Source organism: Passer montanus, unplaced genomic scaffold (genome assembly GCF_014805655.1).
Source record: "Passer montanus isolate IOZ18808 unplaced genomic scaffold, ASM1480565v1 scaffold2, whole genome shotgun sequence".
NCBI classification, from domain to species: Eukaryota; Metazoa; Chordata; class Aves; order Passeriformes; family Passeridae; genus Passer; species Passer montanus.
The window spans coordinates 7,438,400-7,499,347 of record NW_024366591.1 but is presented as its reverse complement, the minus strand read 5'-3'; the positions used below and the strand labels follow the sequence as shown (position 1 = coordinate 7,499,347).

The 60,948-nt window shown below is 43.5% G+C and overlaps 2 protein-coding genes across 5 annotated transcripts; one reads left to right on the top strand and one right to left on the bottom strand.

Moving 5' to 3' along the window:
- Window positions 1-6,845: 6,845 nt before the first annotated feature.
- Window positions 6,846-25,977, bottom strand: TAF5L (TATA-box binding protein associated factor 5 like). Of its 4 annotated transcripts, none has more exons than XM_039707694.1 (5): window positions 25,860-25,977; window positions 21,910-22,054; window positions 17,321-17,425; window positions 13,869-14,593; window positions 6,846-8,858 (listed from the first exon to the last, which is right to left on the bottom strand). In XM_039707694.1, exons 2-5 carry the CDS (start codon window positions 22,049-22,051, stop codon window positions 8,061-8,063), a joined length of 1,770 nt encoding a protein of 589 aa, XP_039563628.1. In that variant the 5' UTR covers window positions 22,052-22,054; window positions 25,860-25,977; the 3' UTR covers window positions 6,846-8,060. The 4 variants fall into 4 exon arrangements, with proteins under 4 accessions (XP_039563628.1, XP_039563627.1, XP_039563629.1 ...); XM_039707693.1 differs by lacking the exon at window positions 25,860-25,977 and adding an exon at window positions 25,416-25,758; XM_039707695.1 differs by lacking the exons at window positions 21,910-22,054; window positions 25,860-25,977 and adding an exon at window positions 17,020-17,081 and having other exon boundaries at window positions 17,321-17,431.
- A 4-nt stretch (window positions 25,978-25,981) lies between these two features.
- Window positions 25,982-42,979, top strand: URB2 (URB2 ribosome biogenesis homolog). The gene is made up of 9 exons (XM_039707692.1): window positions 25,982-26,291; window positions 27,508-27,684; window positions 28,928-32,297; window positions 33,706-33,866; window positions 35,075-35,185; window positions 36,099-36,341; window positions 36,722-36,812; window positions 38,394-38,533; window positions 42,224-42,979. The coding sequence occupies exons 1-9, from the start codon at window positions 26,166-26,168 to the stop codon at window positions 42,419-42,421; spliced, it is 4,617 nt and encodes a 1,538-aa protein (XP_039563626.1). The 5' UTR covers window positions 25,982-26,165; the 3' UTR covers window positions 42,422-42,979.
- The last annotated feature ends 17,969 nt before the right edge of the window (window positions 42,980-60,948 follow it).

Genomic DNA, 60,948 nt, shown 5'->3' with positions numbered 1-60,948 from the left:
GAGACCCCAAACCTCTCTGGACAAGCCGTACCCAGGTGGAATTTCCTGTGTTTCTGCCCATTGCCTCACGCCCTATTGTTTGGCACCACGGAGAAGAGCCTGGCTGAATCCTCTTCGCACCCACCCTTTAGCTATTTGTACACATTAACGAGGCCCCCTCTCAGTGGTGCCTTAAGCCGCAGTCCCGGGGCCGTTTCCCGGCGCTCGAGGCCCTCTCGGCGCCAGGCCGCGGTTACCGCGCCGGGCCCGCAGGCCGCCAGGGGGCAGGGCCCGGGCGGCGCGCGCGGAGCTCCCGGGGCCGGCCGGGCCGGGCGGGCCTGTGAGGGGCGGTGGGGAACTGTGGGGGACCTGGGCTGCGCTCGCCCCAGGCCCGCGTTTAGGACGATTGTTTTTTAGTAATTCTCTTCCGCTGGAAAAGGCAGTGCAGCCGCCTCTTCCCGCGGGCCAGGAGAGGGCCCGGGCGGTGCCTTTCGGCGGGATCGTGCCGACCGAACCCGCGTTTCCCAAAACAGAGGAATCAATTGGTTTGGGAAAGACTTCTGCGATCATCAAGTCCAACCTATGACCAAACACCACCGTGTCAATTAGACCATGGCAGCCGGTGCCACATCCAGTCGTTCCTTAAACGCTTCCAGAGACAGTGACTCCACCACCTCCCGGGGCAGCCCATTCCAGTGTCTATTCACCCATTTTGTGAAGAATTTCCTCTTAATGTCCAACTTTAAACCTCCTGTGGCACAGCTGAAGACTGTGTCCTCTTGTCCTGTCGCCGGCTTCCTGGGAGAAGCCAACTCCCACCTGGCTGCACCCTCCTTGCAGGGAGGGATAAGGTCAACCCTGAGGCTAAACCGAGTTTTGGAAAACTACTTGTGTGATTTTGGGGCAACCCTCCCCAAGGCTGTTAAAGGGGAAAACATTCAGTATATTTTAGTGAGAGGGTTGGTGAGCTGACCCTGCTGTGGCCTGAGGAGCCTCACGCCACTGCAGGCTGTGTGCCATGGTGCGCCCCAGGGGCCAGCACGGCATCCCCCACATCAGCCCCAGGGTGGCTGCCCCCATCTCCGAGGGCTGGGGATTAAATGGGGTCTGGGACACAGGACAGAGCAAACTTCAAACCTAGGTGAGATGTTAAGGGCCAGGGTCTTGCCAGACATGCCACAGCAGTGGCCCGTATGGGGTGCTGGAAGGTGCAGAGGGGAAACCCAGTGAATGTAGGGGAGGATACAGGTGAAAGCACAAGAAGGGCACACGCTTCTTGTTTATGTCTTGCAATGAAGCTTCAGGTGCTGTCAAACCTGTGCTGTCAAACCTGTACTGTCCCCAGGTTATCTGACTGGGTGTACGAAAGCTGATCGGGTTTGATGTTGTAGAGTAAACTGCAAACATTAAATTTCTATTTAGTTATTGCATGTTATTGAAACAGTTTTGTAGCCTCTCTGCATCTTCAGGGAGAGAAAAACAGGCACTTCAGGACAAAAGTCTTTGCATTGAGTGAAGCAAGCAATGCAAAAGCAACAGAGCATTGAAAAATCCCATAATACGTATTTTTTCAAAGCGCCGTTTAAAGGAAAATGAAACATTTTCATTGTGAAACTAAACCTGAATGAAGCATACAGTTCCCAGTGTACCCGTGAAGTGTGCAGGGTGGGGCTCCAGCATCTCTGCATGTAGATGTCACTGAGGTGTGTGATCTCTCTGTGCAATAAAACCATCCACAGAGACACAAACAGTGCTTCAGAAAGGCAGATTCTCAGCACTTGTGTCTGTCCTATGCAAGTTGCAGGATGAGAGCAGTTGGACAACCCAGGGTGTTTTGTCTTGAGAGACTTCAGGGAAGTAACTTACAGATAAATAATTTCAAAAAGAAAAGAGAAAGCCAAGCACTCCCCACCTCCTGCATGACAAGGAGAACTGTCTAGCAAAAGCACCAGAAAGTTTAGGTGCAGCATAGCTTTACACTCCTGTTTGGTTTAGGCTTTATTTCTGGATTAAAAAATAATATATAAAAAACACAACCACCTCCAAACTCACAGATGATTCCACAGTCATCCTAAATGGTCGTGAAATATTTGCACTAGTGGAGTGGAGTTGCCAGGGGGGAAGAGAGTGCCTAAAATTCTGGCTATTCTTTTCCAGTCTGTTAACCACATGCAGATTGCTCTGCTGTTGCCTTAAGCAAAAATGGCAAAAAGCAGCAGCAGTCCTGCACATGCCTCCAACTAAGCTAGTCACCCATTTAAGAAAAAAAAAAAAAAAAAGGCAAAAAAAAGGCAAAAAAAAAAGCAAACACGCCTTACTTAAACTGCAGTAATGGGCTGGAGTTGTGACGTGTTAACCTAAAATACTACAAAGTCACATGTGCACTCACAACTCCAGTCCCTGGGAGCAAATGTTTAGGGCTTGGCGGATTCCTGGTGTTGAAGTACGTGCAGCTCCGGAAGGATCTGTGCTAGTTCTAAAGGGCAACTTGTCAGTACATGAGTTTTGTTGTGCTTTTCTGGATGCCAGACAAATGGCCATTCTCCACATGCAGTTGGCACTTGTCTGGGAGTTGTCTTACAGCATGACCCCAGTTTATCACTGCAGCAGCACACAGCAGCTTCTGCCCTTATTTGCCCTGTCCCTCTCCATGAACTACAAAGCATCAGTGGCTGTTGCAAAGCCAGGCACAGGGCTGGCCTAAGGCAGGCATCAGAGAGCACAGGTAACATCGCTGCTGTCCAGAGAACAAGAAATGCCTTCTGGCAGGAGTGGTTTGTTATCTAGCAGTCTTTCTCCCCTTAGTGTCCACCTATCTCATCATTTCCAGGAACTTTCCAAGATTCATGTGCAATCCAGCCTTTGGATATTTCAGTGGGGTATTGCTGTGTCTCCAAACAGAGCTACGGCACTCTCTGCTGTCTAGGTAGCCCGCTTGTCTAAGTGTAAAAATGGAGTGTGATCTGGCAGCTTCCAAATTAGGGGCAGGGGGTTCAAGATATCCCTGAATATCCCCAAGAATATCCCAAGATCAAAGTTTCTTTCAGGTGGAAACAGGCAATTCAGTCTGCTACAGCTTAACTCTGTTAAATAATTTTAAGCCACAGGAAAAACAAACAAAACAATTAATAAAAGGCAAATAAAAATCGAACAAACAAAAAACCAACAAACAAGAAACACCCCAACCCAAACCCCAGGCTTGATATTTACAGGCCCTTTCCAAGGAATGCAGGGTAATAATTTCAGTTAGCTGGCTGACCAGCCCCACTGCTGCCCTGCCAGGGCTGCTGCAGTGAGTGTAGATGCATGAGGTGCGGCAGTGAACACAAGCCTCACAACTCTGCTGGGGAAAGGAGCGATAGCAAAGAAATAGAGCTGGATACCATCATGATCCTTGTCTTGCCCTCACACTCATGGCTCCTGAGCTACCTCCCATCCCATTCTCCAGGGCTGGGATAGCGATTCCAGCATACCTCCTCCCTTTGGCAGCCTGGTAAAAGGATTAGGATGGAGTTATTTCCTCCTGTTCTCAGGCAAAGTGTCAGAGGAGCACTGCCCATGTGCTTTTACAGTACCAAACACTATAAAGCCCTGCTGTTAGCTGATCTGTATATGCTACAAGTGTTGTTTTGAGACTTGCCATCAACAGAAGACCACAACTTCAAAAAAGATCACAAACCTGTGCAAAGAGAAGACAATTTTATCCTAAAAGGAACTGCAAAGACCTGGACTACGTAGGAAATCAGGGCTAATGATAAAGCAGGCTTCTGAAATTGTCTCCTTCCTCCCCTAACCATCAGCTTAATGCAAGAGTAATGCTTGTAACATCAAGTTATAGAAATAACTTCTACAGCTTCCTTGTTCAACAACTTCCTGGTCGCGAGAGACTGCTTCTTCAGGATAACACCCATTGGACAACACCTTGCCTTAAACTGTGCACTTAGAATGTATCACCTTCTCTGTTCACCTGCTGCTCAGTGTTGTTGTATAGCAGTGTCCATGAAACAGAAAGCCAGACAGAGGTTTAAAATTGTTGCAAAAAATTACCAGTCCAGAGGAAAAGTTTCATTAGTATTTTGTACTTGAAGTACACTGAGCAGGGTGAACGTTGTTTCAGTCAGTTTGAGCTCCTATCCAGTACTTTTTAAAAAAAAAACAACCCATAACTGAGGTGCAACATGCCAGGATAGTCTTTGGCAAGAGATATCCAGGCACTTAATTTTACTGTGACATCGGTGTCTTGAAGTGGTACAATTTTAGAGCCTGGCTCACCGTAAGCAACTAGACACCACTCAGAAGAAAGGCCATTTCAGGACTTTTCTGAAGCACCCACAGAGCCCAGAGGTCTAACAAAAAGCAGCAAGTGTTGAAACAAGATTGGCCTGAAGTCCTTATTTTTCTTGGCGAGCCCGAAGGACCTGTTAATGAAAATACCATTTCTGTAAAATATTTTTAGACCTGAAAACACTTTTAAGAGACAGTCTTTTCACAAAGTGACAAGAATGGGGAGGGATAGGATGAATGTTACCATTTCAGGAATTAAGACATCTAGACCAAACAGGGTGGCGGCACACTGCTTGGGAGATGACTCTGTTGAAAGTGAGATGGGCAACTTTAGTATAGACCTGTGAATGGGTGTAGCATTTTATTAAAGCACATACCCTTTCCTTTCCTCAGTATTCAGTGACTAAGCATGGACTTCTACCTTAGCTTTGTCTATGCCTGCTGTGGCCTAGACTACCTGACGCCCTGGAAAGGGGTTTTGCTCTTCATTGTCTTTTTCAATTCAAGAGGTTAGGGAACAGAACAAAATTATCAGATAGCAAATGTTAAAGCCAAGGAAATATTTTCCCCCTGTCATAAAATCAAGGTGTAGAACTTCTTGCTGCAGCAAATTGTGGAAGATACAAGTATATAGCTGATTAATAAAAGAGATTAGTCTATTTTAGGTGAAACTAAATGCATGAGCAGCTCCACAGCCTGCAGTGCCAGGGGTCTACTGTAACAAACCCCAAACTCTAGCTCACCTAACTGTGAGAAGACAGGATTGTGTAAACCATGAAAGGACCGCTGTCCATTTGTCCTTTGTCTGAGTATCTCCAGCCAGCCACTGGCTGGTACCATGCAGTGCCTCGTGCCCCGTGCATCATCCAGGAGGCACATGAAGTAGTAAGTTTTGCAGGGGAGGAAGGAGAACCCAGTTACCCAGCTGAGAGCTGTGTTACACATGGACACACAAACTGCAAGATCCTGCTATGATGTTTCTTAACATTTAAGTGCTTAAATATGCCAACTGTAGTGCTTTTTGGCTTTTGGTATATATTTAAAACAAAGTGGTCTGTGCATGTATACTTATTTCTGAACTAGATAGTTAATAGAGACTATAGTCCAAATTTTGCTAGACTTTATGGTATTCCTTCCTTCCACTCATACTTTCCTCTTAATTCTGCCTTAAAAGTCAGTCTTTCAATCAACTGCAGACATTTTTTATAGTCTAGATTATTTCCTAGCTTCTGTCAAAGGGCACCAAAAACTCTCCACACAGTACATTGTTGTTTATAGGTTTGAAGCACATAACTAATGATTGTTTTTCTAACAATTCAGGAATCACTTTTACATATTTTAGCCTATGTGCATATAACAGGATTTGCTTCTGCAGTCTCTTTACCCTTGACACTTCTACATGCAATACTCCAGAGCAACCCAAGTAGTAATAAGCCCAATTCTGATGTAGAAGTAAGATGTTAATGGGAAACTATGCTCTTAGCCAATCTTGTTCTTACTTCCACCCCGTACTCTTTCCCCCTCCCTCCTCCCCTTCCCTTTTGGTTGCTGTTTGCTTTACTTCAGGATCACAACTCCAGCTGCTCTAAATCTAAACACTGCTCAGGACATACGGCAACAAACAGTAAAATAAGTTCCAGTGAGCACTGGTGGGCCATATCCTTCCTGGGTATTCACACAGGCTTTCAGCCAAAACAGTCATTTCACAATAAAATCTTTGGGCTAGAATCTACAAAATCAAGCAAAACCACTCAAAACAATTAGAAGGATTCCTGCAGGTTGAAGAATACCATGTGTTTGGTCTGGTGAGCGGTATTGACTCAACAGAGCTGAGGGCGGTCTCTTTAGAGACCTGCATAGCACAAAGCATCAGCAACACAACCATCTTCCATACATTTTTCTTCACCATGCCCAATCCTGGTCTGGGATTGTTAAGCTGCTTCACACTTCTGATATGCAGCTGTCAGAAGATAAGCAGTGCCACTCAACTCCAGGTGTACAGAGGGGTTTCTGGTACTCCCAGCACTGAGCTGCAGCATATGCTGGTGTTAATGACAGAAAGGTCAAACACTTTTCTGGTAAAAGATTTTTGTAACTTACTGTTTTGTAAATACACAATAAATAAAACGGCAACTGTGAGTTGTTGTCTGAACTCTTTGATTGTTTAGATGTTCAAGAGAATTTTGTCATGAAAATCCAGCAGGGCTGAGGGAAGCTGATGGGAATTATCATTTAATACCCACAGCCCGTCTAAAAGACATCTGCTTGAAAGAGGTATTTTGACAGATCAAACCAGAAAGTAAAGGTCATGTAGTACTACAGAATGAGGCCTTCTGGTGCACAGTGTTAACCTCAGGGGGTACCTAGATCCCACCATGGATATCAGCTGACCTACAAAGCTGTATCAATATCCCACTCCATGACATGTCCCATCAGCTCTGTGGAAAGCAAGCAGGGTGACATCAAAACAGCACCAAGTGAGCGAGACCACCAGATTCAGCCTCCAAGTGGGTCTGTCTCATGCAGTGTAGGGGAAGCTGCTGCCCTCTTCTTCTCATACAAGTCAGAGTGAACTTCCCAGAAAGGGACCAAACAATTTTTATTTTTCTTTTTAAACTAAATGCTTTTAATAGAAAACAAAATACAAAATAACTCTTTCCAGAAAGCAGAAATATTTAATCTCTCCGAATGACAAACTAGAACGTGCTTTTTCTGCAGATCCTTGTAAATGCTGATGATTTATCTCACAAAATGTTCATGAAACCGGTATTGCAACATTTGAGAAAAATCCAACACTGGCAGAGCTGCCTCTGTGTACACACAATAATTTAGTAATACTATTTTTTCCCATGTCACTTTGTGTGTTTCTCCTCATCCCCCTCTCCCTAGATTGCCAACTTCCATTTATGGAAATCTTTCTGTGAGGTGCAGTGGTGGGTTGCCATGCCCTGTTTCCATCGGGAGTTCAAACGTGGCTGTTTCCATTCTCTGGTGCCCTCCCTCCAGACAAGGCAAGTTGTTCATTATCCTTAAAGCCACCACTCTGTCCCCACTGTCCTCCGATCTTCAAAACACAGTGCAACCAGAGTCAGAAAATTTCCTAATTAATGGAACATAAATACACATAATCACAGCTAGTACCAGGAACCAAACCCAAACAACAATGCAGAGATGGGCCCCAACTGAGGTCAGATTTCCTTGCCCTTACTGAAAAAGAACAAGGGTATTTTCTACTTATTTAGTCCAAAATATTCCGGAAGTGCTATAAGGAGCTGAAATATTTAGGACTATTATCACTGTAGAAAATACATCATGTTCTTTTAATAGAAGGGTCTTAAAAATGCTGGTCCTCTGCAATACCAGGAAAGCAAAAGCAAAACAAAACAAAAACTACTGGGCCAGTAGTTCTCCACACACTCAAGCCAAATTAACAGTAGATAAGATGTGCCCATCAATCAATGAAGTATATTTAAGTGCAGGTCACCAGCTTATCTGGTTGGCAGTTTCACTTGTCTGGGCCAGGCTTTCAGTTTCCTCAAGTTACTAGATTTACTCCCCTTTTTCCCATTCCTAAAAGTACAGAATTAGAATGCATATGTATTTTCATCAATCCTCCTTTTTTTCTTATTCTGTTCAACAGCACAGGCGTTTTTGTGACATCTTAAAGCATTTGCATCATCTGAACATGCCTTTCAAGGGGGCAGAGGAAGAGAAGTGTTTCACAGTCAGTAATCTCAGTTTGTAATGGACTCTGGCATACAAGACACCCACCCACTTCCCTAAGACAAAAAGCAAAATTAATGTTCCTGATTTTCTTGTGCAATTCCAGTCACTAGAAGGAGATTACAGGCCATAAACTGTACGCTCAGTACATTATTCATCTGTCCGGTATACACACCAACCAGTTCACTGGAAGACCCATCCGCAGGGGCGTTGCAGTAAGTGTTCCGAATGTCCCAGACCCGAACTGAATTGTCCATCGAAGCTGAAGCAATTAAACTACTGTCAGGGCTAAAAGTAAGGCTGGTTATGTTGTCTGTGTGCCCCCTCAGTTCTTTGTAAAGAGTTCCTGATGCCAAGTCCCACAGCTTCAGCCGCTGGTCTTCACCTGCCGATGCCAGGTACTTACCGTTGGGGGAAAACGCGAGTGCCAGCACGGGGCCCCGGTGCCCGGTGAAAAGCCGCACCGAGTTGCCCTGCTGAGTGCTCCACAGGCGCACGGTTTTGTCCGTGGAGCCCGTCGCTAAGTAATTGGAATTGGGGTGGAACTTGATGCAGTCCACGTCCGCCAAATGGCCCGCGTATATTCGCAGCGGGTACGTCCGATCAAACGACCAGAGCCTTGCAGTGCGATCGTGGGAACCGCTGGCAAAGTACAGGCTGCAGGGGCTAATATCCAAATCCCAGACAGGATAGGCATGTCCTTGGTACAACACAGTGTTTGTAAAGCTTCCGAGGTCCCAGTACCTGATGGACATGTCCTCAGAACAAGATAAGAGTCCTGAACTGTCTGAAAGGAACCTTGTGCTATACACAGGTCCACAGTGTCCTCTCAGGATCTTCATTTCTGTGCCTGCATTGTCATCCTCTTCCTCCTGGTCATGAAGAAGAAAAAGAAACAAGGAAAGAAAGCATGTTTATCTGTTCAACAAGCATGGAAACCTCCACGAGGAAACCAGGAGGACGTTAATACAGAAGGAGTCAGATTATTTACTTCAGATATGGCACAGTTTGTGCAACTCTGAAACACCAACATTGCTGGTTCATTTGCTACAAGTGAATACTGAAAGAGATGGTGAGATAAGATTTCTATAAAGGCATTCTCTTTAATTTTGGCAGCCTTATGCTCAGTTCAGAAGGCATCTTTAACCTGAGACTGCAGGCACAGAGGGGAAAAAATATTTAATAGCATTTTTCCTTTTGCTAAAAACACATGCATAGTCTCTATCCACACCACTAAAAACATTTGGCTAAGATGTTAAAAGCAGATCTTGGCATCTACTCTTTTTGTGTGGTCATTGTTGGAAGCGAATCGCACAGTAGAGGGAAACAATCACAGATGTCTTAAACAAAAGGCAGGAGATGGAAAGACAAAGGATATTTGACAAACTGTCTCCTTAACATTCTTTCTCAATCCCGCATGTGAAAAGAAACGCAGCAAGGCTCTAACATCTATTTTTCTCTCCAAGGTCCATCAGGATGCTTTCACATCCTCACCCTCCAAGAACAGCCTTCAAGAATAGCAAATGTATGCAGCTTATTTAGGCCAATGTATCTATTTTGGCATAGGAGAAGATGAACAATCACAAAAATAATGGATGGAAACCTTTCTATCCTGTTATTCCCCAATTCAAGTACCAGGGCAGATAGTCAGCAAGTAAAGGCTTTTGTGTTTAAAGACTATTCAGTGAGCTGAGCTAAAGGAATCTCTTGATGGATGGTAAGAGTCTCTAAAAGCCTACTCAGGCAGCACCTCTTGACACTCTCAGGCAACAGACTGCAGAGGTTTCAACAGGTCTCAGAAATGTCCTTGTATGACAAGCTGGGGTCTCACTGACAGTGCAAGGTAACTCTTGCTTGGAGTACAACTGCATAGTATCTTGAGATCAGCCTTCCTCAGGGCTGTCAGGAAGACACTTTTCCTCAGTACTCAATCAGCAACACTCATTCACAGACAATCTCTGCACATAAAAATATCCTTTTGTTTCTGAGCAGCCCAATTTTCATTTATCATCTTGAACTGGCCCATTTCCTGCAGAAGGAGCACTTCCTGCCCTGAGAGGAAACCCAATTCCCCAGGGCTGCTGGACTGTTGACAACCAGCAGAAGTCAGAGCAGCAGAAGTCAGTGTGTTGTAAGCAGTTCTCTATCTCACACACCCCCACTCCTGACCTCAGGATCCACGGACAGTTTGGCTGCAGACTTAGCAATAGCCCAGAAAGTGCTTCCCCTCCAGTGGCTCAAATTTCACTGGAGGTGAGCAAACTCTGACTTGGCTATCTCCTTTTGCCTTTTTCCATCTCAACAGCACAGTAGGTAGTAGGCAGCAAGCCTTCTTTAGCAATGCTGCTTCTCTTCATAGTCAGTGCCCATGGGAGCTTTATGATGAGGCTGGAAGCCAACTTCCTCTCTGCCACGGAGGTGAGGCAGAGAGAAACTGCAGGCTCCGGCATGCAAAGCACCATTCTTATTCAAATTGCTTTTCTACCTCAGATAGAGCATGGCTTACTGGAATCTACAGCATCTCTAGGCTGTGTTGCCACATTAAAGGAGAATGGCTGATACCTGCAGCATTTTATACTATTTAATTATGACCATAAGATTCCTGACAAGTTACCAGTGGAAGCCCGTTCAAGCTGCCTGTATTGTACTACAGTTTCTGCAAATTTTGCAAGTCCAGGTACTTGATTTTGTGCATTCAAATACAAGGCTACATGGCCTGTCTGCAAGCACCTCCTCTTCCCTCCTTGTATTACAGTACCAGGAGATCTGACAACACCTCTGCAGCATTGAAACCCATACTCCTATATGGTCACAGGTAGCAAATCTTATCTTTCTGTTTGACACCCACTTAGCACAACTGCACACTCCTGTCACAGCTCACTGAAAACAATACATCTATAATGCTTCTGAGCCACCACATTTTTCAGTTTCCTCCCTATCCAAGTTAGTCTGCTGACCAGATCAGCAAGGCAGCTGCAAGTGAAGCCACCAAGCCTCAAAAAGCAACAATGATAGCCTCAAAGACAAACAAACCATAAGCTCACATTCCTCCCTTTTTTTTTTTTTTTCTAACCAGTAACAGGTTTTCCTGGGTCTCATAATCTCTCTCATCCTGCAGTGTTCTTAGGATGTCAAAAGGGAAGACCTCATATCTGCCTATAGCAGAAGATGCCATAGCAGGGAACAATGAAGAAAGATGGCACACTTTACAGGACATTTTTTACTGCTCCTTCCAGAATTCCCTCCCATCTGCCATCAAGCAAGGTGTCAGCATCATCCCCGCTCATTATCACTTAAAGGACCACTGCCACTTAAAAGCAGAACCTTAGAAGCACAGCTAAAATGGGGTCAAGTCTTAGTCTTCACAGGATTTAAAGGCTGGCACTATTGTGGCTTGGAACAGAGCATTATTTTCCAATGTTGATTTATGGAGTACCAGCAATGAGCATGGTAAAACTGCAGAGACAAACAATACTTCCATTTGTACAGCTACAAAACTCCATTTTTATACTGGACCCAAAGTAAGAGAGACTATAAAGTGGCATTTGTGAGACGGCACTATAAAGAAAATAGAATTACTGTATCCCAAAATAATAAGCCTCTCTTATTTGCAAGAAGCAAGACTATACTAGTGAAGCACACTGCAGCACCACACTGAGCAAAATTTAGTAAAACTACACCTAGAAGATGATTTTGACCTTAGTGACACAAAGGCTTCACATGGACTAGGAAAAAGCTGTTGTTCTAACACATTTGCTAAGTCTCAACCTTGTTTACATATATATAGATACACACACACCCCTTCACAAGAAGAATTAATAAACCCAACAGAGTAGCTTTAGTGCCAACGTGTACAACATCCACTGAAACTAGCACGATTTTAGACCTTTATGACTGCATAAAATGAAGGATGTGTTTCCTTGCAGAAAATAAAAAACAGGCTGAAGACTACTTATTTAATGCATTACTATTTAAAAACATTATCCAAAGCTAATTATACAATACAGAAATCAACCAAACCAAATTTTAACATCCTCACAAGTTGTTCTATAGAACTCACAGAAATAATGTCAAAGCACATTCAGAATTTTTGGTTTTTGTCAAAGTCTGTATCAGCTTTATCTCTGTGAATTGCTACTGACCAGACTGCAGTGACAATCTGAAATACAGCCCCTGCTCATACTGAGCTGCAGCCCAGTCAAGGTAGTCTGGTTTGGTCTTGGTGTCTTTGGTTCCCCCCCCCATGGCATCAAAGCAATTGCTGGCCTGCTCCCACCTGCAATGCCCTGGGTGCCTGTGTATTTCCACTTAGGGCTCCCAGATAACTGAATTTGTTTCCTTGTGGTCAAGAGGCTTTAATTTGCATTTGGTAACCAAATTTGTGTTGAGGCTGGTATTGTTATCCTCCCTCAACTCTGAACTCCTGCTCAGGTCACTATTTGTTTTGTCAGTGGTGGAAATTATTCAGGGCAATGATGACTTTGATCTGTGCTGGTCTTTGAGCAGTTTTTGGCTTTAGACCTGTGCACAAAACATCCAATAACCACCAAAAGCCATTTGCATTCAGGATTCCATGGCTGTATCCTAATACATGTACAACACACAAGTCTATGCCTACACGTCAAAAAAAGCTAATATACACATTCCTGATAACCTGGCAATATCTCACTTTTTCACAGTCCAGAGCCAAAGAAGGTGACCTGCTGATTTACCAGACAAATTCTCCTCTGTTGCAAGTCGCTAACATTTGGCTTCCATGATGGCCAATACACAGTCACATGCCCTATGAACTCTTGCAGTTTATAATGAAAACAAGTCTATAGCTCTATTTTGGGCTAGTCTGACCTACTTACCTGCTCACTCTGCAAAAAGGGTTAACCTGGGAACCAGTGAACATGCTGCTGTGCTGTCTCACCTTGATGCATGCAATCCCTAATCACAGATCCCTAAATACACCAAGCTCTTGGCACTCTTCCAAAATAAAGAGAACCTTGCCATTAAGTATTTTTCAGAAGAAAAAACAGTGGAAAAAAGGATGTCTCTCCTGCTAAACACTCAACATAAGAACAAATGAGTTAGGTTTGTTTTTTTTTTTTTAGGAGAAGAGTCATTAAACAACAGAAGAGTCAAAATTTTGATCTCTAACCAGATGTAAGTTGCTACTTGGGTAGTTGTGTAGAGAGGGGAGGAAAGGTGTGACTAGAAAAAGGGGAAAAAAAAAGTCAAGTAGAAGATGCCACCTGGCATTCCATGTGAAGCAAAGGTACACACATCCCTGTCCTTGTCTCCAGCAGTCTGAAGTAGAAAGCCTCTGAAGTTTCTACACTTCAGATTCCTTAACAGGGAAATTTTGCATAATTTTTCTATAACTCTCAACCTCTGGTAAATTAAGCTAATATCTGAAATACAGTTTTGCACATAGGCATCTGATCAGACTTTTTTAGCTCTTTGCTTACTTTGTCTCTATTTTCCTCTTCCTGTGCGTCTGCCCTTCTCACCACCCTTCTGCCTAGTTGTTCTGAGCTACTTCTCATCCTAATGAAGGCTCCACGCTCTTCAGGGAAGACAGTCACTTGTCTCTAGTCACCTGTCCATTCTGGGTTGCCTGTCTACTGTCATCTGTTCAAGGACAGCTGGAGGAGGGGGACCAGCACCTAGGACTAAGAAACTGACCTAAGCACAGACTGATTGCACCTCAGTTTAGCATTTACAACCACTGCGGGGAAGAACAAGGATGACAGTAGGTTATAAAATCTGTGCATCAAGGCAGACAGAGTGTGCAACAGCCTGAGAGTTCCCTAAGACATGACTACAACTCAACAACCCATGTTCAAAGCAGGTCAGTAGAAGGGGAAGAAGGGGGGAAAAAAGGGTATCCAAACCTCCTCATCCAGGATGTCACAAGCCAAACGGATGCGGGACACATCAACAAGGTGGGGCTCAGATTTCAACTTCCTGGAGCGCAGGCTCCACAGCTTCACACATGAATTATCGAACCCGGCAGCGAGCAGCTTGCTATTTGGTGAAATCTCTGCAGTGTTCAGCAACTGCTCCGTGTTATAGAAGGCATAGAAACAGATGGTGGTTAAGGAAGGGGGCCCATCCTTGACACGTTTAATGCTGTCCTGCAGTAAATCCAGCGCTGCCTCATTCTGCAGAATGGAAGCTGGCACCTCACTGGGTTCCAGGCCGTTGCTCTCGTTGCGTGAGGAGCTCCCACCGGCATAGAGCTGGTAGTCAGTCCTCTTGGCAGGCTGCACATCCAGGTGAATGTGCAAGGTCAGGACTTTGCACAGGGCGTTGTTGTTGTCACTTTGGAGGTAGCGAAGAAGGTAGTTGTAGCTGTCCTCTTGAAGGCGGATGACGTATTTGTTGTCCAGAAAAGCCCGGAGCTTCAAGTTGGACAGGATATCTTGAATAGTCATGGTAGTCTGCAACTGTTCAATGATATCCTTCTGGCTGGCATTCTGCAAGAACATGCCATGGAAGCGGCTGTAAAAACTGTCCACTGTGCTTTTTAGGCCATTCTGGACCATGTTCAGATGGAGGTAGACGAAGAGGGGATACAGAAGAGGCATCACTTCATGGCTGTGCTGAGAATCTGAATCTATATTCAAAAAACAACAACAAACTTTGAATGACTTCTCAAACCACTTCCTACTGGGAAAAAAATACAGCAAGGGTGACTACTGAGAAAGCCCTTACAGTGACATCAGAAAGCAAGCAAAAAAGAGACATTTGTTGGCACATCTAAGCAAACTTCTTCTGTCACCCAAAGGAGGTACAATACAGATTGCCACATCAGTGAGGTACCTTGTCAGAACAAAATGCAGGTATTTCAAAACCCTTTTCAGGGGTTTTGAAATAAAATAAAATCATAAAATACATTATAGTTGAATTTTCCCATTTATTTCAAAAGAAGAAGTATGCTCTTTGTACCCTTTGTTTATTGTAATAAATGAACTTTAAAATGTATTAATTATATTTAAAAGAGTATTTTAAGTGCTTAAGCCAAAATTATTTACCTAGCTTGTCTGGCCTGAGCTTTTTTCCCTCTCAGCTTCAGTAAAATGTGAGTATGGTGCTTTGGCTGGAACCGATTTGTCTTCAGGGGAAAGGAAGCTACAGTTTCCAAAATGTACTGCAATATGCTGTGCTCTTGTTTTATTTCTGTGCCTGCCCATGTACATGCTTTTCTCTCTCTGCCAAGGCAAATCCCAGCAGTAATTCCTAGTACACAGTGTAACAAACCCCGATTAGGCTGTGCTGTACCTTGCAGAGGCTGATCTGCGCAACAGCTCCACCCCTTCTTCCCCAGCTTCTCTGGGGCTGTTTGCCAGCTGCAGGGAGCTGTGAGGAGTGGAGCCCTGCCATGGCAACAAACAGGGCCACAATGAGTTACTACTGCAGGACCAAATGGTCCAAATTACTGGAAAACAAATAGGCACTGCTGATCCTCAAACATTTGCTGATCCTCAAAATGCAAAAAGCATTGCTGCTTTTCAATATGCTCTTCCCTCCTGCCACTCACCAGTGCATGTTCTCTTTTGTCCCTTTCCATTAAGTTATTTTTCCTTTGTGTTGAGCACTCTTCCAGGCTTTCACTAGTCCATGCTGTGCCTCTCTTTTCTACAGGAGTACCTACAGAGTATGCATGGTGTGCAGTGTATGCATACATATTTGCATACTTGAGCATCACTCTCCTTCCTGTCCCACGGAAACTGGACCAAAGCCAGTGAAAACAGTGGCATGTAGTAAAAATTCTAAGCAGTCAGCAGGTCTCTTCTTTTCTCCAGGTGCACTAGTCCAAAAATGAAACAAGGGGAAGGACCTTACTTTGCAGTAGGGGAAAAAGGGAAGAGATGGGAAGTTGGCAGAAACAGGAACAAAGAAAATATTCCCTAGGAACATATGAAGAGGTTATAAGAGCAGGGTCTGTCTAGCCTGAAGAATAAGGGGGTATTCAACTGATTGCCTTCAGTACCCAGTGGGACATTATACAGGAAAAGGAGCCAGCCTCTTCTCAGAGGTGCTCAGTGGAGGACAACAAGCAAGCTAGTGCAAAGGAAATTCTCACTAAATTGCAGCAAGGCCCCAGAGATGCACAGCAATCTCCAGTGTTTGATTTTCTAAACCTGACTGGAAAAGGCTCTGAGCAACCTGATCAAACACCCATCTTGCCCTGCTTTGAACAGGTGGTTGAACTTAAGGCTAGTTAGTTAAGTGACTCCATGTCACTAATTCCCTGCCCCCTCCTCAGCAGGGCAGGCATCACAGAAATGGGAAGTGTCCTGCTGTGCCTTGTGGCTGGCTGGCAAGCTACTCCCTTGAACAAACAGAGGTAGCTCACATGTGTAAGATATCAAACTAGAGCGAGAGGGACAAAAAAGATGAAAGCAGTCAACCTGAATGCCAAAACCTATCACTTCATCAAGCATTAAGCAAGCACTTCACCAGGCTCTGAACAGAGCTATCATACTTCTAAAAATCTATTAAACCATAAGGGTTTACTTCAAATGCTGAAGTGCAAAGGTATTGAACTGCTATAGATGACAAGACTCCAAGAATTCACTATTTTCTGCCTTTGCCTTCCTGCTCCCTTCCCTTCCAAAACTATCAGAGATAATAATCCTGATGTTATGCACAGTGGGATCAAATCCCTACACTGGACAAATGTTGTGTGTGACAACTTCACTTTCCTTGGTACTATTCTTTAAAAATTCTGTCTGCTTTCTTTTTCCCACGCTGGGGACTTATAGAAGAAATAAGGACATTCCCAAGAGTACTTGCTAAAAAAAATATAGAAAAATTATAAAAAAATCAAATCATTATTTGTCTTCTGCATCATGACGGAGTAAGAATTTTTTTACTCTGCTGTGTTGCTCCAGTCTCAAAGCCAGTTCAGCTAAATTTACGAGAACAGATTCTACCTTAGAAATCCAGACCATCATAAAAACAAGCCAATTATGGATAAAATCAAAAACCTTAAACTAGAGTACAACAGAGAACTACAGTCTTTTCTCAGTTACTTGCCTTTTACATAAAACACCGATTTTCCTTCTTGTCCTATGTAAATATGGTGTTGTCTAGAAGACCTAGAAAGGGCAAATACTTGAACAAGAAAGGCCAAAGAGCCAACCATCTACAAAACTCAAAGTTATTCAGCACACAGAAAACAACCAAAAAAAGAAAAATGAAGTATTTCTATTTTAACTGAAATCTCAAAACTAGAAGTCAAAACATTGTTAGAGACATGATTTTGAATTTTACTACATCGCCCTTTACTCACTGAAATGACAAAAAAGTCAGTTTTCTTCCATGCTTCCTGATTTACCTGTCAGAAAATTGCGTAATCGTCCAAACTGTACTTCATATTGCTGTGGCTCTGCCAGGCAGGGAGCTGCAGACACAACGTTGGCACAACCAGACTCAGATTGGACTGTGAAATAAAAAAAGCAAAACTTACATAAGGATTTAAGGATTTTTACATGTGTGTCTGAAAACAAAGCTTCTCATAAAATCCAAGACGACAGCTCATCTTTCAAACCATTCAGGTATAACATAGTCCAAAGCATCTAAACATGGCATTAACCACAGACCATGAAGGAGAAAATACACCAAAAGCTAGAACCCACCCTAAAAATCTCAGCAACTCACCTGCTCCACCCAGAACACATTTTCAAGTTTTCAAATACAACCTTAGATTCCCAAGAAATTCAGTGTAACAACCATCACAGACCTCTTAGAAGTTTTACAACTTTACACTCAAAAAAGACGAGAACAGCAACATACAACTTTCTCCAAAGTATAGCTTCTTTCTCAGTGAGTCCCACCAACCATCATGAAAGTGATACTATTTCAGATTCTCATATTTCTTATCCCAGTCATTATAATTTACATCAAAATATAATTATTACCATTTATTAAGTCTCACAGAGGTGGTAGTGAAAACACTGAATCTCTAAGCAAACACTTTGTAATTTTTAACCAAAATGTGCCCTCCTCCCTGAGGATTTTAGGTTAAGGGGTAGCTGACAACTGACCACAAACCCAGTTGTTATGGTCTCCTCAGACTGTGTTAAACTGTTTTTCAGAACCAGATTCTGGAAAAAGTGGTTCTGAACTGTTTAGAAAGGGAATTGGCTTCCCCTTCTCTGGCACCAAACCTTTGCTGTTCTGCTAACCTGGAATCCGCAGGGGATTTGTGCAAGTTTACAGACATGCATCAAGAAACCCCAAACACATGCAAATGCCAGCGATTAGAAACCCAAGTTCTGCTGTTCTAAATAGAACACAAGAGGGCAAGGACCTTTCCTTTTTTTCCCCTTCAAATCATAACTCTCAACCTCTCCAAACCCCCTATTTTTATTACTTTCACTTCAATTTATTTTGGTGTTCCTTGCCCTGCACCACTTTCCATCCTCTGCCTTTCTACTCCTGATTGACTGGGGGGCCTTTTGTTCCAGCATTTGGCTCATGCACAGAGGCACAAGTCTGACAGCCCTGGAAGTCTATAAACAACATTATCAAATATTCACACGCTAAAGAGATAGGCCAGCCTCCAGCTCATCTCAATGCCTCTAATTAGAAAGAGATCAGCACACGGTACACAGGCAGCCTGTTGCTACTCTTCCCCCACACTCCTCTCTCTCTCTCTGGTAAAACACAGGTTCACCTTCCTTCAGCCTATGTAAATACAGGAGGTATGCTTGGGCAGCTGAATTCAGCTCTTGAAACACAGAGATGGGCTGAGCTCATCATCCTCCCTTAGGAAAAAAAACCAAACCAAACCAAAACCAGATTCCAGCACCAATATAATATAATCTCTTAAATCAGTTCAGATAGAAACAAATATAACTTGCTGAAAGACACAGCTACACTGAGCTTTCTACAGCCTGGCTGCTTCAGAAATTCAAAGATGGTAAGAATTCTTCAAATTCACATACTGGTACTACTCAATACCTAAAGTAAAAAGCTCTGCTCTTTGGATGTAAAACTGAATATAATCGATACCCAGCATGAGAAAGTAAACTGCATGTATGCACACATAGTAACTCCAGAATACTTAGTGACACTTTCCAATGTCACCCATACAACTCTTTGTAAAAGCCAAGAAATACAGAAATATGAGGGCCTGTGTCTTATGCTGCCTATCACAGGATTACATGTAACAGTCCACTCTTCACAGAGATCTGGTGGCCTCATTTCTGCAGGAATGGGAATGGCCTGCCACCTTGTTCATGCCATGGAAGCACAACTCATTGGCCTAGACTTTATGAGATATTTTCTCCAGGCCACAACTTTCTCTGCATAAGCAGCCTAATTCCAAAATTAAGGTGTACTTCATGTTTCAGAAAGTGGAGTATCATCTTTGTCTGCCTGTCCTGAAACAGTCTGACTGGGCAACCATTATGGCCTACTCTTTCAGTAATAATGCTAGAGCTCATTCCCATCCAGCAAACGGTAAATGAACCCTACATACCAAACAGTTCTAACAAATTCTAATTTTCTGTCTTCCCAAAACTTTAAACCAATGAGAACTGCAAAAAGGATCAAAAAGTCAACTGATTCCAAAACAAGACTAAAATTCCATAAACATTTTCCACCTGGCAGAAATAAAACCCTGGCTGTATCTTTCTCATACATTAATAAACCTACTACAGTTTCTTTTCCACCTTCCCCAGTGGTCATAAGAACATCAACTGGAAATATCTGCTCCTCCACATCCAGTAAGTGTGTCCAGCTATGCAGCCTGATAGGAAATTCAGAGGAACTCACTCCTAACTCAGGGATATGGACAGTACCCTCCTGGTCTTGTGTGTCAGCTACCAGCAGAATTGCTTCCAGCTAACAAATGTGGGACTACTGTAGATGTTGTGTAATAGCAACTGATTCCCATTTTAGGTGAGTATGATGATGTATAACTGTACGTTATTTCGGATACTCTCTCATATGTGCTAACAGTGCTATGGGCAGTATTAGAGGAACTTGTTCCTTGGTCACTCACTCTGTCCTCAGACATTGTTCTTGTTTTCTAGAGAAATATGGGATAATCACAAGGAAGCTCTGTGCTGTATTTTACTGCAGATATAATCAGACAGAATTCTAGATAATCTCATCAGGGCTCCTCCCACAGAAAAGGTTGCACCAGATCATCTTCCAAGGTCCCCTCCAAGTCTCCCACAGGCTAGTTAATTTAAAAGTCAAACAACAGAGCTGAACATAAAAAACAAGGTGAACTTTCCTAAGGAAAAAGCAAAAACATCTTCAGAAAAACACATTTGATCACTTTCCCCAAAATAAAGCACTGCAGGCTTTGCAATCTGCTCAGTTTTTACTCAGCCTGCAAAACTAAGATGACTGCAGCAGAAAGTATTTTCAGCATCTGTTGTCAGATTAAGTAACAAGCTTGGGTTTACTTTCTTAACAGTCCCTGATGGAACTGCAGCATGCTCACTAACAGCTCACAGCAAGCACATTTGACAAGAAGTAGTAAGCAGGTGAACACACAAGAGCAGCCCATTTTCAGTTCTAATGAAAACTGATGACTAAATTCTCAATGACCATCCACAAAAACCATGCACTGGCAAGATGATACAGACTAACATGAAATTTAGTAATAATATTTCAGGGAATATTTATTTTTTCAGTAAAAAAGACAAAACATAAACACAGTCATTCACACTCTTTACTGATTTTTTTTTTTAATGAGGCCACGTGCTCATGCAAGGGCTTGTAATCCAGTTCATCTCCATTATTTCAGACACTTCTGTCTCCTCCTCATATGGCTGGTATCACATTCTGAGCATGTTTTGACACTGACCTTTCTACCCACTTCTCACAAAAAAATCTCCCATTGAAAAACAATTCAGCAGTTTACTTTGGTTTCATTCTTTCTTTCTCCATCTTCCCTGGTACTTTTTCAGCGATTGCAATAAGCTTCTGATAGTTAGGCCAAAAAAACCAAGGAAATGAAAGGTACTAAGATGTAAAGGTAAGGAATACTTTTGTAGAGTATTTTACCATATTTTACCTGTTCCTGCATCCAGCCTTATCTAACCACAAACACAGTTAAATAGCTACTAATATTTTATCAAATTAAGTCATTAAGTCAAGTAACTCCACCATTCCCCTTTGTCTGAGATATTGTCATAATCTAAGCTGTTTCATTGAGAGAAAAAAGTTTCTCCTTGCTTTTTTACCCAAAATATCAGCCCAGTATTTTCTATTACTTTTACAAGTAAATTTAATCTCCATAACATCCACATAGCTTTCGTCCTTCCAATACTTCTATGTGCTCAAGCAGCAGCAGAGTTTGTTGAAAAAAAAAAAAAGACAACTACCACAGACATAATTTGGAAAGCAAGCAGTGTGGCAGGATTCAAAAGTCTTCAAGAAAGAGAAGAAAGTTTATCTCCCTCCAGGCCTTTTCTCATCCACTGAAGGTTTTGGGTTTTTTCCCCAAATGACAAGAGCAGACTTCTCATATCTACAAAGCTGACTATGCCAGAAAAAGACACAGCCTTATCACTTTAATTTCACATGATATAACTCTGCTGGAGTACAAAGGTACAACAGAATTTCCTGCTTCTACTTCCTTTCTCATCTACGTTCTTCTCCCTTCCATTCCAAAGCACCACTATTCACCAGACTTCACGTTATTTGGGATAAAACATATGTATTTTCCACTACCCTGACATGGTATTTCAGCCTGATGTTTCACTGGCTATGAACGTCACCTTGTTACATTTCCACCCACATCTTCATTCTTCAAAAGTTCATAATTCATGCCAACGTAACAGTGAGAAATTTCTTAATTTCAAAAGGAGAAATGTCCACATGTGCAGACAAATTCATATAGCTGCCAGCACACGTGCTCACAACTCTGCCAAGAAGTAGTCATGGAAAATACGATAGGATTACCTGTGAGATTAGCTGCCATCTCTTCAGCAGTCTGACACAGCCTCAGCCCTTGTTTTAGGGGACCTTCCGAGTCCACATACTGGCGGCGCTTGAGGTAGCAGGACACTGCCATCTGAATCTGCTCTGTGCGTACGCGTTTCATGACCTCAAAAGGAAAGAAAGAGGTGATGAGACTCTTACAGGGTAGGCTGAGATCAACTTAGACTGCAGCTGCATTAATACTGATAAAAAACAAATATCTCCATATTTTCATTGCTGAGATATGAAACAGAACCCCCAGGGATTTGCCTCTCAGTACTATGGCCCAGACATTTTGTAGATCCCTGAAGATATTTTGCTGCCTCATTCTACTAATTTCACAGAGAAATCAAAAATAGTTTTGAGGATTCTCTACTGCAACTGCAATGGTGAACTGAAGAATTTTTGTAAAAACAGCTCATAAAAAGGGAGTATCTCTCCTCCTCAAGTTTTGACAGCAGCAGTTTGAGTACTCTTCAGTCATTTTCTGGTTCCTCTGCTTAACCAACCAACAAAAAAAACCCTCCAGAAGATTCAGTGGAATGAGAAATTAACATACAAAGATGGAAATTTTCAAAACATAATGCTTTATATAGTAAATCTACTTGGAGAGTCCAAGAAGCAAAAGCTCAACTTAAAGGTTAGAGCCAGACTTCTGGCACTTCACTCAGATAGGTCCCCAGGAAAAAAAAAAAAAAGAGGGAAATTAAAAGCAGAGCCTTCTTTATCACTTGCCTTGACCTATCTAGGCTTTCCTCTTAGGAAAGTTTGAAACAAAAAAAAATATTTTGAAAGTTTTTTAAAATATAAATTTAGGAACCCATCCTCACAAACACCACTTGGAAGTACCACAAAATCAAGATGAGCCCAATGCTACGTTTTAGCCCCTGGCTTGTCATAAAGGAACCTCAGTACATTTATGTATGGTACATCATACTCCCTTGCTATCTGGGTAGTCACTGACTGCACCAATCCTTCACAATAGCCATCAACTTTACACAAATGTTTAGATAACCTAAAAAGCTTTAAATAAAGCAGAACTAAGCCACAGGGTTTTTTTTTCCTATCACAACACCAGGTAAAGCCTGCCTGGAGATAGTTCATCACCTTACAGTCCCACTACCAATGACATGAATGTTTCCTGAGTGCTAGTGCTTCCTGGTTTGAGCAGGTAAATCTGACGAAACTCAACTTCTCTGAGAGAGACAAGGATGGCCTTCCTCCTTTTGTAAGAACCATTATTTCTACAAAAAATATTTGGTATTTCAGCTTCGAAAATACAAATGAGTTTTTTCTAATACCCATGCACACTTTAGTGCTCATTCCACTTATTAGAAAAATAACCCTTCTGTGAAGTTAGGTACAAGTGGATGAGGATGCAAGGTTTTAGCAATAGTTCATTTTCAACAGACATATGTAATTGCAAAACCACATGCTTGGTTGAAAACCTTAAAGAGATTCCCATTTGTTCCCACAGGTTAAGTACTTGTTGAGGGTGGGGAAGGATGGGAGTTTTCAAAGAATTTTCAGATAAACCCATTAAAATAAAAAGTTTTCAACACCTCCTTTCTCTCCAAAAGCAAACTTCCTTTTCACCTTCCCTGCAATTAAAGAAGTTTTATCTGAGACAATGTGTCAAGTGTAACACTTCTGTTGCACACAACTGTAGGAAAGACAGAACTCTTATCAAGACCACCAAGCAGAGTGGACCCAAGGATAGACCAGCAACTTAGCACCCTCCTAAAAAATAGAAGCATAACTAAGCTTCACAATGTACTGTTACCACTCTGCACTTCAGCCAGCAGCACGGATTCATGTGCAAGTGATTTGCCCAGGTCCACACCGAGGCACTTATGCAATCTGAGCAGTTTCTTGCTCCCTACCTACTCCCGCCTGCAGTCACAGTAGGGGATGTTACCAGCAGTATCACAAGGAGACTTTTTCCCCTACTCCCAGGTGACACAAAGGGACCTACCTTAAGGAAATGCATCTTCATCAAGAAACACCCATTAGCATCAGACACAGTGTCACCCATACTCTAATTCAGCTCTTTGCTTCTTTCTCCACTTTGCCTTTATACTTCACACTCCGCATTACAAAGAACAATGTCACCGAGGCAGGAAAAGTATTCATGAAAAGTGCTAGAGCAAAACCAACGCTCCTACAAATATTCTTTATTGAGCTTTTAATCAAAATTAGAGTGTATCATAAAATAAACATAAGAATGGCTTCCCAAAATGCTGTCAGCCTGGTTCAAGGTTCAAGCTACACCAATTCACAACAGGTCAACGATGCAGAATTTAAAGTCATAAAAGGACAAGCCTGCTGTTTTTAACTTCCAATCAGTTTTAAGATTCTAGCTCTCATAACTGAGGATAATCTCCAAAATATGTAACAAACTGAAAGCATATAGAGTTCCCTGTTCACAAAATGCATAAAGCTTGAAACAATTGTTCAGAAGTTCCAGCTGTCTCATTCTCCTTGAACAGGCAAAGAGAATAATAAATACTAATCCTGCTAACCAATTTTACTGATAAGCAAAATAGATAAGGAAAGAGAGAGGAAAGAACAGATTGTGAGAATGCAGAGCTACAATACAGCATTTTCTGCAGTGTTCCAAACTGGAGCACTGAAAAAAGGTTAGGGTAATTTTTTTTTGAGGAACCAAAACCACTGAAAAAAACCCCACCAGAGCAGAGGCTAATAACACAAAACACATTGCAAATTCCTCCTTCTTGGAAAAGCTGGAAATTAGTTGTGAACTAAGCACTGGGACAAGGAAATTATTTTCCCGCCTATGCTACATTTCAGGTACAGGTTTAGGCAGATTCCATGGCCTTGAAATAATCCCAGTACAGACACACTAAAAGGAACTTAAAAACTAGCACTGGAAACACTCCTTTTAAAGAGTCTGTATTCCTGACACTGCCACAGCAGTCTCTTTCTTCCAACAGACTGAGGAAAGACCTGTGAGCATCAGAGAGCTAAGCTGAAAAACACCCAATCCCCAAACTAATAAAAGCATAAAACAAAAGCATCTTTTGAATGTTCTCTAATAAGAGCCCTGTCTCAGGCCTCAGTTGTGGACAGCAAAAAATAATCTTTCCTCCTTTACCACCATAGGTAAGATGTGGGGCTTACCAACAATAATAGGTCTGAATTTTTAATTTTGTGACATTAGGATAATCTGAAATTTACAAAATTTCAGAATAAGTGAGATAAGGATTAACTGATATGGAGATAACCATGAACTAAGAGCCAAGGGATGTTGCACATGCAGCAGCTGCAATTCACAAAAACAAGAAAGTAAACATGGCAAGTTGACTTGGAGAGCATGGTGGTGGTGCAAAATAGGAAAATAGGCTATCAGGAACTACGGAGAAGGCTTTTGCCTGAGCAGTGGCATTCATGTGAAGAGGCAGAGAGGGAACAGCTGTGATTTTAAAAGAGCATGAATCCATTTGCATTTGGACCGAGATCTGGCTCACCATCCACGAATGACGCTTTGCCAATTCCACGTTGTTTCCCCCCGACCCCCCCCGCGGCCCCAAGTCGGTGCCAAGCAGCGCTTCACCGATGTCCTCGGCGGGACCTGCGGGACACGCTTTCCTCCAACCCACTTCGCACCTCCTCGGCTTCACCCCGCCGCCCCGGGCCCTTCCCGGGCCGAGCGGAGCCGCGGGCCCAGGCACGGCTCGCCTGTGGGCCCTGCCGGGGCACACCGGGGCCGGGAGCCCTGCGGGGCCCCGCGCCCGTCCTGGGGCTGCTCCGCGGGCCGAGGGGCGCTCCCTGAAGGGACGCCAAAGTTACAGCCTTCTCCTGTCAATACTAAAAAAAAAAAAAAAAAAAAAAAAAAAAAAAAAAAAAAAGAGGAAAAAAAGAAAAGGGAAGAGAGATGGCGCGATAAGAAGACGCTCATTAAACCCACGCACTTTCCAAGGGAAAGGATATCACGACCAGAGGCCCCCCCGCGACCTCCGGCCGCAGGGCACGCGCCCGGCCCCGTCCGCAGCCGGGGCTGCCCCAGGGCCGCGCCCGTGCCCGAGGTGCGGAGAGGTGGGCGCTGGGAGCGGGGCCGTGGGCGGCGGGCGGGCGGGCGGGCGCTTGGGCCCCGAGCGGTGCCACGTGGGTGAGTGCCGGGTGAGTGCCGGGCCGCTGCCCGTCCGACCGCCTTCTCCTCGCTCGGCGTCTCTTCCAGACGCGTGTCTGCCTCTTCGCTGTTCCCACGTGCCGCCCCCATGGCAGCGATCTACTCCGGGATTTACCTGAAGCTGAAAAGCGCCAAGACTTCTTGGGAGGACAAACTCAAAATAGCCCGGTTCGCGTGGATTTCTCACCAGTGCGTCCTGCCTAATAAGGAGCAAGTGAGTACTTTTTAGTGGTGAGCAGTGATGGAAGAAGAAAATACCGATGGCGGATTGCTGCTATGGATGAATCAGTTCTTAAAATCCAGATCTAGCTTCTAGCTAGCTGATAGCACTGTAAATATAGCACTGATTTAGGACTGTGATCAGCTCTTGGTTTCTTTGTCGTTACATGAAATGTTTTTACAACAACGTAGGTATAACATCATACAGGTAGCTTCAGCAAAAAGCCCTGCATTCGTGTAGGACGGAAGAAACTTTCTTGTAGAGAGGGTAGTGCCTGTGTTTTGTCTCCCAGAGACACGAGAAATCATTGTCTTTAGAGCTGTCATTGCCATTGGTATTATGTCCAAGACAGGATGCTCCGAAGTCAGATACTTTTGGGCACAGTTAAAAACAAGAACTTGAGGATGGGAGGACTGACTGAGGCTGTGTGTTCTCTGGTGCTCAGAACTTGCTGTGCATGAGCAAAGAGTACACAGTGCATTCATGGACTGCTGCTTGGAAGGTGATTTGGTTTTCTCGTCATGGAACCCACACTGTCTCCTAAGTCTTTTGTTTTGACCCTGTTTCCTGAAGGTCTGTGCAGTGTTTCCCTCGGTTAGGGATGTCTCATCCTATTCCTCTTGTCCTATTCCTGGTAGTACTTTTGGGCCTGGGGTTTGCACATCTGAAATCTGTGTTTCGGGTTCTTGTTATTTCAGTTACTTAAAATATTAAACTTAGCCATACACCACAACTTCAGTTTTGAAACAGTAATGAATAGATTTCAATCTTTTCCAGTTTGCATCCATCTAAATTCCTGGGCCTGAATTTTTAGGTAGTGAATTTGAACATATAAAGAGAAGGATGTAAGTGGAATAGCACCTTTCAGAAAGTGAAAACCAGCTGATTCTCTGAGTTGCTGATTTAAAAGACTGCATTTGCAACCGGTGTCAACTGTTAGAATTAGAATGTTGTCAGAGTAAAGATGTTCACTCCTGAAAGCTGTTTTGGGATGGTGCATGCAAGCACAGGTCCGACATTTGGTATAGAGCGTAAGCTCTTAGGAATTGAAACCTTTGGGAGCAGACTTCTCTGCTCACTCAGAAGCTGTTCTGCTTGGATGTAGCACGGTTCCCAAGGCACAAATGCTGTAACTGTGAGGAGGTACTGCTTTTGTCCTGTTTTTGCTTGGGGGTTGTTAAAGATTTCTTGTTTTCCCTTCTCTTAACAGGTTTTACTCGATTGGGTAAGCCAGGCATTGGTTTCCAACTACAACAAGAAACATGAACTAGAGGATGAAGTTGTTGAAAAACTCTGGGCATATCTTGACAATGTTATCCATAGTAAAAGACTACAGGATCTCTTAAAGAGTGGGAAGACAGTTGGTCTCAGTTTTTCAATTGCAGAGGTAACTATGACTGTGGATATTTGGTAAAATTCTGGATAGCAATATATATCTCTTACAGTACTTGGCTCTTCCTCAAAGTGTCAGATGTTGCATGAAATATGTATTAATCTGATAGTTTGCAGGACCTGTACTAAAAGTTTCTCTATTTCTGTCCTGCAATACATTTTGTATTTGTGCAGCACTAAGGTTAAAAATGGCAGAATTAGTGAGCGGCTGCAAAGGCAGTGAAAATGCCTGGGAAAATGATCCTTTTAGTTTTGATCAGATTGAAGGGAAGCAAGAGAAGATTGTCTTTACATGTAGAAATTGAACTGAGAAGTATGGAGAATTTTTTGGATGAAATATAGGCTTCAGAGATGTTGTGCAGAAAGTGTGCCAAATTTAAATGTGGTCTAGGTATGAAAACCTGTATGGATGAAGATCAGGTCAGAGGTACAGGACAGGGTACCCCGAACGCTAAGGACAGAGGTGGTAGAGAGTCCAGTGGGAAGAATTTAAGGGTATGTTTTAGTTCCATCACTGTTGCAGCAGAGGAGATGAACCATCCACAATAAGGTGGATGGAGACAAGTAAGGTTTTTGACAAAATGGACACAGATTTGTAAACTGTTACTGAATTTGTTTGCAGACATCTGAAGATGACAAAAGGGAGTGAGTGGAAAGTGGATTGAAGAAGAAAACAGCAGGGAAATACACATAAAGTTTGAGAAAAGGAAGAGAAATGCAACATCATTTCTCTAGAAATGTGTATCCCTCAAAGGGAAAAGAAAATAGTCTCATTCCAGATATCAGGACCAGAAATTGTCTCATTTTCAAATATAAAGATGATATTCAGTCATGGACATTCTTACTAAATAAGCTCCCTGTATCAGAGCAGGGATGTGTATTGTGTATGGGTTTGTTGTTGTTGGGAGCGTAATTCTGGGGACCATTGAAGAAGGGAAGAAATTTACCCCTACTCCATTTCTGCAGGATGAGCCATTAGTATCAAGTATGGATAGTCTTATGCTGTGGCCAGTAGCGTGCATGAGGGCTTCATTACTCATCTTGTGCTGCAAACAAATGCAAAGACAGTGGAGCTTCTAGTTTGAAACCTGTGATGTGAGAGGCCCAGCAGCAGTTGTAGGCACATCCCCCTTGCTTGCAGCCACAGGTCACAGGTGTTGTTGGCTCATGATAATGGGCTTTATCTTTGTATGCTAAATTGACTGGTTTTTGGGGTTTGTTTTTGTTTCTTTTTTCAGATCATAAACAAAAGGTTATCAGAGGCCTATTCTGAAAAAACACAGCAGAACATTGGCACTGTGCTGAGCTGCTCCAATGGCATCCTTTCTACTCCTTCACTGTCCATCATTTACACAGCAAAGTGTGAGCTTTTGGTTGACCTCCTCAGCAAGCTGTCCAAGCTGGCATGCCAGCAGCTGGCTTCTGACGATGCTGTGGGCTCCCAGTTGTTCAGCGTCCTCCATCTTACCTTTGCTCAGTACCTCCTGATCCAGAGGCAGCAAACCAACCCAAACCGTGTGTTTGGGCGTGTGACAAGTCACTTGCTCCAGCCATGTTTGCTCCTGAGGCACTTACTGACTGTGAGAAGCTGGACACAAGCAGATGATAACCATGTGTGTCAGCACCTGAGCAGAGAAATACGAAGCCAAATAGAGACTTTGCTGCATGCTGGGTTATTTCAGCCTGAGCTTTTCTCATCCTACAAAGAAGAGCTGCTGTCAGAGCAGGAATCCCAGAAGAAGAAAGGAGCTTTGAAAACTCTTTTGCTACCAGTCAACACAGTGCAGACCAAGCTGGGCAGTGACTTGTGTGAGCCTGCCCTCCACGGAGCGGTTGTGGCTGGTTCGGTGTCTCTGCTATATAAGCTCTTTCTGGACTCGTACTGTAAGGCAGAAAACCACCTTATGTGCTTCCACATGCTCAGCAGGCTTTTTGGCTGTCTCAGGCTCTCTGACCTGCAGGAGGCAGGGAGGAGTGATACGCTTTTCCCTGTGGACTGGAGCATGGAGCTGCTTGCTTTGGAGCAGCTTCTGAACTTGGTGCTCAGCAATGATATCTATAATGTCGCCAGTGACCGTATCCGGCACAAGGAAGTGCAGTTTGGGTTTTACCGGAAGCTAGCACAGATGCTGCTGACACACTCCCAAGCTTCCATCCCTGCTTGGTTCAGGTGTCTCAAGCTCCTGATGTCATTAAACCACCTTATCGTAGAGCCAGACCTGGATGACTTGGTGTCGTCAGCTTGGATTGATGCCGAGGCCTGTGACCCACGTACAAAGAAGCCACAGGAGACTCTCATCAGCACCATATTCCAGATTTACTCCAAGCTGAGGCAGTTCCCACGGCTCTTTGAAGAGGTGCTGACGGTCATTTGCCGGCCAGCTGTTGATGAACTGAGGCCATTCATCTTCTCTGCTGGCCTGACAGCAAAGCTTCGTGAGTGCCTTCTTGAACTGCCACCCAACCAGATTCTGGACATTCTGTATCTCTTTGTGGAGAAATGCCAGACCCATATCATTCCAGCTGTTGAAGGGTCAGTTGACATGGCCTTGAAGCTGATGTCAGTGTGCTCAGTGCTGCATGCTTTTCTGTTCAACATGAGGAGCCTAGATGATGTCACTCCTTCCCCTGTGGTGCTTCGCACTCAGCGTTTAATGGCAGACATACAGAAGGGAATAACTCAGCCACTGATGGAGCTGCTGCAAGCTCCTAGGAGAGAGGAAGAAAAGTCAGAGCTTTGGCTAAGAAAGACCAGTGATGCTACCCTCCTGCTTGTTTACACTTGGGTTGAAGTAGACGCTCTGTTTGGTGTTAGCTGCAGTAAATATGTGTCTCCAATAGCTGAAACAGCTGTTACTGAACCTGCTGCAAGGCACTGGGGCATTTCAGCTTTTCTGCCTGGTGTGGAGGAGCAGTGTTGGAGGAGAGTTATGGAACTTGCAAGTAGTTTTGCCTCCACTAGTAAGTACTGCTTAGAACTGCTCACACTTCAGAAAATGAAGATGATGTTAATGCAGACCAAAGCTGACCTACAGGCCTTGCATCAGGCTGCAGCTTTCATCCTGGAGTCTGGGAGGTCCACCATGAGCAGAGGAGAATCTGAACCGTGGGATGGTGATATCAGCGTGATAACAGAACTTAGCTACCCCACAGCACACTGGCACCTCGTCATGTCCAACCTGACCATCCTGTTGCCGTATCTTTCTTTAAAAGATGTAGAGTACATTGCAAATGTGCTTCTACAAACGTTGATGGTGTCTGAAGCTCAGGAAGCTGCCACGGACCAGGAGCCTTCCATCAGCATTGTGAAGATATCTCTTGGTTTGATCCACAGCTCTCTTCTACCAGAAATGAGGGTCCTGCACTGTGCTTTTCTCACCCATCTTATTCATCAGTTTGCTACAGTGCTGCCCACTTCTACCAGGGATTCAGTAGATCTGCCACTGCAGCAGCTGTCTGTGACTGGTATTCCTTGGCATGAAGAAATCCTGGCTTCTTGCAAAACTCTTGATCCATTGGAAGTTCCATCAGAAAACAAAGTGCAGAAGGATGAGCTGAGCTTGTCTTGGAAAACACTGGAGAAAGTTGCCCAATGTATAGCATTGTTAGCAAAAAATGGCTGCCCTGTCATCCTGAAAGAACGTCAGCTACAAAGATGCCTGGGTTTGCTAGAAATTGTTTCCCTCCTGAAATTAGACAGTTTTCTTCCCTCTGAGTGTACTCGGTGTTTTCTGGTGCTGCTGTCTCTGCTAGTTAATACCAGGGCTAATGCCTCTTGCAGCAAATTGTTACTGCTGAAGTTTTTAAGTACTTGCCTCCACCTCCTGAGATGCCTGCAAGCTGGCAGGAACTCCAACTCTGTTCTTAAGGTGTTACATGCCAGCGATGTTCTTGAGGCTGTCATGACCTCCCAGCTTACAGCTTGCAAGTTTTTCACTGATGTCTTGACTGTTCCTGTTTGGGCACAGTATGTCCAGGAGGTCCAAGAGTTTTTGGAAAACTTTCTTCAGATGATTATTGAAAGAAGACAAAGTGTGAAGCTCAACTTGGAAAAGTTCATGTCTTTCCTGGTGAGCTGTAGGCCAGACACAGGTGCAGCCAAAAGCATAGACTGGAAAAAGTGGAATCCTGCAGCTGAGCAATTGCTGCTCACAGCATTCACCACACTCTGTCATGTCATCACACTGCACCTCCAGCAGCTGCCAGAAAAGAAGCTGCATTCTGTGGATGTGATGTGTGCTCTGTTGGAACCAGTGGTTCTGCAGATGGTCAGAACAGTTGAACACGGTCTTCGGAGTAGCACCCCAAACCAGCCTTTGCCTGTGGCATTCATACCATCTGTCACTACTCTCCTCAAAGCAGATCTGAGCCATCCTCTCAAGAAGGACTGGCAGAAGGAGCCCAGTGGGTGTTTGAAGCAGCCCCGTGTTAAACTGTACCAAGAGTTTTACTCTCAGATACTGAAAGAGCTGCCCTGTGCAGGGAGTAATCTGCAGTTCCTTCAGCTTGCATTGCAGTTCCTGACTGTCTTCTGCTCCGTGCCAGAGCTGTATCCTGAAAAAGAAACTGCAGTCATGGTTGTTTTTGCTATAAAAAAGCTTCTCTCTGGTATGAAAATTCTCTTTCTCCACCTCCTTTGCTAATTTTGTGAGTTAAAAGCCATTTAGCAAAGCATAAGGTTTCTTTAAAAGTCTGCATTTGTTTACTTGTGTTAAAACAGCAGGCTATCCTTTTTTAAATGCATAACAGGAAAATTTTCAGGGAGGCAATATTTTGGTACCTGGACCACAGCCACCATCTGGTTTGGTAATGATCTTCTGATAGATGTTAATATCTTAATAAAGTTGAGGTCCTGAGTTACGCATCCCTGGTAGAGCATTTTGAAAGTAACTGGAACATGGTAGTACTTCTGGAGGTAGGGCTGAACTGCAGTGTCCTGCTTGTGTAATTGGTATAGTAGGCACCACTGAAGCAGCTGATCTGTACCAGGTCAGATCTTAGAGTAAAATACTCACCTGCTTTTGTATCTTCTAGGTGAGTTTATAGAACAGTGGAAGTTACCTAACTGTTATGGATGATGAACACCATGTGGTAGTTCTGATAAATTTTGTGGGATATTAGCAGGTGGGTTCCTTTATCCTCACCAAATAAAGAGCCAGGGCTGGAAATTACATGAAAACCCTCTGCTGCCAGCTGTGGGACCTAATGGCTCCTTTATATTGTCTCATTCACAAAGAGGGATGAACAGAGAGCAGGAATAACTGTTCTCTTTGACTTCTTCAAACTGCTGGAGTCTGTCAAACTTATTACTGGCATGCTCTGGTGCAGTGATGTCCAAACATTTTTGATTGCATACACCTATCATTAAAATACTCTTAAGAAATTGAACACACAGCTTGAATATAACTTACTTACAAATTATACATGTGCTATTCCACTATGTATATTATAAAGCACACATACAGAAAATGTTGAAAAAGAATGAGATAAAGATGAAGTAAACACTATTTAAAGTATGTTTTTGTATTAAAGATATTTTACTTATAATTCCCCCGACTCCAGTGAATTCCCTGGGGTGTGCACACCCTGCTTTGGAGACGCCTGTTCAAGTGAATTGCAGTTGTGATCTCAGTGTTTGCATTGCTATTAAGTAGTCATAGAAAAAGCTTTATATTTTTATGATTTGTGATTGATCTCTGGCCACCATTTGTAGAAAGATGTGTGGCTTGTTTAACCTGCTCCCTTGGCTTGTGCAGCTGCTTTAGTGTAGTCTTTCTGTATTACTGAAGACTTTTTGTTGGTATGATGACTGCTCTGAACCTGAAGGTAGGATATACTTGAGATCGTCAAGTTATTGCACTAGTGGGAAGAAAGGTAAGCAGAAAATATCAAGCCCTCTATTTATTTGAGTGCTAAAAAGGTACCCCCAAAACTGTTTTATTTTCAGTTTGCCCCGTTCCTAACTGTGAAAGTTCTTGTCTTGGGAATTGATTGCTTTTGTCTCTTGAATATGCAGGTCCTGCAATTACAATCCAGGTGATCCGAAGTATGGAGATGGAGCTGACAGAGGTGCTTGTGCAGGTGCTGGGAAACTGCTCTGCTGAGGAGTTTTATGCCATAATGAGGCTGGTGCTGCAGGGACTGGAAGTGAGGAATATTTGGCAGCAGAAGGCTAAAGTAAGGCATGAGCTTAATGTGTTGTCAGCTTCCTTCTGCAGTCTGCTGTATGTTGAAACAAGGTTGTTGGCTGAATGGCATTTGTTAAATTTTTTTCTTCTTCCTGCTTTATGTTCAGTGATCAGGTCAAATTAATTTACATGGATAAGGGCTTTGTGACTGTGCTATGTTCTGTATATAAACTGAGAGCTGGAAAAACTCAGAAAACTTTCTGTCCATCTTAAGCAGTCTCGAGTCCATGTGTTGTCAATAGAAATCACACAGCTGTGGTGTTACAGGCCATTCTCAAAGCTCTTTCCTACTTGCTGCTCAGAGCTCTTGCACAACAGATACCAGCAGTCAGTGATTATCTGTAGCTCTTTTTTACAAGGTTAAAGGCACTTCTAGAAGTGCTGGCATTTTTAAGTAAAACCAAAACTGCACCTGTGCTTTTGGTGCTTGTTGCTCTAAAGACTACTCAGCAATACCCAGATAGCACTCAGTATCTTTTTAAATTATGTGCCCTTCATCAGAGCAGCTTAAGCACCAGTGGTGATGTATGGAACACTTCTGGCAAAAAAAAGGTCTGCTGTATGCTCCATAGAAAGCCCAGTGATTTGAGAATGACACTTGGATTAAATTTGCGGGGTTATCCGTCCCTATCTTATTTCTCAGAAGAGCAGCAGCTGTGCTGCATCAATTCTTGATGCATCTTTTTGAACGTGTATCTGGAATTCTTGAACTGCACAGGTAATTCCTGCTACCTGAATGTAGCTTGAAATATGCTTCTTTTATCAGTCTGTATAAACAACTAAAGGGGAAAAGGTTTGAAAGAGCAATTAAAAAAACCCTGATGCCAAAAGCAGCATTCTTAATTTATAGAGTACTGGTATCCTTGTATTGCCTCTGCTTCTCTCTGTTATCTAGTGGCAGTTGTATGAGAAGGCTTTCCTTTCTTAAAAGTCATGTAAGCTTTTTTGTACAGTAAGTTGATTGTGAAGCAAATGTGGCATAAAGTACATTTGGGTCAGTGCTGCTCAGTGCATTGAATTCTGTTGAGCTGCTGCTTGCTTCACAATTTCCAAAGAGAGGTATTGGTGGGAGGCCTTTGATGTGTCTAGGCTCTGGTAATGCTCAAAAGTGCCACTGACCTTGAAAGAGCTCTTTTGTACATGAAAGGAGCCGGTGTGCCTTGTACCCCTGACTGATGGTCCGTCTGCTTTCTGCAGGAAGTATTGTCAGCTGTTACGTTAACCAAATTGTTGCTCAGCTGCCCATTAAGTGGAGACAAAGGGAAAGCTTTCTGGTTTGCCAGCCCACAGATAATCACAGCTTTAGCTGTAAGTATCTCTTTATTGTAACTTCATTACCTACCCCTCCTATCTCTTAGACTCTCTAGTGGCTACCGCCAACGAGCACAGAGGCACGCAGGAACAAAATAAAACAAATCCATGTTTCCAAATCCAGATTCATCTGAAGTTTTTGTGTAGACCCTTTTTCTCCTCCTTCCTCAAGTAAATCTCCTGTGAGTGCAGTGTGCAGGTCATCCATTTCTTATACACAGTAATTTTATGGAACTACACTGTGTAATATGGAGCTTGGGAGAAACTTGTTAGACTGCAGAGTAGAGACTCTGTCTCCTGTCCAAAGGAAAAGATAACCATCAGCCATGTGTTACAGCAGAAGCCAACAGCAGCAAAACAAAACAAGTGCTTATAGAAAAAAGTAATTATATAAATTCACTGAATTATGAAAGGGAAACTTAACTGAAACTGATCAAACCCAAGTTTCCTGCCCTTTGTTTGTACAGCATATAAACCTAGTGATGTAGGTTTTTCTTCTCTTGGGATGATGTCTCTAGGCAAGAATTTATCAGCGGTTGGTTCTGCAATGGCTGGGAATCATAAGCTTGCAGTTTCTGCCCCTTTTGATAGGTCTGCATGCATGTAAAGGGGTGACCTGCATCATTGGGTTTGTGTGAAGAGGTGCAAAGAGGTGCTGGTTTTCAGGAGGCTGGGGAATAGTTGTCATTCCGGTTGCCATTCCAATGCTCACAGGAGTGTTTGTTTGAAATGCATCATGTGCATCCTCACACAGGGCACAAGTGCATGGAAATGGCTCAGGTGCAGGGCAGGAGTCTCCCTGCCAGTCCAGTTCACACTGGTCTAGTTCCATTGACTCCAGTCAGATCATTAGGGTTCTCTGGTGTTCCAACACTAATGCATTGCTCATTGTCTGTTTCCTGTCTTGTAGCTGCAAACCAAAGAGGCCTGTCAGGACCAGGCACTGATTTCCATCATAGTTACACCTATTCTAGAGACTGTAGCAGCTCTGCTAAGGCAGGGAGAAGGGATTCTTGTGAATCCACATCACGTTTCATTGGCATTCAGCATTCTTCTAACAGTCCCTCTGGATCATCTGAAGACAGAAGACTATCATGGTGTCTTCCTGGGGGTCCATGAAGTGCTCTTCTCTATTGTGCAGTGTCATCCAAAGGTATATCTGTGATGGGGTGGGAGAAGGAGAAAAGGTTTGAAAGAGCAAACATATTAGTGATACAATTTTTTAAATTATTTTGAAATATTTTGTCTTGATAGTATGAAAATGCATTGTACTGCTTGTCATGTAAAAGGCTGAGAATCTCAAAATCACATAATTTCAGTTGCTCTCCTGCTTTGCTTGTGCCTGCACTGTTGTTCTTTGGCAGTGGATTGCTTTTGAGCATCTGGTGCTACGTTAGGAGAAAATGTTTCCTTTTCCTATGATTGATTCTAGAAGCACAAATAGCTCAGGATGCAGAATGAGAAGATAGTTGCTACCCTCTCCAGTCCCTCTACTATGTATTCTCACATGTTTTTATTTCATGTGTTTTTCAGGTGCTGTTGAAAGCAGCACCATCCTTTCTGAGCAGTTTCCATCGTCTCGTTGTTTCTGTCATGCATGAAGGACGTCAGAAAGGAGACAGAGGTACCATATCTTTTCCACCTTTGCTTTATATATATACTGTAGAAGAGGAGATGCTGAACAGGACAAAGTCCTCAAAACCTAGCTGTGGAATTGAAACTGTCATCCCTGTCAAACCTGTCCTTATGAAAAACTGAGGATGAGCTTTGTGGTAGTGGGCTTAGGAAGATAACTGGGGCTCCTGGGGTGCTGCATGCAGACAGCATTGCTTTTGGTGAATAAGTTATTCTTCACTGTCTGGCTGGCAAGTAGACAGGAAGCAGTAAGGCTAACTGTGCCCAATTTCTGCTCTTCCTGTCAAACCCTGTGTCTGCAAGCATGGTGGCTGTGAGCTCCAGTGATTTGTGCTAATATGTGTGAGTTATAATCCCAAATGGATGATACTAAATGGATTTTTTTTAGATTGGAACTATGTTTACTACAGAGCTGAGCTGTCACCATTCTATGCTAAGTATAAGAACTCCATGTGTATCCGAAGCATCATTTGGGATTAGATGATACATCCATGTGGTCAAGGATTTGGAATTAGGGTAATTAAATATCCTAAGAGGAAGGGGAAAAAGTAGACTTATTACAGGAAGTTATTAAAGAGTTTACATAGTCAAAGTGGACAAGTCAGAGATGTCCACACTGATTAAGATGGCCAGGATAGATACCCTGTCATTAATAGTGGAGGGTTTTGAGATAAGTTGACTTCATGGCCTGAAACTGATTGTATCCCAGCTTTCTGCTGATGTCCTACAGCCTGTGCCATGTTTAGATTTATCTCAGCTGATGTGTTGTCCACAGCTGTGGGCAGATATAAGTGTATGTATTCATTGTAGAGGAATATGTTAGCTGAGGCTCAGTGATAGGGGAAAAGGTATGTTAAACTGGTGCCAGATTTGGAGAATTTTCTTGCTTCTGCAATATGTTTACATAAGGCAGTCATCACAGGAAGCTTACAGGTACATGGCATCCTCAAGCTGAAAATGTTTGTCTTTGCTACAAAAACAGGTAACATGGAAATAATTTCTGGATTTCCCTTCTCCCTTGTTTATACTAGCGGTCTTCATTCTCTGCCTACTGAGTTAATTCTTAGCTGATCTCACCAGTCTCACTTTAGATACCTCCAGTGATGCAGCTTTTGCTGCTATATTTCACATAATAGATCTCATCAAAGAGATTTCTTACTATGCTGTTTCTAAGAAATGTCTTCTGATTTTCTCTAGGCAGGGAATACAATTTTCTTGTCTCCTCATTCTCTCCTCCACAGTGCTAGTTGGGACTGAATTGTGAAAGGGACCATAACTGCTGTTGTGAGCACTTCAACATCTATAACAAGTAATTTTTGTCTCACAGTGCACATGAAATTGGAATCAGTATGCTTCTACAAAGTAGCCACTCTAAGGGATGTGTTTTGTGTATTTTGTGTGTTGTGGGGGGCCTCTAGCTGTGGCTTGATAAGAAAAGATGAATAGGCAAGCTGTCCTTGGCCTCATGTTGTTTAAGGATCATGGAAGACTGAATGATTCTTTGGGTTTTTTTTTTTTCCTAATGTTTTTAAACCTCAAATGCCAGGCTGCATCTCACTTTGTGTTTTAGGCAACATGGATGAGTTTGAAATGATACTGAAATGTGCACACTTGGTGGAACGGATGTATACTTATATTGCTGCAGAAATGGAGGACTTCACTGTGTTTTCTGCCTTCATTGTGGCTCACTATGTCACTGAATTGCAGAAGGTATGTTCTCATCTGTCTTGAAAGTGCCACAGTATTGAGCTAGCTTTGGAGTTTCTGTTTCAAAGGCAACTCTGTTAAATTCTGTAAGACGTGTGAAGTTACAATTGTTATACCTCGTGGAGATGCAGGTTTGATCCAGGCTTTTGTATTATGCAAGAGTTCGTGAGAATCTTTCTTACCAAACTCTTGGAAAATTTTCTAAAGGTGTGGGCTGTGTTTTTTGTCTTTAAGGTAAAACAATGCAGTGCCTAAGTACAAAGCTGTTTTGCTTTAGTGCCATGTTGGGTGTTGCTTTTCTTCACAGAATCATGGAGTGGTTTGGGTTAAAAGGTTGAAAGATTTAAAGGTCATCTAGTGCAGCTTCTCTACAATGAGTCGGGACATCTTGAAATACATCAGGTTGCTCATAGCCACATCCAACTTGGCCTTGAATGAAATATCCACCACCTCTCTGGACAACATATTCCAGATTTTTGCCACTATCATTGTTAAAAATGTCTTCCCTATACATCTGGTAGTTAAGTTTATCTTCCAAATAGTCTCAGTTGTCCAGGACTGATAGCAGTTAAGTCTCCATCTGGCAAAGTAATGGTGGAAGATTCTTCTGGAAAAAATCTTTTAATATGGTCTAAATGATTAAGTGAATGAAAAAAATGTTGCCACAAGGCAAGAGTTGTTAGCTTTTTGGTAATTTTCCTTCTGTACCAAAGATATTATTCTGATCCTTACTGAAGGCAACTGCTTCTACTCTTATGGATGCCAGAAGCAGATCAGTGTTTTCTCTCATCCAGAGGTAACTTCAGCTTGTCATTTTCTTCAGCCCATTAGATGCAGATTTCACCAGGGTTTGAATGCTGTTGTGGTGCACGTACCTGCAGACTGATTATTTGTGGTTCTGGCCTGGGCACAGGCTGAAATACAGAAAGGAAATTTAGTCTTTGTTTTAAGACCCTCTTACAAAACGAAAATCCTAACTGGTGCTGTGTTTCTGAAGGACTGTGGTGTAACTAACCATGAAGGTTATTACAGAGGTTAAACTTTGCTACCTTCTCTGTTGCCCGTCTTTTTCCTTTTTTTTGGTGGAGGGTGGAATGGGGGAGCAAAATAATAGGAGATGTCAGATTTTAGCCATATTATTTACTGTTCCTGGTTAGTTGGTTATTGTTTGCATACTGAATGTAGTAGTTCAGCAAAGAGAAAATTGCTGTTAAGGTAGCTTCCCTTTAACCATCTGTGAATTCTGTAATCTGGTCATCACTGAATGTAAGTTTGAAAGCCTGACTTGAATTGTCAAACGACCTTTTTAAGTTGAAAGGACACTTGTCTCAGTATTAGCAGGAGTACACAGTCTCATGAGATGTCTAGGTAAGTTTTGTTCAAGATGTTCCCTGGGAAATAGAAAGTGATGGATGATAGCTGAAACCACAGATCAGTAATGTATGCATGGAACCTTTGGGTGTGGAAGGGGAAATTGGTGTATTGAGCCAGCAGACACTGTGGCAAAGGAGTGTCTTCTGTCTGACAGAATAGATAGATCACAAGTAGGTGATGATTTATTTGCTCATTAGACTGCTGAGAATTGATGGATATCAGAGGAAAGGGGACCCTCAGATGCCTGTCTTAAATGGGGCATGTACACATCTTTCATGTTGCTCTGCAGAGGGAGAGAAAAGCTCTTTTAACCATTCATCTCTTCCGAGTCAGGATCAGTGGCTTTTTCCCTGTGATATGAAGACCCTGAGGGTCCATTAAAGATAACTGAGAAAAACATGTTAGTAGATTTAAGTCTTTATGTAGGCATCTGCACACTTACTGGAACCCTTTTAAGGGTCTGCAAACTAGAACTGAGGAAAGCTACTGTCCTAAGCAGTCACTTATCCCTAAAGCCGTTGTGTAACAGCTCCCTCAGTGCTTCCTCTTTATACCATAAATTATTTTGTATTAATTTAGAAAGATTCCTTACTGGAGAGGGTGGCATCTCTTTCATACTGTTCACAGTGCTTTCTTCTTGTTGCCTCTGAGCTGTTGCTTAATTCAGCAATAGAGGAATACCTCTTCACACATTTAGTGTATCACATCAAGAAATCTGTAATGCTTGACAAATTGGTTGTGCTAACTGTATAGACCATAAACCACTTACAAGTATAATTAACTGCCAGCCAGTAGCTGTTTAAATCTTTGGCTCTGCTTCCCATGGTGTTGTTGGTGTTTATAGGAAACTGCAAAGTAAGAATGGCCTGAATAAGGCATGGGTCCAGATGAATTTGTGATGTGAGGGATGCAGTTCTGTTAACTGCGGCTCTGAGACAGCTGCTTATCCCAAGTAGGCCCTCTGGTCCATATTGTCAGTAGCTGTGGGTTTTCCTGTCCTTGTTCTCTGCAGTCATTTCTCTTCCCTAGGAAGGGAGAGCCCAGCCCAGTGCATTCACTGGGAGCTGTGATGCTCAGCTGTTTTCCAACTGTATTGCACAGTGCAGGGAGAAATAACATCTATTGTAAACAAACCAATTGATCAACTGACAGAGAAGGGAAAAATTACAACCTCTTGCACATGCAAACTCTTCAGGGTCACAGATCTAAAGGAAATCTTATGTGCCTTAATGTCTGCTATATGTTTTTCCATGCTATATTAGTGGATCTAACAAAACATATTAGCTGTTTTCACATTTAGGGCAGAAAGAGAGTGGGAGCCTGTCACAGTGATGAGGAGCACACTTCATTAGCAGAAAGTTTATTAGTTGCCTAAGGAAGAAAGAGGCCTGAATTTTAATGACGGCTTTTTATGTGATTTTCATTAGGCCTGGAGTGCAGAGGCTCACATCTGGAGGCATAAAGCTAATTTTGGGATTCAGCAAAGATAAGATATGGTTCTGCAGCAAAAATAACGCATTGATGCCAGAGGCCAGCACTGTCTTGGGCAGTGAAGTACTTAGCAAGTGATTTGTGAGCCCAGGACAAATTTCAATTAGCCTAGAGCAGCAGAGGGCTCCAGTGTCTGTGCTGATGTTCCTGGTTATAGTGGCTGTTCTACTGGTTGTGGGATTGAGCAGAGGTAATGTCAGGAGCAGGGTGTTGGGTCCTGTGTCATTTCTTGTATTCCTCCAACTTTCTGCATGACTTCAGGCAAGGTACCTGATTCTTGGTGTTAAAACAGATTAAGGAAATGTACGTTTCTGAGATTTTTGAAGGCTTGTTTTATTAAGGCGTGCACAGTGAAGTACTCAGAAAAAATTGTTAGATAAATATGAAATTGTTAAGTGATATGTTAAAATTGTTTCTACCGAATGTAAATGAAGTGCTCATTTGAAACTGACATAATAGCGTACAGCCTGTACGAGACATAGAGAATCCACTGAAATGTGTAATCCAAGGCAAGTATTTTAGGGTTTTTTAATTACAGTTGTTGTGCTGAGGAGTGTCCCTGTGATTCCAGAATGATTAGTGTCTTTGCCGCCGCAGCAATGTGTATAGTACTCCTGTGGATTTTACTGCAAGGGCTGTGCTTGTTTTGCAAAACATGTTTGCAAAATTCAGGAAAATACTGCACAAGTCAATCTTGGATTTTATCTAATGGGCTGCTCCAGATGGTCTGATGCAAAGGATAGTGTTGTCAGCATTTAATGTATACTGACTGTGGAAATGGTGTCGTCTTGCCTTTCTGTCTTCAAGGCAATTTTGTTCTTCTTGCAGGTGACTTTGCATCCAGCTGTGAAGACACATCTCACAGAAGGAATATATCACATACTTGACCTTTGCATTGAACGGGACATCAAATTCTTAAATGCGTCGCTCCCAGCAGGCGTGAGGCAGGTCTTCAAGGATCTGTATAATGATTACAACCACTACCACAAAGCAAAGAAGCAGGGGGAGGAAAAGTACACTGCATGATGAATCCTGCCTGGCGCTGCGTGATCAGTTATGAATTGATCTTGGAGTGCTCAGAAGATGCTCAGTTGCTGTTTGGTTTGGGATAACGAGTAAAATTGAGCTTGAGGAGGGTCCTAAACATGGATTGCATTTATCCCTATACAGCCAGCCTTCATAACGGGGAAAAAGGGAACAGGGGAGGGAGGGTGTGCTGTGCTGTTGGTTCTGGTCCTGTGTTGTGCCACAAATGGCAGAACTGCTGTTCCTCTGCTGGCCCCTGGTGAGCTCTCTGGGAGCCTTGGGGAGCTCACTGCAATTTGGCAGCAGATGTCAGGCTTCAGGCTTTGGCACATCTTGGTGCTTTCCTGTGGAAGCAATAGTCTGGTCTAAAAGCCAGCAATGGATATAACCCCCGCTTTTGCTTACATGGTAAGCAGAATTAAAGCAGTTAAAATGCTTATTTTTGTACCCTGTTATTTTACATTTTGTAACTGAAGTACTTTGTCAATGTTATACAGCTTTACATTAGGTTACTATGCAAACCTGCAGAAGTAAAAGTAAAAAATTTGGAAGATTGTATCTCTTTGCTTGATTGGTTTTGCTTTCCAGTCCAGCCCTGGGCAACCTGGTCTGACCTATTGAATTTCCTTCCCAACTGTATTATCCTCTGATTTCATGATAATCAAAAAGACTGACTACCTGGAGCTCTGTTCGATTTACTGTCATTAAGCAGTTACACTTAGTCATCCGAGCTGTGGTCACTCTCAGCGCACTCTCTGTTTGGCTTGTGACAAATGTTAATTACTGTTACTATCTGGGACTCTTCTTGGTCTAAGCTGAGCCTTGTTGCTTTGTATTCACTCTAGGTTAAGAGTAAGCCCTCGACTTATTGCAGCTCAGCTCAGCTTCTGACAGGAAGCTTTATCAAGTTTTATCAAATAACTCCCTTTCATTATCTAAATGACAGAACTTTGGTTTTTTTAAATTATATATACTAAAGATCTAATTTTTATCTAAGTGGTAAAACAGTCTTCACATGCACATGTAGGTAGTAGAAAGAACTCAGTACTCTTATATGATTATTTGCTTTAATCTGTAAACAGGGGGTGGGCAGAGGGAGACTGGAATGTGGCTTACCACTTTTCTGGGTCTATCTGCCTCCATAGCAAGGTCCAAAGGATGAAGTTTGTCTGCGGCAAAAGGCTTCATGTGGCTCAGATGAGGCAGATGACCAGGGCTCCAGCATCCTTTGGGCTGGAGACGACCCTCCTGTCATCCTGAAAGAGCATCTTGAAGGGCTTTGATACTGTGGAAGCTCTGTTCAGAAGTAATAGTGCTATGTTATTAACACTTTTCCAGTCACAAATGCAAACCACAGTGGCATATAAGCTGAAGCAAGTTAACTCTCTCTAAGCTGGATCCTATGCACCACTGGGCCACTTCTGTATTTTATTTTGTGTGGGCCGGCAGTGGGAATGGGAGTTACTTCTGCCGCACCAGGAAGGGGGACAGTGACATAGGTCCCAGAAGGGACACAAGCAGGAGCTGGAGGCATCCAAAGAGGCACCAAAGAGGGGAGGTCTCCAGGGTGGAGACAGTTAATACACTGGAAAACGAAGGAAGGATTTGAGCACTGGGAGAGGATGTGGAAAGAACAGCAGAAGAAAAGCTGGGTTTGGAGCGGGGGAGGAAGGAAGTGAGGGAGGAAGGAAGTGAGGTAGCATCTCTGGCGTGTGAGTGTCAAGGCTCCCCAGATGCAGCCATATGGTGCAAGCCACACACAGCTCAACAGCTTCTGAGTGCACACCACAGTAAATAACACTAGCCAGAGAAGGTGAGCTAGTTGAGTTGAGGTCAGTTTAATTTCATTAATACTAACTTTTAAATTGTTACCAATTTTAACTGCTTGGTTTGGAAATGAAAATGTGTAACTGACTTAGATGTACAGGGGTGATGGAATTAACAAACCCCCACTATCAAAAGGGCACGGCGCTTGAATCAATGAGAATCTGAAATCCTGCCACAATTAAACCTTTATTTCAAACACCCTGTGCACTGCCACTTACCCCGCAGCCCCCACTTCCATGCAAGGCAGTGGAGTTCTGCGGCACAAGGCAGCGTTTCGTGTAGAAGTGGCAAAAGGGGTTAAAAGGAAGGCTGTCTTTCACTTGCTAATCCCAGGTCTTTGTCCAAGAACTGCTCCGGATTTTTTTTTTTTAGCTAGCATAAATTGAATCACTGGCAGAGGACCACCTGCTGAGAAAGCAGGCTTTGTGCTCCCGGGTGCATTCCCACGTGGGTGCAGTTTCCTCCGCTGGCACACGATGGGGCCATCCTGCAAGGGTACAAAGCACCGTCTGAAATCGGAGCCCTTCCTCCTAGGCTGGGGTAGTTTATGAGCTCTGAACGCCAGGAAGGTAAAGGGTGTGGAAGAAACACCATCTCGGGTAAAGGCCAGGAATCACGACCTTTGTTTCACAGGAGTGTTGCTTTGTGTGCGTGAATCTCCAGGCCTTACAGATATTCTTGGCCAGGTTTTCAATTGTTGATGCAGCACACCTTTTCTTGCTGCAGCATGGACAGAAATTCCTCCTGCAGGCAGAGCTCAGAGGCTGGGATCCTCAGAGGGATCTCAGGCTCCTGCCGGCTGTGCCACTGGCTCAGCCTGTGACTGCCTGCAGTGTTTTTTACTGTGCATGGGCAGTGCCCAAGTCTGCTGTGCCAAAATAGGCTCAAATAGCAAGAAACAGGAAAGGCAAGAAGAACAGTCAAGAGCAACAAAAATCATGCTGGGTTTATTTACCCCTTATTTTTGTGTAGCTGCTGTGAAAATCAGCTGATTTTTCTACTTGCCTGGTGGTGTGGCTTAATACTTGATTTACCTTGCAAGTATGGATAGAAATGTCAAAAAAGATGATGGTTTAAGGTGTTAGAAATTGTGTTACTAATTCAAAAATTGTTTTTCCTGATCATACCTTTTGGGAAGAGACTATGTACTGAGTACTTTCCTTTAAGCTTGAAATGAATCAGTAGCTTCCTATTTGTTTACTTGATGCAATTCCGGAGATTCTGGACAACAGAGGTCTCCTTCCAAAGCTACCTTTGTGGGTTAAAACATAATAATATGAATAAAGGAGTACTTGAGATTTCTACACCATTATTACTGAACCATTAAACGTCTCCAGTGACACAGTTTGCTGATGATACTGGACTGAGTGGGGAAGTGAACACTTGGGACAGGAGAGCCAAGCTGCAAGAAGAGCTGGATAGGCTGGAAGACTGGGCTAACAAAACCTTGTGAAGTTCAACACAGACAAACAGGGTCTTGCACCTGGGAAAACATAATCCAAAAGTCCAGCACAGGCTGGGATCTGCCCACGTGGGGAGCAGCAGAGGAAAGAAATCAATCCCATCAACAAGGGCATCACCAGTAGAGAAAAGAAGTCACTGTCCCTCTCTACTCAGTGCTTGTCAGGCCACACCAGGAATAATGTGATTAATTTCATTCCCCACTATGCAAAAGAGATGTGGACAGGCTGGAGAAGGTCCAGGGAAGGGCTACAATGATGATCAAAGGACAGGGAAGCTTTCCATGGGAGGAAAGGCTGAGACAACTGGATTTGATTAGCTTTGAGAAAATAAGGTTTAGAGGGAGACCTTATCACTGTGTTCCTGTATTTAAAGGGTGTCTACAAAGAAGATGAAGACTCCCTTTCTGCAAGGAATCACATGGAAAACACAAAGGCTAATGGTAAAACTGGGGACATTCCAATTGGACACAAGAGGAAAATTTTTCACAGAGAGAACAATTGGCCATTGGAGTAATCTCCCTGGGGAAGTGGTGGATTCCTCAACATAGAACAATTTTTTTTTTTCAGCTAAATGACTGCTTGATTTTTTTTTTCAATGAGAAACATGCAAAAGTGCCATTGTAGGGAGTACTGACATTTGTTGCTGAATGATCAGTGATGTATTCTGCAAGCAGTAAAAATTTCCAGAAATGGAGGCTCCTGTTATTGTATCTACCCAGTAATACTTATGTCACTGACAAGGGGAAGTGAAACCTGACTTGCTATGGAGCAGTACTGATTTGTATTCACCTATCTTTAAAAAAAAAAAATTAAAGTGGTTTTTTTTTTAAATTGACTTTAAAGTCTGGAAAATTTGTGAAAGAAAGTGTGTCGCTGTGACCTTTTGAGAAGTTTTAGTCTAGGAGGGCCCTCCAGGAAACCCTTTGGCAGTTCTTCAGGAGAATCCAGGAAGAATAAATAAACGTCCTCCAAGTGATTAAGCTGTATTGCCATCCCTTTACTTCCAAAGAAGGATACTGACATTTTTGTACCTATTTCTGAAGATAGTAGCAAATAAAATGACCAAATCAGTTTTATCTCTTGTAGGAATCTTCTAATGCAAGCATAGAGTGGCAAGAGGTACAGGCCTGCTATGGCTTTCAAGTGGTGACTGCTTGGTTCTTTCTAGGTGTAGACTTGTTTATTTCAGGAGAGCTTCATTCTGACGTGTGCTTCTGTGGCTTTTCTTTTAAAATTGTGGAGACCAATTTCTGCTCCAAAACAGTTGTCATTATTTTATTTAAATTTTGTAGAAGTTGGATTCAGAATTGCTTATTGAAAGAAGTTCCATAGATGATCTGCTCTGAATTAGATGTTTTCTGGTGGAGGCTGCTGCAGGGCCTGGGCCCTCTTTCCAGCTGGGAAGTCACTGTAATGCCTTTTCAGATTCTTCCCCACAACCAGAAGACAGGGTGTTTTTGCTGATAGCTGGCAGAGAGGATTTGGAAAGCAAACAAAGAATAAAAGGAAAGAAAAACTGGGGGCAGGTCCTCCATTAATTCATCTCTTCAAGTTTTCTGTAAGGTTCAGGTGTCCCTGCTTTTGTTTTTACAGCCTATGCTTGAGGCATTAATTCTCCAGGCTTTGACAGAGCTGTGCTGGGGCTGCTCAGGAATGTGCACAAAGCTGACACATTGCTGTCCTAAGCATGACAGCCATGGGCTGCTCCTGCTGTAGGAAGGGAGAGAAGGAAAACAGCAAGAATGGAGGTCTAGGATGCATCCAGTCTACTATCAGGACTCTGCTGAGATGACTTTATTAGGAATCAGCTTACAAGGCAGAAAGAGATTTCTGGTAGCTGAAAGCAGAGCAGCTTTGAAAACCAGGCTGTTCCTGATTTTCAGTACATCTTAAACATCCATTGCTTTATTTGGTCTGCTCCAAGCACCTAGAAACCTTTCTGGGCAACAGGCCACCACGTGTGCAGTAGTGTGAGCTGTGAGCAGGCACTCACTGTCCCAACACGCTGCCAGGTGTGAGAGACGGTGGGTGGGAGAAGAAACAACATTGTAGGAAGAAGTGATTGATTTCTGGATTTCTGTTTAGTTTTTTATGCCAGTTTTAGAGCAGCATGTGGGAGTTCCCTTCAGTAACCCCAGGGAAGAGTATTCTTGGGTTTGGGGATTGTTAATATTCCAGGAAAAAAAAAAAAGGACGAGTAAAAGACTGTGTTAAAAAAAAAAAATTAGCATGTGGGAGTTCCCTTCAGTAACCCCAGGGAAGAGTATTCTTGGGTTTGGGGATTGTTAATATTCCAGGAAAAAAAAGGACAAGTAAAAGATTGTGTTAAAAAAAAATTAAAAAAAAAATCAAAATTTCATGTTGGGGCATAAGAGACAAATCCATAAAAGACAATTTGATCAATAGTGCCATCGGTAAATTATGTGGTCTGCACAAACAAAGCCTCAGCTTTATCAGAGAGTGTATTAACTCATGGAGGGAAGGCTGATTTATCACTCTTCATCCAGTAATTGTCAACCCATAAGCCACTGGAGGGAAAGTAGCCATCCATGTTTATCACTTGAGGAGAGACACTAGAACAAACAGATGCTGATTTTAGCTTGGCAAAAAACCACTGCCACTTGAGCACAGCTGGTCTGCCCAAATGCAAGTGGCTGCTGCTTGTTCCTGCTCCCGAGGCTCTGGAGAGCACCTGATTTTGAGCACCCATGGCTGGGAGTAAAGCTCGGGGCTTTGTGGTGGCTTTGGTGTGGCACCTGCTGCAGGTCACCTGTGTGCTTTGCTTGCTGAGGCCTTGCCTTCTTTGGCCTTTGACACAGACAGGAGTCTTCCTCATAAGAGATTTGTGAAGTTAGCAGAATTTTTAATGCTCTGTGGGTATCTAAGGGAGCTGAGATGTTTTTTAAAACTGCTACAAAGATGAGTGATACGGCATTATTTAGCTGATCCACAGTATCCCCAGTGATGACCAGAAAATATGTTGACTGACTGCATAATTTCTGCCCCTTTTGTCTTCTCACAAGATGTAAGTGAATCTTACTGTTGTTTTAGTGTGCATTTTACTCTCTTTTCTAGGCTTTATTGAGATTATTCACTGTTTTCAGGAGACAGCTATGCAAATGTCAGCTGCAAGTACCTGATTCCTTCGGACTGAAATTTAAAATATGCTCATGAAAGTTTTCATAACCTAAGCCCATAATACTGAGAGCCTAGAGAGCCTCCTGGTACTGCATGCAAAGGAAGTGTGACTAAGAAACCTGTTATTAGCAGCTTGTATTTTGTTTGTGCAGTGACATCTAAGGGGCTTTCTAAGCAACTTATTTTCCCTTGCTGTAAAGGATGATTTCTTACTGCGGCAAGAGGGAAATCTGTTCTTCAGATCTCAGTCTGTGCTGTACTGTCTGGATGAGGAGAAACCTGTGGAGTAGAATAGTTTTGTTTCGGAGCCATGGAAACTTCACCAGCCTGAAACCTCCTTTGACCCCCATGCCCTTTCCCTGCAGCAGTACCAGTCCTCTGACCCTGTTTTTGGAGGAGATTATGTAGCTGTTTTGTCTTCATGCAGTCAGTATGTGCAAGATGGGCTCACCTCTGCATCCAGGTCTGGGATGTTGAGGAGGAGTTGTGGTACATGCACGTTTTTGGCTGCCACACTGTAGCAGAGGTAATGTTTAGAATGAGCTTCTGCATGTGATTCCTAGGGACTTCAGAGGGCAGAAATTTGCCCTTAGAGCTCCCAGCACTTTTCATCTTCAAAGGGCATTATAATAATTAATACAGTAATTAGGCATTCTCCCCTTCCATCCTGCTAACTAGGTTTATTAAGCTGAATGTATTTATCTTTGGGCAGCTTCTTCCAGCAATTGAATGAATAATTTTCCTAATAACTTTAAGAGGAAAGACATGAAAAGGAACAAGGATGAGAACAGGAGACCAAGGCAAATGAAGCTGTGCTGTGAAAGGAGAAGAACAATTTGATTCTAGATGTTACTCCACCTACCCCTGCAATTCCCAGCTGACAGCTGTGCAGTTTTTCTTGCTTCTGTCTTCCCTAACCTACATGGAATTGCACATCTATGTGACATTTATGCTAGCACCCGCAAATGCGAAAAAAAAAGGAGGTCATGGATGACTGGGATCTACAGAAAAGGAGAACATGAAAATAGCTTGCAATTGCAAGGTGAAGAAAGCCTCTGTGAATGTTTGACTTTTACATATGCTTGTATCTTAGGTGTTTTTATGAGAACTGGTATAATCTAGCAGTGTTTCACAGCAGGTGAGCTGCAGGGGTGGAGGAAGGTCATGAAAGACTGTGTCAGGGAGTTTAAGGTGTTGAAAGCTGTCATCTAAAGCAAATGAAATCCTTCTCCATCTGTATCCTTCAAGCATTGTTGCTCATGCCCTTAAAGCACACACAACTGCCTGGTATGTGCTTGCTATCACATACACATGCAGTTTTGCTCACACTCTCACAGTAAATGTTGGTGGAAAGATGTAAAAGGTTTTTTCTGAAAAAGTACATGCTCCTGAAAAAGTTCAGAGACTCAGTGACTTAGTGGTTAGGATGCTGCACTGTGGATTTAGTGATTTTTTTGCAGAGCTCTGCCATTTGCCAAGTGATTTTACCTCTTCTTCCTGTCTTGTTTATTTAGATTCACAAGCTTAAGACCAGGAGGGACTACTAGATCATCTTGCCAGACCTCTTGTGTATCACATCACAGTCGATTGAGCTTGATATAGTTACTGCTGTAGTGAACCCAATAACCTGTGGGTGGTTGCAACATATCTTCCATGAAGCCAAATTTTTGACATTAAGCTCTTCAGGGCAGGAGTTGTGTTCTATCTGTGCTTTAATTAGAGACTCTCAGCAGTGCTATTAAACCAGTATCAACACCAAGAAAAATAACACCAAGGGTAATACCAATAATGTTAATTATAATAAAAGCTATTAATATTTTATTGGTTAAGCTTGTTAGGTTGATTGTGTTGTTTTGAATTTTCATTTTAACTGTGAATCCAGCCACTGTATATGAACCGTAGCTTTCAGAAAGGAGACTAAGAGGTGGCTTTTCAATTCTGGTATGCAAATACTTCTGCAGAGCAGAAAACCAGGTATGGGAAGGGCTCTTTAATGCAGTAGTGCTGGTTGGGAAAAAACCTCAAAACCAGCATAGCCAGGAGCTGCTCTCCAGCAATGCAGATTGTGAGTAAGTTGACCTCCATAGAGCAGTAAGGGAGTAAAATGTTACTGCTGTTGGCATGCAGGATAAATGCTCTGAGTCTCAAATGTAGATTTTAATAGACATGGAGAATCAGCTGCACTCTTCTATTTCTTAATTCCCAATTTAAGGATCAAGTAGTCTGCCTGTGCCATTTGGATGGAAAATGGTTGGCCAAGTGGAGCAAGTTGGGGTTCTTTATAGGAATTATTTCAGCTAATGTGGATTTGACACGCCCACAGCTTTGCTCAGACTCTGTCAGACCAGGGAAATCTTTGTCAGCATCCTCTTTTACTGGAAGAGCTAACCTAGTCTGAAATCTTGAAGGAATAAAACCTTGACTTAAAATAGAAGTGTTTGTGACAGGACAGGGTGATGGGAATGGAAGGATCCTTCCTAACCACCTGCTTGGCTGTCAGAGGAGCTCATCTCTTCCCCTTGCTGCCTTTGGCTGTCTAGAATTTGCCATGGACTGCAGGCAGGCTGCAAAGGGACTGGGTGAGATGAACATGTGCACTGAGAAGTGACCGGAGTTTATTTGCTGTGACAGGAATGCTGCCCCCCTCCACCACTGGCAATCGCTTCCTACAGCCCTGGGATGGAGAAGCTTCAGCTGGTTTAACCAAAGCAGTGCAGGGCTGTACCAATCTCTCTGCACCCAGCTGGAAGTTACTTTCCCCATGGCAGCATCAGTGGAGCAAAGCTGTGGTCTTGCCTCAGACCCTGCAGCTCCAAGATGTATCTATTATCCCAAAGCCCTGGAGAGGATGGTTAAAAATAAAATCCCGAGTTGCAGAGAAGGTAACACACTTCTGCTTTCTCTGTCCCTGCTGTGGGACAGTGGGACAGTAGTCTTGGGCACACAGGCAGGACAAACACAGCTGGTGAAACTCAAGGCAGTACCTGAAGGAGATGCAGCTAGGTCAGTGCAACCAGCAGGTGTTGCCTCTGAAATCCCAGGGCACTGCTGGTCCTGCATGCTCCGGGTGGAGCTCAGCCCTGTCACACCTCCCACTCTGCCCCACACTATGTGTGTGCTGCAGATGGAGGTGCTCACAGCACCAGCAGGCAAACTAGCCCTTCGCTGTTTCCCCACAGATGCCAAAGTTCAAAAGTGAAGCTTCAATCCTGGCCAATAATTGCCTTGGAGGTTATGCGGGTGCTGTCTTCCCTTTAGCTCTCATTACCCTGGCACCTCAGGGGCTGCCATCACAAACACTGTTTAAAGCTGGCAAAGGATAGCCAGATGTACTGCAGTTACTTACACCTTTGGTGGCAAAACAGACATGTCTTGGCTTTAAAGCCTTGCCTTGGACTCCACGCAAAGAATGGACTCTCTTAGAACAACATGGGAGTTGTTCTGCAGCAAAAGACAAATAAGGGAGTGAAACTCAACCAGAGCAAAATAAAGTTTACAGCTGAAGGGCTTGTAATGCAGTTTCCCTCTGCAGCTAGAACTGAGCTTTAAGCTTTGTTCCATGAATGAGATAAACCGCTAAGGCTTCATTACTTCAAGGTTCAGTGATAATACCCCTGTTGTTTAGGAACCAGACATCTTGGGAGTCCATAGTTTTGGGACAACTTTAAAAGGAAACATTCACAAGTTCAGATGCAGGTCTGCTTCAGGATTTGGTTTCAAAGCTAGTAGGAAATGTTAAAGTCAAAAGCTCCCTGGAAGAAATCACCAGTGCAACTCAGTTCAAATCAAGGTCTGCCCTGCTGTTTCTATTCATAGTACTTCAAGAATGTGTTTATTTTGTTTTTTAAAGACAGCTGGGATGGGAATTTCAGTATGGAACAGGAAAGGTTAAGGCTAAAAAGCTAAAACAAAAAAGTCCTGCCATAGTCTCCCTGTCCTTCCTTTCTTTTGGAGCCAATGTAGGCTGCAGGTGAGCAAGGCCACAGTGACACTAATTTCTTGCAGCTGACAGATGATAGCTGGAGCAGTGGACTTCCAGAGCTTTGAAAAGCAGGTCTTGAAGATTGTGTGGCATATGTTACAGTACGGGTGGTTGCATTCTCCTTGCCTTGGATTCCCACAAGATGTGGCACTTTTCCCTCTCAAGATGTTGAGTACTCAAGGGGAGCCCTACCCAGCTGTGGCTGCACGAGCTGGGACATGGTGTGAGCTCCTGGTGCTGTAGCCTTTGTTACAGGGAATGCCTTCCACTGCTCTCTGACTGAGCAAAGCTTGAGGTGGCTCTGTGCTCAGCTCCTGTGGATAGCTACACTCATGAGCCTTCATCTTGTCCAGCTGCTAATCTTCTGTCCTGGGCAGGGTCACCCCTGTCATGCAGCTTGTCCTGCTGCCCAAGTGCCATGTCCCAGCATCTGCAGTGTTTCACCATTTCGTGCACTTCCTCTGTTTGCACAGTTGTTACAGAAATAATTTTTGCCTGCATTACAGCATTCCTTACGTTCCAGAAATGCAGGCTGTTATTGTGTTGTTAAATAAAAACGAAGCTGCAGCTCAGTACTGAGGGTGAAATATTCCCCAGACAGATGTGGTAACTATGTCCATAACTCTTAGTCTTCTGAGAGGTTAAATTGGTCTGTGAAATTAATGTGGTGTGTAAGACAACTTGAGGTGAAGCCACCCTCTATAGTAAACTTCTGAGCCTCTAAACCCTCTATAGAGCTTCACCTGCTCTAAATGGTTCAAGCTTTTTTAATTAATTTTCAATGTGCACCTTCCAAAATGCCATCTCTTTCCCCAATTCTGCTGACAACTTCTGTGGGTCTTCTGCAGTGGTATGAAAATTATAAGCCCTGCCATTTGCCAGTCTGATGATGGGCCATCTGCATCAAGCCACATGCTACTGTGTTCATCCTTTAGCTCCTCCTGTCTTGGGTTGGGTATTTTCACAGCTAAGAGTTGATCAGATGCGCTCATCTGCATTTTGTGAGCCAAGGAAAGATTCTCAACATCTGCAAGAACTCTGCCCTGCCCTTACAGGGAGGGTGGGGAATCCCAACATTTTGTAACCATATGTTTTTTTCTGATTTCTGGCTTTAATCATTTCCTCTTGGCAGAGGACTATCCAGCTCTCTGTGCTCTCTACCAGGAACTGACTCATGGAAATGGAGTTTTCCCTCAATGCATTGTGAGAGCAAATATCTATGTGTATTTGAAGAAGCTAGTGAGGTAGTGTGCAGGTGATGAAGATTTCTAAATGTAGGGGAAACTCCCATGTTTGGCTGTTTTGAATTAAGCTTCTTGTTTTATGCATCAGCCATTTGGAGATTCATCTATTCTAAACTAGAGATTTGTCTCCCTCATTGCTTGCAAACTGTAAAGCTGAATGTTGTTGCTTTACAGAGGTAAGTGATAGCAAGGAGTGGATAGAGCTGATTAGATACCATAGAGATAAGCCTGACATAAAATTCAAACCTTAGTTTTGCTGTCAGCTCTGTGCCCTCTGTTAGTACATAATAGCCTTAGGCATCATCATCATCAAGGCTTGAATTTGGGATTTATGGATCTAAAAACACAACCTGCTGTGAGCTGGAGGCTCAGGCAGGCGAGTGCACTGTAAGCAAACCTCAGGTGAAGCATGTTTGCATAACCCGCAATGAAAAAGACTTAAGCAAATAAATTTGTATCTCACTTTTGTGATAGGCTAAGTGTGCAGTCTGCTGCAGCTTGGCTGATAAATAGTGTAGTCCTGAGCTGTAGCAGCTAATCAAGTATCTGAACTGTGAGTGGAGGGCACGTTGTTGTTACCGTGTGACTGAACAGCCTCAGCGGTAATTGACATCCAGGCACAAGGAGACAGAGCTGCGGTAGGCAGAGGTTCAGAATATTTGAAGGAAGTCCAGTTGAATGGGAATCCAGGCATTTGTGTATCAAGGGGTCTCACAGATGGATGTCTCTGTTGCATCAGAAGTGTCGTGGCAGACCAAGCTCTTTTCTTTTTACATGGTGTGTCACCTGTTCTGTCAAAAGTTGGGAGTTTTTACATGCTGTTTGTTTTCTGTCACAGGATTAACTACTTCAAAATCAGGGCTTTTGCAGTATCCTTAGGAAGTTATTTCCTACCTTTAAATATTATTTAGGAATAATTAAATAGGAAATTTTGTTTGATCTCAAGCCTGAGTTCATCAGTTCAGTTTTATCCTCTTATTTCTGGATAAAAGGAACAATGGCAGGAGAAGTAGTATTTCTTGCATTGAGGTTTGGAGGCATGGTACCACCGTTGCCCCTGCTGTGGAGGAGTTGTGGATGGACAGTCTTCGAAGCAGTGATGCCTTGCCCTTACAAGCAGGAAATCTGCTGCCTTTGAGATGTGTCATTTGTTGACCTCCTGACTGATCTTTGATGTTTTTATTTCGAGACACATCCCAGTGTATCAGATACATGTGCAGCTACAGCCCTAGAAGATTATCTGTATGCTGTTGCATGTGGACAGGCTGTGCCCAAGGCTAAATCCTATATTAGCTGACAAGAGAATATTTGAAGGAAGTCCAGTTGAATGGGAATCCAGGCATTTGTGTATCAAGGGGTCTCACAGATGGATGTCTCTGTTGCATCAGAAGTGTCGTGGCAGACCAAGCTCTTTTCTTTTTACATGGTGTGTCACCTGTTCTGTCAAAAGTTGGGAGTTTTTACATGCTGTTTGTTTTCTGTCACAGGATTAACTACTTCAAAATCAGGGCTTTTGCAGTATCCTTAGGAAGTTATTTCCTACCTTTAAATATTATTGTAATAGGAAATTTTGTTTGATCTCAAGCCTGAGTTCATCAGTTCAGTTTTATCCTCTTATTTTTGGATAAAAGGAAAAATGGCAGGAGAAGTAGTATTTCTTGCATTGAGATTTGGAGGCATGGTACCACCGCCGTTGCCCCTGCTGTGGAGGAGTTGTGGATGGACAGTCTTCGAAGCAGTGATGCCTTGCCCTTACAAGCAGGAAATCTGCTGCCTTTGAGATGTGTCATTTGTTGACCTCCTGACTGATCTTTGATGTTTTTATTTCGAGACACATCCCAGTGTATCAGATACATGTGCAGCTACAGCCCTAGAAGATTATCTGTATGCTGTTGCATGTGGACAGGCTGTGCCCAAGGCTAAATCCTATATTAGCTGACAAGCAGGTGATGTGCAGGGAAAAAATGGGAAGTACAGAGGGTGTTTGTTTGGCTCCTAGGGCTGAAGAAATGGCAGTCTGTGCTTGGGAACAAAGACAATTTGCATTTAATTTCTCTGGGCTTCAGTGCTGGCAACAATGGTGGATGTTCATGTGCAGCACTGAAGGCCTGCAGGGCCGGGGCTGAATGGCTGCCTTTGTTTGGGGCTGGGGCAGCAGGAGCGCTGCAGCCTGCACTGAGCCTCTGTGTCACAGAGCGTGGCCACGGGCAGGAGGTGTGCAGAGGGAGAAACTGGGTGCTGGTAAAGCCTCCCCCATCTCTCCTCCTGTCCAGGGGAGGTGTTTGGCAGCCTTGGGATGTCCTAAAGGGGAAACAGTGCCATCCTCCAGTGGCTGCCCTGGGGGCTGAGGTCAGTGCCTGTCCATGCTGGTGTTCACTTCTGCTCTGCACTGACGAGGGGAGAAGAGGTTGGCTACAGCTCTTCCCAGAGAACTATGGGCAGGGGTCTTTCAGGAGTAAACCAGGGCACGCACAAGCTGCATCCTGCTCCTGCAGCTCCTTGGGCTCCACTCAAGGGATTGAAGAGTCCTAAATCTAACCTGACTGGGAGATGGTCTCCTCCCTAGATGAAGCCTTCTGAAGGATGGTATGGTTGGAGACAGAATGTGAAGTGAGGTGCAGAGACTTTTACCAGGGCACGCACAAGCTGCATCCTGCTCCTGCAGCTCCTTGGGCTCCACTCAAGGGATTGAAGAGTCCTAAATCTAACCTGACTGGGAGATGGTCTCCTCCCTAGATGAAACCTTCTGAAGGTGGTGAAGGATGGTATGGGTGGAGACAGAATGTGAAGTGTGGTGCACAGACTTGTTCCTTTAGCAGACACCTGAGTTCAGCCAGGTGTTAAGTGGTGGATGCCGCCCCAAACTTTGTTGGAGCAGGCTTGGCTCTGCTTTAGCAGGCAGTTTACCTGTCATACAGCTTGGAAAGTCCCTCCCCAGGGACTCCAGGCACCCCTGGATTGTGAAAAGCATATGCCCTCAGACTGGTGGCTAGCAGCCACAGAACCCGTTGCTGTATCCATCAGCAGTGTTGTCTTCCCCACAGCCCCAGAAGTCCTTACTCATTGCAGTAGCTGACTGTCTGACACGAGTACCCAAGTGGGAGTTTGTCTGAGACCACCGCCAGGCAGCAGGTGAGAGGCTTCTGGTTTCTTACCAAGAGCGATTTGAAGTCTACTGTTTGCTGCAGTAGGTGGGAGGAAAGTGTGGGATGTAGGATCCTGTTCTCTAGCTCCACAGGGAAATGGTGTTTGGCTTGGGGATTGACCGTGCAAAACTCTGACTTAGAAACCTGAGCTTCTCCTGCCTCACCTACCCCATTGTGCAGCGCTCACCACGCCAGCTGAATAAGATGTGGTGTTAATTGCTCTGTGTGCTCCTAAGCTTCTTTCCATGGCTTTCGGGAAGCTGATTAAAAGAGTGAAAGCAAAGTGGGGATTAACGGGATCCTGGTGAAGGCTTGGGGGGGAAAAAAAGGAAATTCCTTGGAGGGGAAAAAGAGGGATCTGAACAGCTGACAGCAAGCCTCTGCAAACAAACCGGGAGAGTTAGGCAGCAGATGGACTAACACTCTCTGGGCTTGTGCCAATGCATCAGATTGATTTTAAAGATGAAGCACCCACTGCCTGGGAAAGCAAGCCCTTGGAGTAGGAGCTCTTCCTGGCAGCTGTTCAAACACTAGCTGCTTTACAGTTCACTCTCGGTGCATCAAGGGGCAGTGAGAAGCACTGGGGACTTGGGATATGAAATATGACCAGTGGGAACTATGGACCAATAAAGGAGTTATTTTTGCAGGGAGGATTGCATGGAAAATAATGTCCAGTTGCTCAGAAATGCATAGTGTGCAAATTAAGAACTGGGAGTGATCAACGGGCCATCAAGTCAAACTCTGTGCCTCCCAGCATGGTGAGTGCTAAATCTTTCAAGCAAAGGTGAAGATTTCTCTGGAGTCCAGTTCCAGAGGGGAATTATTTCGCTGGGCCTCAGCTGTAGACCTTGCTGATCTACTTGCTGTAGATCAGCTTATATCATGAGGTATGACTGCTTCCCTAACTAGATGTGTTGCTGACATCTCCCCTGATGTGTCTGAATTGAACTCACAGGGTGCCTTGGTGATGGGCTTGGATAAGTACAAATGCCTCCTTCTCCCACACCATCCTTTTCCTTCTACAGAAATTATATGAACCTGAGTGCTTTTTTTTCCCCTCCTGCATTTTTATCAAAATTAAATAAAAACCTTCCTGTTCATGAAAAAAATCCTACTGAATAATAAAACATGTGAAAACTCCTAGGTGAAATAAGCATTTTCACAGCAGTTCATTCCATCAGGTTATATATTACATATATGTAATATAGCCCAATGGTTCACCTAATTTATGAAGGCTCTTCCATGGTTCTCCCTCTTATTTCCCATTATATATTATTTGGTTCTTTTTTAAGTCTGCCACACACTGTTTTTATGGTATGCATGACAAGGAGACACAGTCACAGACCCTGAGCTGGTGCCAGCTTCCACATCTTGAATTGCCCCTTGAACATAAGCTTATACAAAAGTTAATCAGTTTTTAGGCTGATTGTACAACATGTGCAGTTGTGATTAGAGACTATATTTAAGACTTGGCTGCCAAAAAGACTTCAGCAATGACAAGCTTACAAGCATTTCAGCAAAAGGCTGACACAAATGTGGGGTGGGCTGGGAGTGCCACACAACTTATACTCTGCCCTGAGGAAATGCCACCCCCGACCCTGGCACAGCACCTCCCTCCGCCTCTGTCGGTGTTGCAGCAAAGGGTACTTGTGTTTGTCATCCTGAGTCCTCCTCCATCCCAGGGTTTCTGATGCAATAGGACCAGAGTGAGAAAACAAGTATGATGCAGCAGGCCTGGCAAAGCACAGCTGTGGCAAAAGGAAAAAGTACTCGGGGGCTGGCAACAGGTCTGATACCAGGGATTCCAGGGGCGCAGGGATGCAGAAAGGTAAAGAGAGAGCAGCAGCAGCCGCTAATTCCCATGGATGAAGAGTTCCCTGTTCCCCTCACTGTGCTGCATGTTGCTTGCAGCCAGAGTAATTTGGAGAAAACCAATATCCAGCTGTCGCTCAGAGGTTGGATGGGCTGTGTCTTGATGTGTGCGATAGCGTGTCTTGACTTTTGAGTAGCCAGGGTCTTGTTGAAGTGAGAGAACCTGATTGGAGAGGATTTGCAGTCAGATTTTCAGCTGTAAGTTAAGACAAACTCATTTCTGTTCTCTTAGCTGACAACCGTGAGTCTGGGAGCTGGTGACTTGGCCTTTCACTGCCAGGGTGTTTGTTCAGATGTACTCCACACAAATAGCGTGACAGGGGCTGACAGGCTCTGCCAGCTGCTTGGGCATTTATGACATTGTGTAAAATAGACATGGTGCTCCCTAGAAAGCCAGCAGGAATTTGGCACAACTACCACCAGGCTCAGATGAATATCACATAAGCATTCACTAAATGGGCATAGATCAAGATTTATCCAGTTGGATGAGAGGTTTGAGTATTCCCAAAATAGCATCCCATCAACCACATCTCTCTCATTCTGCTTTGCTACAAGACTATTGATAAATATTAAAATAAAAGTTATTTCCCCCAGTGGAATCTTCTGTTGTAACCTGCCAGTTTTACACCCCTGACTTCAGTGCCGCACCACTGGCATGGAGCTGTGACATTTTGATGGTGAATGTAGTCCTGCATTTGCTTTAGCAAATGAATTGAATGGATTTCTAGAAGTGGAAATGTCATAGTAACTGATGGGAAATACATCAGGTAAGAAGTGACAGGTTTCATGACTGATAGCCAGGCGTGTTAAAGATGTGGATATTTACTTGGCAGGGATTGTTACTAAAACAAAGCATTTTATATTTCATGTAAAATAAATGCAAACATAAAATTATTTAGTTTTACTTTCTCCTCTGCCAGTCACCGAGGACACTTGATTTCAAATGCTGCCTTCCTGCTCGGAGAACAGAAATGTTTTCTGGACAGACCCTGGGGCTAGGAACACCAATGTCAACCTGGAGTCATGCCTCAGTGCGGTCCATGGAATTTCTTTGCATTTACACCAGCACTGTAGATGAGCTTCTGGCTCACAAAAGCAATCAAAGCTAATCGATGTGGCTGGAATTTGAAATTTCAGATGGTTCTTTTGAATGGTTCATGAGCAATCTACAAGCTTGGAGTTATTTGCGGAAAGTATCCAGCAGTTAATTTCAAATCCCATATACATTTGAGATGTTCATAAGCTACTTGCAGACAATTTGCAAACAGAAAAAGAGGATAAAATTCATCAAAATAAATGATCTACCATGAATTATTCATTTGGTTCCCATCAGTCATGCCAACTCCCTCCCTTGTTGTTCGTTTCTGCAAAGAGATCAGGGATTGAATTTAGCTTGGAGACAGAAGCATGCTTTCACCCCTAGAGGTGCTTCGGCAGAGCAGACCTGCAGCGTGTAGGTGATGAGAATAAGAAAGCTTCTGTGGCACACAATATTCCATTCTGTGGATAAACAGCAGATTTTAGCCAGCAGGGCTCTCAAGCAGGCTGCTTCTGTCAGGACTGTTTTTAAACAGAAAACCCCAGCTACCGAAACAAACCCTGAGCTTGAAGGGGTGAAGAAAGGAGAGAACTGGGGGCATCTGATGTTAGCAGGAAAGGTGTCTGTCAGCCTAAAGGACCAGCAGGCTGAGGGTAGCTTTGCCTTTTAAAACAGGAGGGAAGAGTATGGGCAAAGTGAAGTCCAGACACTGAGAAGCAAAAGCAGGTATCACCTCACCTGAGAATGTTTCAGGCACCAGTGTGGTTGCCTTCCTTGCATACATAATTGATTTATTATTCCTGTCATGGGAACTCT

Bases quoted from the DNA above. Each gene is read 5' to 3' on its own strand.
- TAF5L (XM_039707693.1), bottom strand. The intron at 17,426-21,909 runs GTAATCCTATCG...TTTATTTCACAG, and splicing joins GATGGCAGCTAATCTCACAG to TCCAATCTGAGTCTGGTTGT. The intron at 8,859-13,868 runs GTTTGGATACCC...CTTCATGACCAG, and splicing joins GTGACATCCTGGATGAGGAG to GAGGAAGAGGATGACAATGC.
- URB2 (XM_039707692.1), top strand. From the start codon at position 26,166: ATGGCAGCGATCTACTCCGGGATTTACCTGAAGCTGAAAAGCGCCAAG. The intron at 32,298-33,705 runs GTATGAAAATTC...TTGAATATGCAG, and splicing joins TATAAAAAAGCTTCTCTCTG to GTCCTGCAATTACAATCCAG. The intron at 36,342-36,721 runs GTATATCTGTGA...TGTGTTTTTCAG, and splicing joins TTGTGCAGTGTCATCCAAAG to GTGCTGTTGAAAGCAGCACC.